The following is a 72,089-nucleotide window of genomic DNA, read 5'->3' on the forward strand; positions in this document are numbered from 1 at the left end:
TATTAAGATTCCATAAAGCCAACACTTTGTAGACCTCATGATTTAGTTAATACCACATTTTTATTGTGTTTTAATTTGACAAGTTATGGTAACTACCATTAATAAGTTAGTATTAAAGATGATGGTTGGATGATAGTTGTTGGAAGATAGAAAACTTAGTTAATGTTTTATTTTGACTTTTTGGTATTTTTAGGATAGAATTTGTATGAAGCTATATAAGGCCTTTATCCTTCCATTTATAGAAAAAGACTTTGGCATATGAATGCAATAAAATCTCATTTTGAGACTTTTCCTTATTTTTTTTTCTTGTAATTGTTGTGATAGAATGCATGCGAACCATTCAATATAACCTTGATTAAGTTTGATTGCGGAGTGACTCAATTTAGAACAAAATCTCCAAATCTTCCTTCTAGATCTTTGATCTAAGAGATAATTTAATCTTAACTTTCTCTTGGTTGATTTAAATTAGTATAAGAAAGTGTTAGTTTTTTATTTCAAAAGTTCTTGTACGTTAATTGCTTGGATCTTTAGATTGAGGGTTAGGATTGTCTTATCAAAGCATCACATCCCATGTTGTTTTTGCCATGAACAAAACATCTTTGAAACTTTCTTCCCCTTTGTTTTTACTTGTTTTTGCTGATCAAAGAAGATGTTTATTTATTGATTAATATTGTGAAATTGATGATTTTTTCTCCAATAATTAGGGTGTTAATGTATAAGACATTTTAAAAAAGAATGTACTTTTAAGACTATTTATTTATGGACTTTAACTAAGAAGGCCTAAAATAGTATACCATTTTACAAGATGGACCTTAATTTCATATATTTTTCACAAAATGGTACATTCTTCATTCCATTTTCTTCACTTTCGATTTCAGTATCAGAACATATGGGGAAATATACGGAGTGAAGAAAGAGGGTTTCGACGGCTGGCTGAAGCAGAGATGTTTGGAAAAATTTTTGGTTAGTACGATTTTAAGAAATATAATAAGGTATATTGAGTATATTAAAGATATTAACACAATCTAAGACCCAAATCAAAAGAAAGAAGTATGTAGATTGTAAATGCGAAAAAAAATTAGGGTTTATTCTATTTAAAAGTACCAAAATTTCGGCTACTGAAGACAATGTCGTCTCAGAATATTTTAAAAAAAATCAAGCACTGTATGTTATTGTATTTTAGTTTAGAACTATGAAATCATGTTATTGTAATTTTTTTCTTACTTTCAAGTATTGCATATTCTTATTATAGTTTCGACTTGATTTGGCTCTGTTTTTTTTCGAACTATCATTATATGTTATATGGCAGTATATATGGTAAAATCATCTTTCTATGCAATTAAAACAATGGTACGTAGAAGTGAAAGAGTTCTTGAATCAAGGATTAGGCCTATGAAATCAAATAAAGATGATCATATTCTGATGATGATACAGAGGTATATGGTATATTTTGTGTTGTAAATTTATGAAATTATATGGTTTATGGTATATAATATAACAGATTCACTAAGATATAATTTGTATATATTTCGTAGGATGAAGAGAGATATGAGGAGGAATTAGAGAACTACGAACCACTACACTCATTTTTTTCAGGAGATGAGAACTATGAATTAACAGGACCAAATGGAACTCAAATTGTGGTACGAGGAAAAAAGATGTCAAACCGAATGTAGTTTTCGAAACACCAGAAACAAAAATGCCTGTACATGAGCAAGAGGTATGTTCATTTGTGAGTATATATTAACTTTAAGGTAGTATATATGTTACTAGATAGGTGATGAAGTATATCTTTCTTATTTTTTAGAGATGAATGAAGGAGATAAAACATTCGAGGTACCTTTTGACGATCTGTCAAACTCTGATGAGGTATATTTCTCTTTACAATAGTTTAAAAATGGTTTAAAATACTGTTTTGTTTTATTAAATTTATTGATATATGTAAAATTGAATTGTATAGTATAACCTACCAATTGCGGAGAGAAGATTGTTCAAAGATATCTCAAAGGGAAAAGGGAAAAGAATTGAATATGAAAATGTATGTGTGTAAAATAATTACGTTGTATTGTACTTTTTTAACAAAGGATACATTAATATAACGTTTAATTGATTATATGAAATGTAGATATCGAAGAAGAGAGAGAGAGTTGTTGACGATAAAAGAAGAGAAGAGAAGAACAAATCTAATAAAAAGGAACAAAAAATTAAAAAGAAAGTAGTTGTGGAAAAAGAAGAATAAAAGTGGGGAAAAAAGGAGGAAAAACATAAACAAAAAAGGACTATATGACATGTTATTATGATTTCAAAAAGCTAAAGTGAAGAAGAAAATGAGGAAAAATAGTGGTGCAATTGAGGATGTTTATGAGGTATTAATGATGTTATTTTATATATACTGTCTATTATATGATATATAGTATATCTACAATAAAATGATATAGCATTAATGATGTACGATACTTTATGTATATTTGCTATATGATATATAATGTACACTATATGATATTTTTCTATTATGTATATTTGCAGGGTGTATCACTGATCCTTAAGGGACTGTTTAATGTACAGGTTCATAATCAAATGCTTGCTGGCTTATCTAATAAGGTCTTAATGCTTGAGAATTAGAAATGCCTGTGTTTGGAGTGCCACATTTGGAAATCTGGGTTTTTTATGCCTGTGTTTGGATGCTAGTTTTACATTCCTAGGTTTAGCTTGTTTAGTTTTTTTTTTTTCTTTTTTTGTGAATTGTACATTCTAAATTTTATCATGTATCAATTACTAAATTGAAATGTTTTTTCAAATTTTGTACCTCTGATTCAATTTCTTTACTCTACTGATTTTTCATGACAATAATATAAAAACGAGAAATTTTAACATTCAATAACAATAATTTTAATATAAGTTGTGTTAACATGAATGGTCTAATTAGGAATATTATAATCTATCCACAAAATATAACAAGTCACTTAATTTGATGGGGTTTACAAAAGTTCTAGTTAATCAATATTTAAATGGGTCTAATTTGTTTCAAAAGTAAGCATAACCAAAAGGGTCAAATAAAAGTGAAAATCAAGTAAAGTTACATTTAGCAATGATTATAGTTGCCTTCCTAAGATACAAATGCATTTTTGTCCTTCCATTCTACTGAGTAGTCAAGGAATATGTGCAACATCGTGGGATCCGACAATAGAGACTCGACTACAATTAAAAAATCGTCCACGTCCATTCTAGAAATAGTCTGTAATTTAGCATATAATCGTTTGTGTAGGGATGATTCTATTTCCATATTTCCTCTCTGCCATGCAGCAATCTTTCCAATTTTCTTGAAAATTTCTTGCATACTTTCACGAAATGTGTCCATGAGGTCCCTTGAATACGACCGTCTTTTCTTACTTGGCCTAGATGATCCTGCATCATGTGTCATACTTGTTGGAGTGGATGGGGCATGTCTTGTCCCGATGGTGTCTTGAGTCCATGTGGATTTGCAATATCAAAGTCTTCGAGATTAATGCCCATGTCATCTTCCTCAATATCTTTTGTAGTTTGTGAGCTCATTTCAACCGGTGACTTACATCTACCACCAGTAGCCCTATTTGTACCAAATGCAATTTCCAAGTTATAGAAATAAGGAAATTGTTAGTTTAGTAGGCCTTGAGCATTGGGGTGTCCCTACATGGAGTTAACATATGTAAGTGTATTTTATATTTTACTTTTATAGAAAGTATGAATTACATTCATCGTCTTACCTTAACTTAGTCATCAAACACGGATTTGTCTACCTCAATGCACTTTCATTTCTTATTCCAGCCAAACCCACTACACGTTGGCCTCATCATCTTTACTATGACAGTGTACTGCTTCAAAATTTTCCCTCTTGACTCTAGATTTGGAGTTACTTGTATATATGTTGCTTCCAAGAATTTTTTCTTTCATTAGTTTTTATACTTGTACCAAATATCCTGGTTTAAATGTCGTATTATTAGCCTTCCAACCACCTTCCTTCACTAGTTGTAGTAAGCACTCAACTAATACCTCATCCTCAATGTGAACGGATGAGAGCCCTTGCACAACGAAATAAATAACAGAGACCATAACTCAAATTAATTTAGGAACCTAAAAGTACCAATTCATTAGAAAAATCTAATTTATTTATGACTAAGCATGCTTTCGAAAAATAAATTACAGAAAATGAAGAATGGTAAACTTACGCACGTTGATGTCTCTAGATCTACAAAACTCCAAATTGGGACACCACCACTTTGAAACCTTCCTATTCTCCGAGTTGAGATTTGGTTTGTGAGAACCAATGGAAGGGAATTTTTAGGGAGAAAATTTGTCAGAGAGAATAACCATAAGCAAAAGTTATAGTACCCTTTGTATCTCATTTGCCTTACGTATAACTCCCTTTTCTTCAAACTAAAGAACAGGGAAGTTGGAGAGAATCAGGGAACGTGAGAAAACCACTCACATTTCCTATTAATTTAATTTTATTAATATTTAAGCTCATTCAAATATTTAAGCTCATTCAAATATTTTATTATCTCATAAATTAATTTTGAATCATATCCAAAATTAAATTTATATAATAAAGTTTAATTAAAATATAAACTTTGTATTATAATATATTAATTCCCAAAGTAAGTTTGAACATTTCAAATTACAACTAATACAAATAAATCTCATTATCCTTTATGAGCTAGAAAGGGGGCTTAATAGACCTACAGATCAGAAGCTACAACGATATGAGATTAATTGACTAAACATATTAACCACATTAATCAATATTCGTTAACTGTGTGTACACTCCACTAAAGATTCACAACTGAACTCTTATCACTGTAGATATATTTCTGTGTCCACGGATATTGACCAATACTAGTAAGTTAGTCCTTTACAAGTGTTCGTAACACCAGTTGGGTCAAATTATCATTTTACCCCTGGGTTACTTCTAGTCCTTAAATATCAGTGTTCCTCTAATGAACAACCTGTTTATGGTCCAACCATTAAACAAAAACTCCTTTCGTGCCATTGGGAGGGTAGGGCCCTTTGTTCAAGTTCTAGAGACACCATTTAAGGGAACACTCATTTACTTACCCTAAAGTTGGGAAAGACTGAATTTCATCTTGTGTGATTATATTCCTAGCTCCCGCTCGATCTTGTCCCCAAAATGATAAGAATATTGAGTTTGCAATCTGGCCACTCTCACCCATACAAATCAAAAGGCAACCCCTCTTAAATATGAGTTCATAATACACTCAAGAATAAAACTAAGTTACTTAAGTCATCTTAATGAAATAGAAACTCAACTAATTAACGGAGTTACATTTAATGGTTACCATTTCGTGGTCCGGTCTTATGCAAACTCATTACATATGATATCTTACACGTCACTTACATAAACACGTTGGATCATTGTGCTTGTATCAAATACAAAGTGAGTTGTATCCATAGTATTACCAGGATAAGGTACCCAACATTATCCCTGTACTATAGACCCTTTGGGTGCGTTTGGGGGAGGGAAAGAGTTTTGAGGGAAAATGATTATAATAATCCTAAGATTATGATAATCTTAGTGTTATGATAATATGTGTTTGGGGGAAAGAATATAAAAGGTAATGTTATGATAGTATGTGTTTGAGAGAAGGATTATGACAATAGTATTATAATAATATGTATTTGGGGGAAAGATTATAATTGTAGTAATTTAAAAAATAATAATAGAATTTAGATTGGGTTATTTGGATAGGGTAATGTAGGGTTGTAAGAAAGTAAAGAGAGGATAAAATAAGGTTATTTAGGGATAGGATTATTTATCATATTCCTTTTGGCCCAATTTCCTAGTCCTTTTTCCCCTAAAATCCCACCCCAGACTCACCCTTTAAGTTGTATCTCGAACATTGATCCCTATATATCTCTACATACTGTTCAAGACTCATAAAGCAGCTTAGAATGATAGTTTATTGAATTTAGGTTATTAAGACAAAACTAATAATAAAATCAATAACATTTATTGAAATCAAACACTTTATTAATAACGGTCAATGAATTATATTTACTATCTACGAGTTTTAGGACATAAAACCAAACACAATAGTTGTCCACCGATGCTTAGTGGCTTTTAAATTTGTCGACACCATATAAATTAACACATGAATTTTAGAAAAATTAATGGATACAAAATCTGTAGATTGACATATAGATAACTTAGTTCTCATAATTTAGAGTGAACCCGCATGTATTTCTAACTCCAATTACACACAAAAAATAGTTTAGGTACAGATCATGTGATAAAACAATAAAATTATATAGAAAACTAAACTACATATATTATCATATATTATTCCAATCCTTAAACATTTAGTTTGCAAGATTATCCCTCCATTCAGTCCAAACATTAGTCATTTCCACAAAGTTTATATTCACAATGTTCATCTCGCTTAAATCGTCTTCATCAAGATGTGGCTCCTCAAATATTGCATCTGAACCCATTTCTTTATCTATCAAGTTATGTAAGAGGCAACATATCGTTATTATTTTACATTGTATGTTCAATGGGGTAATAGGATCTCCCTCGTAGAACGGCCCATCGACCCTTCAATGATCACCTAAGGGATCTATTAATCCTCTATATATTGAACTCGAAGTGTTCAAATAAAAATGTGACACATATGGCTTAATTGACAGATGTTTCATGGTGAAAACAGAACATGCGTGCGCACAAGGTAAGTACACAACATATTGAGATGTGCCATGAATAACCCGGTATTTCATATTGTTAACGAGATTGATCTACATGAGTAAAAAAAAATACATAATTATATAACGTATATAATTAATATGATTATGTATATACAGAACGTGTAAGCAAATAACTTCCTAGCCTTGATCATAGCAGAATTCAAACTCTCAAATATATTAGTGGTCATCACATTATATCTTCTACGTGGTGAGTACGCATGAGACCACCTAGAAAAATCAATTGATTGTAACTCCTTACATATACCAAGGGCAGAAGATTCCAACAAACACATGTCGTGTCCAAATTCTACAATATTATAGGCCTTGCCACATGCATGAAATACGATATCGACTATTCTTTTATACTTCAACTCCAAGTTCCTAAGTAAATGAACCAGACACATGCAATGTAGGATGTTGGGAAATACTACCTCTATGGTTTTGCATATACTTTTATCTCTGTCAAATACTATTACGTCATTCCTCTTACCTATTATTCTCTTCAATTGGTTACAAAACCACTTCCAAGAAGAATCATTCTCAGGATCGACCACACAAAAGGCTAGAGGAAATATCTGATCATTGGCATCAAGTGTTGAAGAAGCAGATAAAAAGAGTAATGCCGTACTTATTCTTGAGACTTGTTCTATCAATAGAAATGACTAGACGATAATGTTGCCAACCGAAAATAGAAGCATATAATGCCATAAAGAAGTATAGAAATCTACCATTGGCATCAACTTTGTATTCATTAACAGATCTTATGAACATGAAAATTTTGTATATTAATGTTACAAAAATTTTAAAAAGAATATTTTTATGTGAGATCTTGTAACGCCCCCAAGTAAGTAATTTTAAGTTTAATTACCTTAAGTTTAAGTTTGACTATGTTGAAATTATTGATTTTTGTAGAATTAGAATTAATTAGATATTTTGGAAAAGTATTTAATTAATTATTTAAAATTTGGAAGTTAATGATTGAAATTATTTGTATTAAGTGAATGTTATTGGTTGTTTTATTTTTAGTGGATTTGGGGGTAATTATATATAGTTATATATAATTGATATTAAGGGAATGATAGAATAATTATATTAAGTATAATATAATTATTAGAGATTGGTTTATTATTTTGAAAAGATAAAGTGATATGACTGGAGAGAGAGAATATTGGAGTTTAAAAAAATGGATTTGATGAGTTTTAAATAAAGAGAGAGAATGTTTGAGATTTAGTTTGTTTTGGTGAATGGAATAAGGGAAAAAGAAAATAATAATAATAATAATAATAATAATAATAATAATAATAATAATAATAATGATATTATTATTATTATTATTATTATTATTTACCTTATTTTAAAGAAGTCCTCGTAAAGCGTGAATATGAAAAAGAAATTTACTCATCTTCCTCCTTGAAACCCTAGTCGCCATGCTCCAACAGATTGCCATCCATCCTCCGCCGCCGTCAGTCTTCTTCGCTCGTCTTTTCGCCATGTAGCAGCTCTGTCAGTCGAGTCGGTTCTTCGTTGCACAACCAAACGTCGCGTTGATCTGTTCATCCATCGCACTAGCCACTATTTGCAAACCACCACAAGCATCACCGATCGTTGCAAGCCTCACGTACGCCGCCAGCTTTTGCAATTCGTTAGTCGTTCATACTAACCGTCAGTCGTCGTCAAACGACAACTGAGCCGCGCACGCAGACTCCAACCTATGTAAGCTGTTGCATTTTCTTTGTCATCAGCCATTTTGTTAGTCGTTAAGCCAATCTGAGTCGCGCCTTAGTTGAGCCAACCCGAGTCGCACCTTAGTCGAGCCAACTCGAGTTGTGTCTAAGCGAGCCATCCCTACCCGAGTGTAACGTCCCAAAATTTTGAGGTAATTTCTTGACACTTTATCCTAAATTGTTTTTTAATATTTATTTTGTTGGGTGTTATATTATTTAGGTTGGTAAGAAAAAGAAAAGAAAAGGGAAAGGAAAATATTTTGGGTGATAATATAAAATAATAATGAAATAAAATAAAATAAAATAATTTTATTATTATTATTATTATTATTATTATTATTATTTATAAAACCTAAAAAAAAAATCTTCTTCTTTCTCACTCCAGCCGCAACACCCTCCCCCCCCCCCTCCCGAGTTTCAGCTTCTTCTTTTTATCCCCATGAACCTCCAAGCTGCCCATCGCCTCCAATCTTTTCTTCTTATTCGTCCAACCATTAGCCACCAGTGTCGCCCATCCCTTCGCTGCGTCCTCGCTTCATCAAGGTGAGCCATTATTCATCCATCATCCGCGAAGGGCCTGCCACCGTCGGTTCTCGCAAAGTCGTCGCTCGCGGTTGCGGTTCCCCTGCTACACCACTGCTCCTTCTCAGTGTGTCGTCAGACGAAGCCCAACCACCGCCATGTTCCCTAGCTGTGCACCAGATCCGAGTTGACTGTCTGCCTTCTTCAGCCGCACACGCGTCAAGCTACCTCCCAAGCCAAGCTGCTCGCAAGCCTCCCTTTCTTGCAGCCACTTGCGCTTGTGTTTGGTAAGGGAGAAAGTGTGAATTTTGTAGTTAATTCTTTGGCCGATTTCAATATTATTGTAGGAATAAATTGTTGGATTGATCGGGTTCATGACCATGGTTTTTCTTGAAGGTATCAAAGTTAAATTCTCAGGTTCACGCCAAGTTTAGTTTTGAGTGAGATTCTCCATTTGCTTGGGTAAGTTGTAGATCTCAAATTGGGAAGTTCGATTGGGCAACTTGCTTGTTTTAGTATTTAAATTTTCTTATGTTATGTTTAGGTTGGTTCGTTAGATCTTAGTTTGGTTAAGGAGCATAGCTAAACCTAAGGTAAGGGTTCCTACTATTGGACTCAAATATGAGATTTAAACTTAGTAAATGAGATGAAAGTATGTTTTAGAGGCTGTATTAGAGTGATGGTTATGTGTTCATATAAAAAGTACTAATGATATACTCTTGACTGGTTTTGGAACGAGTTTAGAAAAAATTGAGGATTTGATGGTTTTAAGTGCTTTGATTGTTTTGGTAGGGTAAAATTAGAAAAGAGCTCAAATAATCGTGATTGGGAGCCTCATTCAATTGTCGGGTATTTTGAGTTTTAGAATAATTGTATTTGAGAGTTTTTTTTACTAGAGAATGGGACATTTAAGATATTTTTGTAATAATCTTTTTTCCATTTATTACAATTTTGCTATATTTACAATTTAAATTAATTTTTACCATTTATCTAGACTAAATCCGTAAATTTGCTATTTTTCTAATAAATCTGTCAATTACACCACAAATATGGGTAAAAAAAAATTAAAATCTGTGAAAATATAAATTCACACTCCTTTAATTGTTGAGTTGTACAATAAACACTGAATTGATAGTTCTATTGATTTAAATTACTTACTCGTGAAACTTATAAGTGTATTGTTAAGTCAAAAATCTTATAAATGAATCAATTAAATTTTTTTCATTGAAGTTTTTATTGAGAATGGTTGATGTGTTAAAAACAACACTGAAAAAGTTACACAAGTTTGGAATTGAATGGATGAAAAAGTTTAATTAACTTAAGAGCGTTTGGAGGAAAGGTTGGATTATGGATAGGTTTAAAATTTTATCAGTTTAATTAACTCAAATTAATTAATCCATTTGTAAAAGTTTAAAATTACCATTTAAAGTTGAAGGTTTAAAGTTGCGCAATTTCAAAGTTTGGTCTAAAAAAGAAAAAAGAAACGTAAAAATTGCAATACTTTTCAGTTTTATGAAACATAGGTTTCATAATTTCAATGAATATCATCAATTTCGCCTCTTTATTTCAGCATAAGAAATAATCACACACACAGCTTTGAAAATGCCCGAAATCCTTACTCCTTCATCTTCCTCTTCCTCTTCCTCTTCCCGGTGCAGTCTCCTCGGCCAACGCGGCTGCCACGACCGAAACTTGCGGATTACTTCTACAGTATCCTCATTATGTCAACCCCATCCTCCTCCGACCCTTCCACTTCCTTCTTCTTTTCTGATTTTTTCATTCATCCTCAATTTCTGAACCATATAAAACCATCTCTAGTATCCAATTTTCTCAATGTTTTTCATCCGTACACTTCCCCTTCCCCCATCGCCCTCCTCCAATCAACTTCGTCGCCTTCTATTCCCCGCTTCTTCATTTCCCGGCGCGCGCGGCTTTAGTTTGCTTCAATTTCAGCGAATGGATTCGTTTTCCAGTTCCGCGAATAGCCATGTGAGTTTTCTCTTAGTAATCGAGGAATACTGAGATTATTATTCACTGTTAATTGCTAATTGCTTTTATACTCAATCTTCCTAGTGTATTTCTATTAAGTTGAGTTTGAATTCAAGTTTATTGCGTTATTCTTCAGGCACCACCTGACTCTTCATGTCGTGGTAATTCTTGTGGTTGTGGAAGAGACAAGGAACATTTGCGTGACAGAGATAATTGTTCAGATGTAATATTTGTGGGAAGCTTTCGTGTGCATCTAAATCCCAAGGAACGTGAACCGAAATCTCTAACTCCGCTTTCTGTTAAGAAATGTGATTATGTTGAGGTGGGAAGTGATAAGTTTGGGATTTCTTCAAATGAACCGAAATCTTATCATTATGATGAGTGTCTACCTGTTTCTAGGCAAAATACTAGGAGAAACCGGATAGATTTAGGGTCCAAAAGAGATTTGAAGAGTAATGCAAGATCATTTCAAGTAGAGAGGCATGAATTTTTGAATGATTATTGTCAGGAGTATGAATCATCTCTTCCTATTCATTTTGGGAAGAAAAATGAAGTTTTTTTCTCAAAGCGCCAGTCCCTTGATATCGGTTCCAAAGAATCTGTAGTTACGGACCATTCGCTTCCCTTTGAACCACCATTTGATATTTGTTTCCCTGGAGGAGGTAATGTGAAACATAGAAATTTTTGGCGAGTTAAAGACAGTGGCACTGTGAAAGATTATAGACTGCTGAGGCCTGGAATGGTTTTACTGAAGCACTATATCACTCCACCTGAACAGGTACTCTCTTGCTTTAATTGTTAACACTTATATGAACTAGAAATGGGAATTGACATTTTTATTACGAACTTCACTTTTGCTAATTATAAAATTTCCAATGTTGTCTATTGTTATGAGGTGCCATGTAGTTTCATCTCTTTGCTGCTATTACTCTTTGTTGCCTTGCATTGCTTAAGTGACAGAATGGTGTTCTTTATATCTTATGTTTTTCCATATAGAAGTTAGGATTTAGTAATTGAGGATTCATTATTCTTGTTGCAGATCAATATAGTGAAAACTTGTCAAAAGCTTGGTCTTGGGCCAGGGGGATTTTACCAGCCTGGTTATAAAGATGGAGCAAAACTTAGGCTTCGTATGATGTGTCTTGGATTGGACTGGGATCCTCAAACAAGAAGATATGAAAACAAACGGGTTGTGGATGGTAATAAACCACCAGATATACCTCCTCCATTTTCATTTCTAGTTAAAAATGCACTTAAAGATGCACATGCCTTCATCAAGAACAAATGCAATATAAGCAATGTAGAAGACATTCTTCCATCAATGTCTCCTGACATATGCATTGCGAACTTTTACACAACGAGTGGAAGATTGGGTCTGCATCAGGTTAGTGCTTGTCCTTTGTATCACAATTATACTTGAACGAATCCGAATGCCGTATGCTGATTTTTTCTTCAAGTGTATTGTTAATTCAAACTCCTCTTGTTCCTTGGCAATTAGCCGTTTTTATTCCCACGATGAATAATTGGTTATATTATAAGTTTAGTTTCTCAACTTTGAAGTTTGTGTTTATTTGATTCGTAAACTTTTGAGTATGTCTCTTAATTTTCAATTATGTGCATCGCAGTTCCCTAAACTTTCAAGTTTGTTTTTCGACAAATTTGTCCTATCAGATGGAAATTTGAACCTTATATCTAACATGGCGTGTCAAGCATCACGGAATATAAAAAAGCTGAAAGTTTATAGACCAAATAGATATACCAAAGCAACATAGCTTATGAATGTGTTGACGTCCAAAAGTTCAGTGGTTGGAATCCATCACCCCATTGTACTCAAAATGGATCAAATAGACCTAAAATTTGAAATTTATGGACTAAATTTGTAATTAGTTCAATTGGTTGTGCAGGACCGGGATGAAAGCAAAGAGAGTCTTTCCAGCGGACTACCAGTCGTTTCCTTTTCTGTAGGCAATACAGCAGAATTCTTGTATGGAGATAAAAGAGATGTGGACAAAGCAGAGAAGGTTGAACTGGAATCGGGTGATGTTCTAATTTTTGGTGGCGAATCTAGACACGTATTTCATGGAGTGTCTTCAATCATCCCAAAATCGACACCTAAGTTTTTGCTTTATCATACTGGTCTGCGTCCTGGTCGTCTAAATCTTACCTTTAGAAAGTATTAAAACACTACCTCCTTGTTTATGCTATACATATGAATGGCTGTTGTTTTTCATTAGATGTTCATTTATGGAGTCGTGTAAATCTATAATTTTTTGCTAGTGCCAAAGAGGTTGGTTTGAATCCTCTAGTACCTATTGTACTTCAAAGAAGAAAAAGAAAGAAAAATGGCATCATCGATTCCTACCAAATAAATAATTGAAGTGATGGGTGAAATCAACTTATATCAATTAACATCATCTTAATTTTTAATACAACAACTATGGAGATGAAATACTAAATGAGAGGATTGCATGTAAATTACTAGGTCGAACTCATTTTTGTTCTTGAAAAACAATTAAATATTAATGGCATCACTCTTTCTTGATTTCTTTTTTAAAAACTTGATTTCTTTTTTAAAAAAGAAAAAAACTAAAGGCAAAATATATTTATGATCTTGTGAGCATCGCAAAACAAGAAAGCCAACTGAAAAAGTTAAAAGTATATATACTTGTGGGATACAAAATTATAGCATGTTTGGCCAAAGAATGAGTCACCTTATATGCTAGCAAGTCACTTCATTTCAAAAAAAAAAAAACAAAAAACCTCGAAAAGAGAAAAAGAGATTGGAGGATTTCAACCTCCTTCAATTGGTTGATCACCATTTGTTTTCTTTTTTATTCCATATCCAAATTGAAAAAAGTAATTTTAGGTTTGGTTTCTTGAAAGATCATTTTGGTTTGGCAGTCTTGACTTAAATTTAAACCATAATACTTTTTGAAATATTAAAAGAAAATTAAACTAAGCATATACCTTTTAAAAGTATACTATTTCCATTTGTGTTTGCCAAGGTAAGGTTTTGTCCAACAAAAAACTGATCCAATCTTCATGGCCTTTACTTCATTCTTTATATCTCATTTTTTATTATTTAAGTATTAAATATCCATAATTGTCACATGATAAAATTGTGTAAATTTGATGGATGAATTAGAAGAAAAAGGATCCAATTACGTGTCAGAACTCAATCACTAACCACTGACTTTTCAAAAGATGAATATTTTTTTTAAAATAAAATTGATTTTTTTTTATAAGAACCAAACTAATCTAGGAGTTTCACTTTATATATTTCATATGTGTATAAAAGATATTATCACCAAGAAAATAATGTGTCTCCATATTGTGCAGATAATATAATATATTTTTTATTCAAAAAGAATTTATTTTTAAATTTAGTTCTTTTCTGCCGGTTTCAATTTTTAAACTCTGACATTTTAATTTTCATTTTTTCATCGTCATGTACAAATGGGTAATAGAGATACATTTTATTAATACAAAAGTGTTCAATTCTCTCAAAAACAAATTAAATGTATATATAGAGCATTACAAAATTGACTATACAACACCTATCATAACGTTAACTCTTTCATAACTCAACTCTTCTCCTAAACGGTCTCTAAAAATGTTGAATAATTTCAATAGGATAATTTGAAATATAAAATATTTTTAAAGATAATAATTAAGTATATAATAACATTTATAAAGATTATACAAATATAATAAGATCTTCAATTTTTTTTAAAATTATGTTGTATATACTAACACTTTAGACATGATTGTTATATTTGTAACCACAACTTGAAACTATAACAAACTTTTTATGTATTTAACATATTAATTATATGTATTTTTCTATGTGTCATCTTAGATATCTAACAAAATGATCCTATCCGGATTAAGTTACAATTTATGGTTGGAAAAGAGAAAGGTTTAGGGTTTAGTCCTATAGTTTTTAAATTTCGTCTCTACTTATGAGATTTTATTAAAGGGGTTTTTTCAAAAATAAAATAAAACGCGAAAATATTTACATCGTATAGAACAATTTTTTAAAATAAAAAAGCCCACAAGTCCACTAAATGAAATAACAAAAATACCTCGTAATTAATCGTCACACATACGTAAAAAAATGATCTCGTATCCAGCCTAAGTGATCTCGTACCCAGTCTAAATGATCTCTTAGCAACGATCCCTTAGCAACGATCTTGTAACAAATCTAAATGATCTTGTACCATTCTACCTAGTCTAAACGATCTCTTAGTAAGTCTAAACGATCTCATAGCAAATTTAAACGATCTTGTACCCTTGTACCAAGTTTAAGTGATCTTGTACCATTCTACCTCGTCTAAATGATCTCGTAGCAAGTCTAAACGATCTTATATCCTTGTACCTAATCTAAAAGATTTGATCTTGTACTAAAAAGAAAAAGAATAGAAGATGAGAAATGAGGAAGAAGAAAGGAATTCTGGAAGAAAAAACGAAGAAATTGGTAAATATTTATATAAATAACCTTAATATTGTAAAATAAAGAAGAAGTAATAGTAAGAGATAAATAAATCGTAAAGAATAAGAAAAATAAGTGAAAAAATGGCAAATCTAGAATTTTTTATTTTGTTACGCGAGATGTAAATACTTTTGATATTTTGCTATACTTATGAAAACGATAAGAACTAAGTTTTACCTATCCCTTTTTCTCGCTATCGGTGGATCCGTTCTTATACGTTCCTATGCGAATAAAAAGGCAAAGGTTTGCACGTGGGCCTGCGGTCCTCAGTCTAGGAGTTCTTGGATCGGCCTCCGCACCATACCTTTGTTTTGGATAGTCTTGATAAATCAAGGGAAACGTCTAACCTTCCACTCTTTTTCGATAGATCATTCTCAAAACCGGAAAGAGATCTATCAATAATTCCGTACCCCTTTCTTTTCTTTTGTCAGTAGTTTTATATGGAAATCTTGATATTTCTTTAGATTATGTTTTTGAGAAGCTTGACCTATCTTGTTTTCATTTAATAAACTCGCATTCAAGAACGTTCTATAACCACTAACCACTGAAAGGTCAGAAGTTGGTCGATATCGGGCTAAGACAACTCGATCTACGGCCGACGGGGCCTAGAGACAAAAATCTACCTTTCTTTCAACAAAAAATTTTCTATCACTAGAAGAAAAGGAAAATTTTAAATTTAATGAAAGTATTAAGTGATTAATGAATATTGTATACGAAAATTAACATTCTAGCACTATTACAAGACAATTCAAACTTGAATAGTAAACAGATTTATTAAGTAATTTCATATTCCCACTTTTATATTTTCTATATTCACTTCTTTTAAGAATTCTTATCTTCTTCCTTTTATTTCCTAAATACAAATTTACTAATTTTAACGTATTTGTATTTATGATTGTTTGAGAAAAGTAGTTGTCTGATGTTCAAAGTTTATTTTAGCCCAACTTAACTTTATACTTTCATCACATACCTATTTTTCTAGTATTGTTATGACTTTGGCCTATTTCTTGAAGTAGAATTTTACCAAAATATAACAATAGTAAACATAAAAATATTGAATAAAAAAGGTGGAAATATAATTTCTCCAACTATTACACCAACCCAAAATATTCTATACTATGGAACAAATATATAGATAACCACATACTTTTAAAAAGTAAACATAAACATTTGTTCTAACCCAAAATACCTTTATTTTTCAAAAATAATAAATTAAAAATATTAACTTATTCTATAAATTATCCATTTAAATCTTGAACCGACAATTATATCAAATTTATTAAAATTTGTATTCTAATAAATATATGGATTAATACTTTCGTTATATTAATTGAAAAAACAATATAATTATTATTTTACTAAAACTTAAACTAATACATTTACTAAATTTTAAATTTATACTAATTAAAAATTTAGAAACGTAAATTGTAATTTTCAAGGCAGTTGATAAAGCTTAATAAATAGTCAAAATATATATTAATTATTAATTTTTTTACTATTGTTTACGTTTTATCCATTAGTTTTGAAAATTACAATTTATCAACTAGTTTTGAAAATTACTATATATATTTATTCTTGAGAAGATAAACATAAGTATTTGTTCCAACTCGAATATTAACCTTGACCAAAAACACAATTATTCTATAAAAAAATAAATAAATAATTCTATTCTTTTTATCTTCTTTTTTAAAACTTTTGTAGCCAAGGTTGTCATGCTAAGAAAATAAAGAAGATTTATATAAACACTTATTTGAAATTTTCACTTATGCTATAAAATAAGCAAAAAGAAAAAAAAAAATCTTTAAGAATTTAGAACTATAATCTAGTGTTACTCCAAAACTTGAAAAGAGTTATCTTTAAGTTTTTAATTTTTATAGAAGAGTTGTATAGATTTTGTTTATTCGTTTTTGAGGTTTTATTTACTATTGTTTTAATTTCTTTGTGAATATTTGTCCATAGACGCAAGTCTTTTGTCAACTACGTTTTGGAATATATGGTTGCAACACACTTGGTGGCACCTACAAAGAAAAATCATTCTTCTTCAAACATTTTTTTTTATCAAAATGTTATTATTTAAACTATGTTCTAAGTATGATTTAATGAAGTTGATAACGTTTTACCTTAATTAATTATTGTAAATTTGAAATTAGTTTCAAATTTAAAACCTAATTCTATGACTTTTCTTAAATTGGTATTCTTTCGTTTTTTTTTTTTTTGGGAGTGACAGACACAAAATAATGAAATTTCTCTTCTCCTTCTCTGACAACTAACATGAGACCATTAATGTCGAAATTACTTTTAAAATAGTGATTATCCTATTATGATTAATTTTGGAACAATAGTTGAACTTAAGATAAGGTAAAACTAGAAGAGTTACCTCATCTTAAATGGATCAGAAATTGGCAAAAAAACAATTCAACCAAGTGAGCTCATTTAAAGTGTGATAAGAGAAATTGTCGGTCGTATGATCAAACTAACCTGCCTCGACCTTGATGTTGAGGTCAAGCCCAACACACATTCATCCATATGGCCCATTTGGCATGTCTATTATCTTATAGTAGGTACTTTATCTTAAACCTCCATTGCGACTCAATCCAACCCTCAAGCATTTTGTAACTTCCAAAAAGATAAAAGAAAATAAAATCCTGATCCTTTAATAATAATATTTGGACATTATATTATATAGTTGTGACATATGGTATGTTGATGACAAAATTAATAAAAGAATACATCAATTTGATAATAGAGGACAGGTGTCATTGTGTGATACTGATAAGCAAGGCAGATTTCCTCGTTGTTTGAGCATAATCCATCAGAGAGTTTCTAAAGTTGATCGGGGTTCTTGATGACTTGCTTCTAGCATGGTACTTTCATCTAACTTGGCTTTCATTGTCATTTTCATTCTTCTCTAACATCCCCCCTCAAACGAAAGGGTAGGTTTGGTACTCCGAGTTTAGACCGTAGAATCTAGAATTATGAATAAGAGGCTTGGTTAGGCAGTCAACTAATGGATTTGAGGAGGGAACATATCGTACATCAAGAGCACCATAGAGCACTTGATCCCGAATGAAATGAGCATTAATCTCAATATGTTTGGTCCGGGTGAGATACGAGATTCGTTGCTAGAGCACCTGCACTGAGATTATCACACCATAGTACCAGTTTCATGGATGAGGGAATATGTAATTCCGACAGAAGTTGTAGTGGCCAATTGATTTCTAAGGCGACAAGAGCAAGCGCATAGTACTTCGACTTTGTGCTAGATCAAGCAATAACCGTTTGTTTCTTGGAAGACCAAGACACAAGATTTAGGTCTATAAATACACAACAAGCAGCAACAGATTTTTGGTCATCAATGTTGGATGCCTAATCAGCATCAGAGTAGGCAGAAATAGAAAGAACAGTGTCGCACTAGAACAATAAGCCAAATGACTATGTCCACTTAAGTAGTGCAACACTTATTTATTACCACTTGCCAATAGACATCAGTAGGGCACTAGAGAAATTAAGATGATTGACAATGTATGCAATATTAGGCAGTTTATGTGTTAGGTATTGCAATATTAGGCAGTTTATGTGTTAGGTATTGCAATATAATGCATCAATTGTGCTTTGGTATATAAATAGATCATCTAGAGGGGTGTCGTCAAGGGCAGAAAGCTGTATACCAACAACACTAGGGGATGGAGCAGGTTTGAAATCATTGAAATTGAGCTTGTGCAGTAGGTCAACAACATATTTTTCCTAATTTAATACAAAGCCAGACTCAAAGTAGTAAACTTGAAAGCCAAGAAAATATCGTAAGGTCCCCCAAATTCTTCAGAGCAAAACATTATTGATACAGAGAAACAATTAATTTAGAGATTAGAGAGGAATCATTGAAGGGATAAAAGTCCTAGGCAGCAGAAGAAATTAATAGAACCTTAACTCAAATTAAATTGCAAACTTAAAAATACCATTACATTGGAAAAGAAATATAGAAACTAATTTACTAGGCTAAGTATGCTTTTACAACAAAAAAAAAAATTACAAAGAAAAGTAACATTTACATAGAAAAGTAACAATTACATAGAAAAGTAGCATTTACGTACATCATTGATGTCTTTGTATCCGCTAAACGTGCCAATTTTGGGCACCATCACTTGGAAACCTCCCTAATCTCTAAGCTTTAGATTTTGGTCTGTGAGAACCAAAATTGAAATGAGAAGTATTTTTCTAGAGAATACTCAGACTGAATTTTTTCCAGAAAATTCCTTTCACTCAGTACCATTACTTACTTCCCCTTTCTCCATCCTTAAGAAGGGGGAAGTTATTAAGAGAAACGGGATACGTGGGAAAGCATCTCACGTTCCCTGAACAACTCCCACGTAAATGAGTTATTTGTTTAATTTAATTTAGTTTAATTTAATTTAAATTAATTAAATCATATTTAATTAATATTTCATTTAAATCATATTTGAATGAATATCTCTCACATAACTTACGGTTTTAATTTAATTAATTTAATCAAATCAAATTTAATTAAATAAAATTAAAGTAAATTATTAATTAGTTCTCCAATTAGTTAATTGCTAAATTAAATATCTTATATTTAATTTAATCCAAATTTGAATCATATTCAAATATAAATTTCTCTCATAACCAATAGTTTTAATATAAATCTAATTCATATTAAATTAATATTTGAACCCAATCAAACATTTTATTCTCTCTTAAATTAATTTTGAATCATATCAAAAATTAAATTTATATAATAAAGTTTCATTAACATATAAACTTTATATTATAATGTGTCACTATACAATATATTAATTTCAAAGTAAATTTGAACAATTCAAATTACAACCAATATATATTAACCTCATTACCCTTTACGAGCTAGGAAGTGGACCTAATGAACCTACAGATCAGAAGATACAATGATATGAGATTAATTGGCTAAACTCATTAACCACATTAATCAATATCCGTTAACTATGTGTACACTTCACTAAAGACTCACAGCTGTATTCTTCTCACTATAGATATATTTCTATGTCCACAAATGTAGACCAATAACAATTAGTTAGTCATTCACAAGTGTTCGTAACACCAGCTAGATCAAATTATCGTTTTAGCCTTGTGTTACTTCTAGTCCTTAAATACATCAGTGTTCTTCTAATGAACAACTTGTTTACGGTCCGTCCAACCAATAAACAGAAATCCTCACATGCCATAGAGAGGGTAGGGCCCTTTGTTCAAGTTTCGAAGACACCATTTAAGGGAATATGATCTACTTACCGTAAAGTTAGGAATGAGTGAATTCCATCTTGTGTGATTATGTTTCCAGTTTTCCACTCGGTCTTGTCCCCAAAATGATAAGTATATTAAGTCAGAAATCTAGCTACTCTCACTCGTACAAATCAAAGAACAATCTCTCGCAAATAGGAGTTCATAATACACTTAGGATTAAGACTAAGTTTCCTAGATCATCATAAAGAAATAGAAACCTAACTAGTTAATAGAGTTACATCTAATGGTTATTATTTCGTGGTCCGGTCTTATGCAAACTCATTGTATAGGATACCCTCACCGCATATCACCTATACAAATGTGTTGAATCCTCTACAAGAAATAGCGGGTCTCCTGATGCATAAAGGTGTCGACATATATACCCAAAAGCGTTGGAAAAGGATCTTTCAATGCATATAGGACCATCGTGAGACGAGTCAGAAGAAATGCGTCGGAAGACAAATTCCTGACGTGTACACGAAGTGGCATCGAGAATTCCTTACTCTTAATGCGTATGAAGCACGTCAGAAAAAGGTAACTTCTGACATGCTTCATTCTGGCGTTAGGAGTAAGGAATTCCCGACATCGCATCAGGAACTCCTCTCTTGAACAAAGCATAAAACATCAAGACATGTGAGAAACTCCCAACACCTATGTGCATCGGGAGATTACGTTTTTTTACTTTTTTTTTTCAATTATTATGTTCAATTTTTTTTTTTAACCTGTGGTACTATTTTAAGTTCCAATTCGATTTAAATTCAATGAAGTTTCAAACAAAACGAACAAAAAATTAATAAATACATTGAAATACTAAATTGTCATTTATAAAATTAGAACATAATACATAGAAAAAAAGTGTCTTACAATAATATTATTTGTTTGAAACAAATACATAAAAAAGCCAAAAAAAAAGCATCATCTCTCATCGCCCCGGACGCCATCTTCAAACAGGTCCACACCTACAATGACATGAAAAAAAGTACATTATTCAAACTTCAAAGAAACCAAAATGCATCAATGCTAAAAACCAAAACTTAGAAACAAACAATAATCAAAGTACAACCCCTAAGTACCCAATCTCTCAACTTCCACCTTTTCTACAAATGTAATCAACAATAGAGACTCAACTTACACATAAACTCCCGAATGTAACAAATACACTTAACCCTCCCCCCTCCCAAACTCACTCCATGATCAAACTACCTAAGTATCCAACCTCTCGTAAACTCACTTTGGTGTGTTACCCAACGTACTAATTACATTGAAACCTTTAAAGTGACGGTTAAGACCTCCCCTCCCCTCAAACTCACTCCATGATCAAAAAGTACAATGCCTAAGTACCTAATCTCTCAACTTTCATTCTTTCTACAAATGTAACTAACAATAAAGACTCAAATTACACATAAACTCACTTACCGAACGTAACAATAACATTTAACCCTTCAAGGTGTCGTTTAAGTCCCCCCTCCAAACTGGCTCTATGATCAAACTACAGTCCCTAGGTACCCAACCTCTCATAAACTCACTTCGGCTTGTCACCCAACGTAACAACTGCATTGAAACTTTCAAAGTAACGTTTAATCCCCCTCCCCCTCATAATCTCTCCATGATCTAACTACCTAAAACAATCCAACCTCCCAACTTTGACTCTTTCTACGTAGAAATGTAACAATAGAATAGTTAAACCTTGACTCCTTACATGTAAACTCACTCTGGCGTGCCACTCAACGTAACAACTACATTGAACATAAACATTTAACACCACCCCCCCCCCCCCCCACCCCACCCCTCCAAACTCACTCAACGATTAAACTGCAACTCATAACTACCCAATCACACAACTTTCACTAAAGTTCAATTTAACCTTTAGGTTCAAATTTTGCAACCATACCCCTCCCCCCACTTCCCCCCCATAGGGCATACATAGTTCAATCTTTAATTACAATCTAGCTAACATTTCCAACAAAAAAACTACTAATAAATTAAAAACTACTTCAAACATGCCAAAATTTGAAATAGTTTCCAAGTGTAGTTGCCAAATTCATTTCCAAGCTCACAATAAGCTCAACAACATTCCACAACAACAACATTTCACAAAACCACAACAACAACACAACATAATTTTAGGGTTCCTCTCTTTAACAATTCATCAATTCATTATTAAGAAGTTCATCAAACAAAATCTCATCAAATATATATATCATCGACCCTAAATCTTACAATAAGCAAATATAATATTATTTCATCAATTCATCAATTAATTCTCCTAACCTAAATATGTCGATATTTTAGTGCAAAATCATTCAAGGGAAAAATAAAAAACCTAACCTAAATATAAGATCAACCCAAACCTAAATAAAGAGAGAGAAAAAAATAATTTTGCCTAAATCAAACAAAATCAAGCATACCCTAAATAAAAAATACATAAAAAAAATCTACAATTATTTCTTAACATAAACCAAAATAAAAAAGAAAAAAAACCCATATTCTTACCGAAATAAAGTGGTGGTGGTAGGGAAAAATGAGCAACGGAGGTGATTGGAAATGACTTATTGGGCTTGGCCCAAATAACAAAGCAACAAATCTTTGTTCCACATTGATAAATATTGAAGTGGGAAAAGGACATATAAACTTAAGTCCTGAAAGGGGACTACCGCCATCCGTCCGAACTCAGGCAACCGTGCTTGCGCGAAAAATAGGAATATAATTTTATTTCTATTTTTCTTTTATTTTTTGCGTTGGCAGCTAGGACACGTGTAATTTATTTACACAGTCAAGGCATCCGATGGACGTGGCGCACGTTCGCGTAATTCAACGTTTGTCGTGAAACGTGTTCGTCTGACGTTCACTCTCTACCAGATTTTTACAATCTTCGCTCGCTTCCTCTCCTTGTCGATAATCGTTCTCCTCCACACATTGTCTTCTTGGCCCCTCTATAAATTGGAGAGAACTCATTACATCATTAACACAATAAAAACATATTCACTTCAACCTCCTCCTCTCTTCCTCTCGTTTTCATACCCTGCGTTCTGAGCATTTACATAAGCCCTTTGTTTCTATTCCCTGTGCTTACGAGTGCATGTTAGTACTGGGAAGCTGTGTTAACCTTGGGGAGCAACCGACATAACAATTAGCACCACGGTCAGCCGAACTTGCTTTCAGGGCAGTGATTCATCACGGCACAACAATTAATCTGATCGACCTTATTTTTCTAACAATCTGAAAGCAATTATGTCAATCAAGACCTCCGAAAAAATTCTACCTGACCTGTCTAAACTTGAGTCACTTGATGGAACGAACTACCACCGTTGGTCCCAAAAATTGTTGATCTTCTTTGAGCAACTAGAAGTTAATTATGTCCTCACTACATATCTGCATCCTCTGATCCCCTAGCTACCATTTCAACATCTTCTGATCCAGAATCATCTACGGGGCCTCCTGCTACTGTCGCTATCGCTGATCAAGTAAAGAAGGAACAAGTGATCGATCTTGCAAAATATGCAAAGAATAACAGACCGTTCGTGGACATCTGTTAAACCATATGTCAGACCTGATGTTCGATCTGTTCGTAGCCCAAAAATCTACCAAGGACATCTGGAGTACCCTAGAATCACAGTATGGAGGAGATGATGCTGGATGAAAGAAATATGTTGTTGGAAAATGGCTGCAATTCCAGATGACTGACGACAAGCCAGTCGTGGAACAAATACATGAGTACGAGAACCTGGTGGCGAACGTCCTATCTGAAGGCATAAAGATGTGCGAAATACTTCAAGCAAATGTCCTGCTGGAAAAGTTTCCTCCATCATGGAATGACTATCGTAATCACCTCAAGCACAAGAAAAAGGATCTGAAGCTTCAGGAACTCATCAGTCACATGCGCACGAAAGAAGCCAACGGATTGAATGATAAGTTATCCTCCAAAAATGTAAATTCAGTTAATGCTAACCTAATCGAATCGTCTATTGTAAACAGAGACAGAACCAAGCAGGAAAAAAGGCATAAGGGGAAAAACTCATAGAAAAGACAATTCAAGGCTCCTAGGGGACAAATTAAGAAGAAAAAGCTGGTTTGTTACGTGTGCGGAAAGGAAAGACACAAATCATACCAATGTAACCAAAGGAAAGAGAGACCAAGTCAGAAACCAACACCTCAAGCCAATCTAGCAGAACAAGACAGTGAGATCATAGCAGCCATAGTAGAAGCCAATCTGATAGAAAATAAGACGAACTGGATTCTCGATACTGGAGCATCGAGACACTTCTGCACCAATCGAGAACTTCTCCATGACTATGAAGACACTGCCGATGGAGAATGCGTGTTCATGGGAAACTTAGCCATTGTTGGAGTAATCAGGAAAGGGAAGGTTATTTTAAAGTTAACTTCTGGCAAAACTTTATCTCTAAGTAATGTTCTATATGTCCCTTCCCTACGTAAGAACCTTGTGTTTGAGAGTCTGTTGAATCGGGTCGGACTTAAAATTGTACTGGAAGGTGACACAAAAACGAAGATTTTGTCGGTAAGGGGTATCTGTCTAATGGTCTATTTGTGCTAAACACAATTTCCATGAATGCAAATGCTTCTAGTTCTGCCTACGTGATTGAATCTGTTAACTTATGGCATGGTAGACTAGGACATGTGAACTTTGCATCAATTAGAAAACTTAAAGGCTTGAGACTTATTAATACTTCTGAGTCGCATGAAACTAGTAAATACCCCATTTGTGTAGAAAGTAAATTTCATAAGAAACCTTTCAAACCAATTGAATCTAGAACTATTGATCTGTTAGAATTTCACCTGGATCTAGCCGATTTTAGAACCACTACTAGTAGAGGTGGTAAAAACTACTATGTATCTTTTGTTGATGATTACTCTAGATTTACTAAGATATACTTGATAAAAACAAAAGATGAAGCCGGTAGTATGTTTTTAAAATTTAAGGTAGAATCTAAAAATCAATTAGGAAAAAAGATTAAGATCAGATAGAGGTGGTGAGTATTCTGATAAAACTCTTAAAGACTTTTGTGAGTCAAATGGTATTATCCATGAATTTACTGTTCCTTACTCACCACAACAAAATGGCATAGCAGAACGAAAAAATAGAACTCTTAAAGAAATGATGAATGCCATGTTATTAAGCTCCGGTCTATCTAATAATATGTGGGGAGAAGCCGTGTTGTCTGCGTATTTTGTTCTTAACAGGATTCCCCACAAAAGGCTAGACAAAACTCCTTACGAACTCTGGAAAGGACATGCACCAAAACTTTCATACTTGAAGGTCTGGGGATGCTTGGCTAAGGTACCATTTCCTGCATTGAAGAAATCTACGGTAGGGTCTAAAACCTTTGACTGTATATTTATCGAGTATGCTCAAAATAGTGTTGCATATAGGTTTATGTGTTTTAATGATAAAACTATAAACGAATCTAGAGATGCAGAATTCTTTGAGCATGTATTTCCGTTAAAGCAATCATTGTCTGCTCCTAGCCTATCTAAAAGAATGCATGATCCTGAAAACCCCTCAATCGTTAGTGAAACACCTGTTTCTGAAACTGTTAATACTTCAAACCTAAGATGTGAATTAGAACTTATGAGAAGTAAAAGACAGAGAACTGAGAAAAGTTTTGGTCCAGATTTCTTAAGCACTTTCATAGTGGAAAGGCGTGATGAAATTGATTGTAACTTCACAAACTTGTACTTAATAGATGAGGATCCTAAAACTTACCAAGAAGCGCTGAACTCTGTAGAGTCAAGTATGTGGAAAGAGGCCATTAAAAGTGAACTGGATTCACTGGTCATGAATCATACATGGGACCTAGTAGACCTTCCTATGGGAAATAAGCCAATTAGATGTAAGTGGATCTTCAAAAGAAAAACAAAACCAAATGGATCAATAGAAAGATACAAGACTAGATTAGTGGTAGTAGGGTATACCTAGAAACAAGGCATTGATTATTTTGACACATATTCCCCTGTAACTAAGATAACCATAATTAGGGCCTTGATTGCATTAGCCGCAATACATAGCCTTCTTATTCACCAAATGGACGTAAAAACTGCTTTTTTAAATGGTGACTTAAAAGAAGAAATTTATATGACACAATCAGAAGGCTTTAAAATTTCTGGACAAGAAAACAAAGTGTGTAAACTGAGAAAATACCTATACGGTCTCAAGCAAGCTCCCAAGCAGTGGTATGAAAAGTTTAATAATACGTTGATAACCAATGGATTTAAAATAAATTCCTCAGACACGTGTGTTTATTCAAAGGTGTTTGGAGCTGATTGCATATTAATATGTCTATATGTTGATGACATGTTAATCTTTGGAACAAACATGAAGTTAATAATTGATACTAAGTTATTTCTCTCATCACACTTTGAAATGAAAGACCTAGGAGAAGCAGACGTAATCCTAGGTGTTAAAATCAGGAAAAACAAAACTAGTATGTCTCTATGTCAATCTCACTACGTGGAGAAAATACTAAAGAAGTTTGATTCCTTTGATATTTCTCCAGTGAGAACTCCCTTTGATGCTAGTAAACATCTTAAGAAGAATAAATGAGATAATGTGTCTCAACCTGAATATGCAAAGATCATAGGTAGTATGATGTATTTAATGAATTACACTAGACCTGATATTGCATATGTTATCAGTAGATTGAGTAGATATATACATAATCCTGATAGATACCACTATGATGCTTTACGCCATCTATTGAGATATCTTAAAAGGACGATAGATTACTGTTTACACTTCAACAAATTTTCTGCCGTATTAGAAGGATATTGTGATGCAAACTGGGTCATAGATAATGATGAGGTTAACTCCACTAGTGGGTATGTATTTTTTGCTCGAAGGTCAAGCAATATCTTGGAAGTCTGCAAAACAGACTTATATAGTTAGATCCACGATGCAATCCAAATTTATAGCATTAGAGTTGGCAGGACAGGAGGCTGGGTGGATCAAAAATCTACTAGAAGATGTACCATTGTAGGGGACATCTGTACCTGTGTCCATACAGTGTGATTCGCAAGCTGCGATATGTACTGCCAAGAACAGTGTTTATAATGGTAAAAGTAGACACATACGTCTTAGGCATGCAGTAGTAAAACAACTGCTAAAGGAAGGAACCATTTCCTTGGAATTTATTCGATCTAAGAAGAACTTGGCTGATCCTTTAACCAAAGGACTAACAAGGAAAGTGGTCCTAGATTCCTCTGTGAACATGGGCCTAAAGCCCTTCGGAGATCCATAGCACTTGATAATTTAGTGGTCTATTGCGATAGACTTGATGGTCCATAGCCTCTTATTGGGTGATCTGTTGCGATAGACTTGATGGTCCATAGCCCATTGTGTGGACAGTCCTTAAATGGACTAGATGGATGATCCAAAACTTTTTTGAGTCCATAGTCGGTATGGATAATATTAAAGTCTCCATAGCTCTTTTTGAGTGGTTTGACTTGGCAAACTTGATGGAGCATATAACGTGACAGTGAAGGTGGCACCGCCTTCTATGAAAGAGTTTAAGAGTCTCTTTTTAGAGCTCTCACGATGACCCGAGGTTCGGTCTATGTGCATGGCCAGAAAGGCACAAGTTTACATTGCAGAAACAAAGGCTTTTTCTAAAGATAGAGCATGTCGTAAGGGTCTCAACCAAGTGTTACAAGGAGTTCAAGATATAATTCACTCCCTCTAAACAAGGTTGTTGGCTTACTTCACTACGCATCAATTCAAATCTTCGGATATTGGTGCCTAAGCTTAATATCTCTTCTATGCTCAGAACAAATCTCATTCTTTTTCGCCTACCCAGAAACTTTGCTACTACAGTCATTTGTGGGAGATTATTGGAAATGACTTATTGGGCTTGGCTCAAATAGTAAAGCAACAAATCTTTGTCCCACATTGATAAATCTTGAAGTGGGAAGAGGACATATAAACTCAAGTCTTGAAAGGGGACTACAAACTGAGTAAGTGGTGATAGTATAACCATGTCCCACACGCGCGCTGCCATCGCCGTTCGCGCTTGCGCAAAAAATAGGAATATAATTTTATTTCTATTTTTCTTTTATTTTTTGTGTTGGCAGCTAGGACACGCGTAATTCAACATTCGTCGTGAAATGTGTTTGTCTGACGTTCACTCTCTGTCAGATTTTTACAATCTTCGCTCGCGTCCTCTCCTTGCCGATAATCGTTCTCCTCCACGCACTGTCTTCTTCGCCCCTCTATAAATTGGAGAGAACTCATTCCATCATTCACATAACAAAAACATATTCACTTCAACCTCCTCCTCTCTTCCTCTCGTTTTCATATCCTGCGTTCTGAGTATTTACATAAGCCCTTTGTTTCTATTCCCTGTACTTACGAGTGCATGTTAGTATTGGGAAGCTGTGTTAACCTTGGGGAGCAACCGGCATAATGATTAGCACCACGGTCAGCCGAACTTGCTTTCAAGGCAGTGGTTTGTAATGGCACAACAATTAATCTGATCGACCTTATTTTTCTAACAGGCGACAACGAGGAGAAAGAAAAGGGCAAGGATGAATGGCGGCGGCGAGCAGCATAAAATTTCATCTCTCGACTCTTCCTCTCCTAGATATGTAAATGAAAAATATAGAAGGGAGTTTTTTTTATAGGAGAATTCCCAACGCAGCCCAATACATGTCGAGAGTTTCCACCCATTCCCGACGCCATTAGTAACACGTCAAGAATAGCTACACAACTCTCGACTTGTACATGCATGGTGTCAGACAAAACACAATAATTATTTAATTGTTTTCTTTTCTCTGACTCCTTGCATGTGCACGTTGGGAGTTGTATGGCTATTCCTGACGTGTTACTAATGGCATTGGGAATGCCCTTACAACTCATGACGTTTTACACACGGTGTTGGCAAAGAGTGAGGCGATCAACGCTCAGTTACAGCATCGCGGGAGACCCTATCTCTAGACGCCTCATATCCCGATGCTCTAAATAAGTGTCGGGATATCCCCATTTTCTTATAGTGATCATTGTGTTTCTATCAAATACAAAGTGAGATGTATTCATATTGTTACTAGGATAAGGTTAACCTTATCCTTATACTATAGACTCTTTAAGCTGTATTTCAAATATTGATCTACGTATGTCTCTACAAACTTTTCAAGACTTATCAAACAACTTAACTTAGGATATTAAATTTAAGTTATTAAGATAATATTGAATTTAGGTTATTAAGATAAAACTAATAATATAGCCATGACACTTTATTGAAATTCAATTTAAACAATCCACCAACATCTATAAAACCTATTTCATCCAAGAAGTTGCATTTCCACATGTCAGAATATTTCAATTATAATTAAATAAATGATGAGTGAGAATTTATAACTTTAACTAATTGGTATAGATATAACGAAACCAAGGTGTTTTTCCAAAATTTATTTTACATGAGTTTTTCTTATAACAACTATTTAAAATAAATTTTGTAATTGTGTCAAAAAGTTCTTATTGATCACTTGTGGTTAAATATTTTTTTATTTTTTTAAACGACTTGTTACGAAATTAAATATTTTAAAAAATTAAACTAAATAAGTTTTTGTTCCAGAACATCTTCATTTTTATGTAAAGTGTAAAGAAAATCTAGTTTTGAAACTGTTGTAAAAGTTGATGATCATTGATTTATAATAATGGTTAATTATTTTCTAAAATGAAGACTATAAAAAAGTTATGAGTGTGTATGTTATAAAAGAATACAATTAATAATAAAAATTAGTTTACATAATGAAGATAATATTTAAGATGGTTCATGTTAAGTATCGATCAGACGTGTCAAAAGGATAGCATGATTTAAGTGGCATATTTTATATATGATATCCCAACAACTCTTTGACATCATCTCAAAGCTGTCGATTCCATCAAGGGCTTGATGTGGCCATTTTTTCTTAATCCCATTTCTTAATTCCACAAGGGTGAGTGAGTGATGGCGATAGGTTTGATTGTGACCATCCAATCAAATTAACTATTGTAGAAAACATATTTAAATGTTGGTTGTGATGCTCCACTTATCTTTCTTTAATTAATTTGCCGATTAAAATTTGTTGGTGGTAAATAATGGAAAAAATTAACAAAGTAATTGGTCTATTTTATAAAAAAGGTAAATTCTCTTTTATCTTTCGACACGAGTTTTTTTACATGGTCTTATGTCGTCAAACTATTCTAAAATCTCCGATAAGTGAATGAGATGTAAAATAAAGGAAATTTCTTTTTATAAAAGAACTTTGTATTTCTCAATAAGTAAAGAAACTAATAACAACTTCTCAAATTCTAACCTAATTTATCAAATACACAAACAATTAGATAGAGACGATTAATATTCGACAAAAGCAAATTAAATTCAACAAGTTAAGAAGTATTATAAACCAACAATTATGGTGTTGTTAAAAAGAAGAGAGAATAATAATAACTCCTTATATTCTAAGATAACTTACCAAACACACAAACCATTAATACTAAATAAATAATTTATCAAGCACGAACAAATTATACACAAGTTTATGTTTCCAACAAATAATAAATGTCATAAACAACAACTTATCAACTCAAAACAATTAAAGTTAACTATCATCGAATAGGAGACAATAACCAATAACAACTCCTTACATTCCAACACAATTTTATCAAACACATATGCTAGATAAACTCGATCAATACTCAACAAAAAAAAAAAAAAAAACAAATTCAATAAGTTAATTTATTATATCTGTTTTGTTTGCACAAGGTTTGAAGATAAACATGTTCGTGGGATTGAACTTATATTTATGTTGATTTTGATGTGATGTGTTTCGATTTCTAATATTTTATGTCTTTTTTTTTTTTTTTTTTTGTTGAAAGTGTATGTTTGATTTAAAGAAACAGAACACATGATATTTTTGAAATTGAAGTCAAGAAAACGATGTTTGAACTTAAGCTTTAAGGAGTGGCTCAATCTTTAAAAATAAGGAAAATTTTCTAAATGACTAAGAAAATTCTCTCTAGAGAAAAATTTCTCAAGGAGATTATTTATTTATTTATAAAATTATGTAGTGAGCAGTATTGATGAAATTAGAGATCAAATGAAGTATTTAACTTTACCCGAAATGATAGTATGGAATTTGACCAAAATTGAATAATTTGTAATTAGTGAATTGATTACCCATTCATTGCAACATTATATATATATATATATATATATATGTATATATATGTATATAGTTGTTGGAAGTACATCATTTTCTCATGCTGACGCACGTGGTCAGTACAAGTTTGGTGTTACACCGTGCAAAATGACCAAACATCGGTATCAATTTTATTATTACCACATTTTAAAATATTGCAAATTTCTCTTCCCATTTAAAATTATGAAATTTGTCAAATGTTTTGCCCTTCACCAAGCTGCTCCCTTATCTTTTCTTTAGATAACAAAAATAATTAAATGGTTGAATTTTACATTTTTTTTGAATTAAATCTTATACTTAATATTTTCTTGAAATTAGTTAAATCATAATAATATTATTTTATACACAAAAATACATTTATAAATATGTTTCTAAAAGACTAAGAGTCAAAGATAATAAGAAAAAGGTTTTACAAAATTATAGTAACATAGACTAGCTTTAAAATTTATCAAAAATACATATGTCAATGAACTAAAATTAGTTATGAGTTGAATTTGTATTTTAATTAAAATTTATAATATGGAGGTCTACAAATTTTTTAAAATAAATTATCTAAAAAAGAATCAATAAATTAAAATGTTGATTTCTATAGCTATATGTAAAAGTTACGAAAATAAACAAATTTAAATAATACATTGTTTATATCTTTAAAATTATGGGGTTGTTGTTTTATGTTTTATAGATTTGTTTTATTATATAATGGAAAAACAGATTTTTTATATAAATAATTCATATGAATTTAAATGTAAAAAAAAAAAAAAGAAGAAGAAGAAGTAGTACCATCATTTGAAGTGGGGCAAAATATACTCAAAATATTTCAAGAGATGAGGGATAGGAGTAGGACAACATAGGCTCTAATTCTCCAGAACTTTCTTGCTTGCTTTTAACTTTCTTTGTTTTTTTTTTTTTTTATTTGGGTGATTTCTAATTCTTTTCTTTTTTTCTTTTTTAATTTAGTTAAAGTAAAATAGGTTATATTTTCTCTTTTGATTTTTTATTTTTATTTTTTCCCGTGATTGAGACTTTGATGATAATGATTTTGTTTTCCTTAACAGATTGCAAGGAGGCATCAATGCAAAATAAAAGTATCTATTCTTCTATTTATTGGTTTTTTCTTATAAAAAAATTGTAGTTAAAGGCCAAACAGTTTTTTTTTTTCTAAAATAATTTGGAAAATATTGCAATCAATATTTGAAATAATTGATCATAATGAGTTTTTTTTTAAAAAGTAGTAATTGACACAATCTTTCAATTTTAAGTAGAATTTGATCTTTGTCTATAATTATTGAATTGAAAAATATATTAAAAATATGGATGTGCATGAAGAAATAAATTTTAATATTAGTTTAGAACATGCAATCGTATGTAAAAATAAAATAATTAAGAAATAAAATTTTAGTTATAATTTTAAAATGAGAAGGGAAATAGTGAGATTTAAATAATTATAGTTTTTTAATTATTTTAATTGATTAACATACATTAACGATCAACATTAAAGTTATAAGTAAACGAGAGTTTAGTGAAAAAATCGAGGTTAAATTGTTTAAGTCATGAAGGTTGGAACATACAAAACTAAGTTAAAACAAAATTCAAATGTCATGGATAAAATTGATGCAATTCTGGAATCTAGGAACTAAATTCAAACTTAGTACTTAAATTGATTTAAGTATAACATTTTAAAACCTATAAACTAAATAAAAACTTACATCAAATTGATTTAAATACTAAATATATAACATTTTAAAATCTAATGAATTGAATATAAACTATACTAAAACCCAAGAGTATAAAAATATTGACTCTTATCTATGCTCTAAGTGCAAATTGTGATTTTCACATTTCAATGAGTCTAAGCAAGAGTACTTTCTCGCAATACATCGCGTGCATAGCATAGACCAACAAAGCAATGATATTAAAAAAATTTATTACTCAAAACATAGATTTACTCATAAAAAATTTAAGATTTCTATGGGATGAATTAAACATAGATGTTGAATTTGTTTTATTAGAATAACAATTAGAAATCAAGAGATTCGAATCTTCTCACTCCCTATAATGGAAGATCATCTATTGATCTAAACTAGTTTTAATATATAAAATTATTATGATATGAATAAATTGTATTTTAAATTATAGAAAGAAAAAAAAAAGATGATTATCTATATTCTTTAATAAATATAATAATTTGAAAGTAGACAAGCTCGATAAAAAATATTTATATCCTTTCTTTCATATATATAGTCTAATTTTTTTACTCAGGTTTGTTTTCAAGAAAATCATCTGGTAAGGCGTTTCTACCTTTCAAAAACTAAACAATTCCTATAATAAATACTATTAATTATATTTATGGTTTTTTCTAAAAATATTTTTTTCTTAAAAGAAACACATAAAAATTGTAAACTGGTTTTACTTCTTTTTTGCTTTTTTATTTATTATTTTGAAACCTAGTGTGATTCTGAAAAGGATTTTTAACGTATAATAGGAAACTAATGAATATTTTAACAAAGAAACGTAACTTACAGAAAACCAATAACTATATCAAATCGATATTTGTATCTTACAACTTTTTTTTATTTTATTTTCCACTAATAAATATCCGCAAAACGATTGCATATATCATTATAGGCATAAATGAAAATTAGTTCCCCCATCCTTCTTTTGGAGTAAATACCAATCATAATGGAGTTATTTATGATGGTTTATGAAATTTCTTTTCTTAGAAATATATCTTCAATACAATTAATTAGTTATCTTTAATTCTTAAAAAAAAATATATCATTAAAAAAGGTGTTTAACCAATAAGCAAAGAAAAATAAATTTTCTAAATAAACAAAGTTTATAGATTTATTTGGAGTTGAGTTTAAATTTTCCTTTTAAGATTGTTAGGTACTTAACATATTTTTAATCTATAATTTTTAAATTTTACCTTTTTAATATCTAACTTCAAACTTTAATCTTCCTCTGGGAAGTTTAAAATTCTACCTTATATGACATACTCAAAAAGAAAAATGTGGAAAAAAATCAACCTCATATGCGATATTCAAAAAGAAAAAACGTCAAATAAAAAAAAAAGAAGAAGAAGAAGAACTGTTATCAAATAGGTTATCGATAAAAATAATCAAACTAATATTCTCTAGTCAAAATAAAGTTTTTTTGTTCTCAGCATTTGAAAAAAGAAGAAACGATTCCAAGATTTTAAAATTGTGACTTTGTAGTACATTAAAATTTAGTTAAATCTCTATTTTTCGATGGATGACATATTTAGAACATTTTAAAGTTTGAAAAATTACATCTGATAACAAAAAAATTTAGAAAGAAGTAATCCATACACCTATTTTTTTTTATTTTTTTGCATATTACAAATATAACAAATATGACGATTAATTAAATATATCAAAGAGCTATCAAAAAGTTATCCGTTTTTAAATTTATTATTTTTATAATATTAAAAAATGTATCGACATAAAGTCTATTATCATAATTTTTTTATTGCTGTTTTTGCAAACTCTCCCTATTGATTTAGGTATGAAATTTTTTTAATATGAACAATTATTTGATGTTGTTTGGGGGTTGGGTGGATATATCAAAATAGATATTTAATTGTTACTTTGGTGGTTCTTAAAAAGTTCAAAATTGTTTGGATAAACATTGAACTAATAGAATTAAAGACATGCATCTTACTGTTTCCATATTAGGTCGACTAAAAAAGTATGTTTTCTTTTTCTGAATATTTTTATTTAAACATTTTATATTGTTAATTTTTAATTTAAAAATTAAATCATTTTTTAAAAGAAATTAAAGTATCTGGTAATAACTCAAAAATAGTTTTTCATGTATATTTTTAGTCAATTTTTATACAAAACGTTTAAATAAAATTGAGTCTTTTGAAAAACAAAAATGAATTCAAATGGACTAATTTAAGATTGCGATAATTTTTTCAATTATTGTTGTAACGGTATTTTTCTTCTAGTTGTATTATGAAATAAATTAGTGTTTAATAGAATTTTGAACATTGATTAGGTAGTCATAATGATTAATAAAATTATTGTATTTTAGATTTAATTTTTAAAAATAGATTGATTAAATTCTCATTTTCTTTATAATTTATGGTTTCTAAGATGATGCTTAAAATATTTTATGTTATTTATTGTAGATTAATTGTCGAATTTTAAGTGAATAACTTCTTCTTTTTTTTTTTTTCCTAAAATAATGCTTTAAATATCATGCAATAAAGCTTAATTTTGAAGAATAAAATTTACAACTGAAAATTGAAAAATTAATCAAAATGGATCACTGAATTTATGAGAATCTAAAACTAAGAAAAACATATTTCAAACCTGCTAAAAGAAAGTGATAGTTATCCCAACAATTTTAAAATCCTTCTTATGTAGTTTTACCATCGTCAATCTAAATGAGAGTTGTATTCCTAAATGAACAACAAAATTATATAGTTTAATTAATTAATAAATCATTATTATTAATATTAGTTAATTATAAAATATAAAAATATTATGTAGAAGGCTTTAGAAATTTTAAACAATGCATTTACTATTAATATTTTGTATTGTTTTAACTAATTAATATAAAACTTTATTATTAATTATTAATATTTTAATTATTTTCAGTAACAAATTCTTCTATCAAATGTAAATATTATTTTTCATTTTTCACGATTATCCTAATTATAATAAACACTCAACTGCTGAATTATGTTTAACTTTTGTTTAATATAAAAATACTAATGTATTTGAATTTTAGCTAATTAATATAATTATAAAATATCCCATTATTCAATGGTATCAAATTATCACGACTACATTAACTACTCCTATTCCCTTGCATTTAAGTAAGTAATTATTTCATTTCAATTTTTATATACAAAATTACCCATAATATTTAGGAAAAAATATTTTTTTTATATAAATTCTGAGTCTAGTTACACATGTAGTACTTAAATTTTTATTTTTGTTTCAATTAATTAGTCTCTAAGTATCAAAATATTATAATTTTATCCTTAAATTTTGAATTTTGTTTCAATTTCCTTTCTAAAATTCAATATTTTACATTTTGATCTTAATTTTTCAATCAAAATACTCGCTTACAAACATTATTGTTAATGTTTATTAATAATCTATAGTTATTATGATATAAGATAATCTAATTTAAAAAATATGAAAAGGAGTAAAATGTAATTAATTATAATTCGTTTAATTATTTTAAAACATACACTAACATTAAAGACGAAAAAGTAAGTATACAATAAAAAAATTAAGGTCCAAAATAAAAATATTGAAATTCATAAACCAAATTATAACAAAATTTAAATATCAATTATAAAATTGTAATATTTTAAAAATTCAAAACTTGAAGAATAAATATATATAACTAAATGGAAATTAGACCTAAAATTTACAAAACGAAACATATTTTTTTTTTCATTCACATACAAACGCATACATAAAATAATTTAAAATTGACATAAAAGATGAAAGAGAGCATTAGCAAAAATTGAATGATAAAATTGTGAAAGACACGAACTGATAGACTAAAGTGATAAAATTATAATATCTTGAAATTCAGTTTTTTTGATGTGGAGCAAAATAATATATTAATAAGTAATATATATGTGTGTATATATATATATATATATATATATATATAAATGGTAGTTGTTTTCCTACTCCTCCAAAGTTCCGATCCAATAAAACACGTCACGACGTTACTGCCTTCTTGCTCTCGTTCTTGGCCTATATAAACGTTCCGTGGTTTTGTTCATCTTTCACACTTCACTTCCTCTTTTTTCTCTCTGCCTTCAAATTCAGCCACATTCCTTGTCAATTTCTTGAAGGCAGAAGAACGAAGAACGATCAAATATTCCTTTCAATGCAGAGCTTTATTCGCCGGAGGTTGTTTTCGCCGTCCAGCACCTCCCTGTCCCGCCTCCGTTACTTCTCTCAGCCCGCTCATAACCACCCTTCTCTTCACAATGACGTCCCTCTTCCTTCTATTCCCCCCTTCGATTACTCCCCTCCCCCTTACAATGGCCCTTCCGCTGATCAGATCCTCTCCAAGCGCAAGGAGTTTCTCAACCCTGCAATATGTCACTACTACCGGAATCCGGTCAGATTTCCTCCCTTTTCTATATATTTATCTCTCTCTCTCTCTCTCTCTCTCTCTCTCTCTCTCTCTCTCTCTCTCTCTCTCTCTCTCTCTCTTTTGGTGATAGGAATTCAGGAATTTAGGAATTTAGGAATTTAGGAATTAGGATCGTTCATTTTATTTTTTTAGGCTTTCGAATTCTTGATTATCTGCTACTGATCTAATTTAATTATTGCTTGCGTTTTGCCTTCATTTAGGTATTGTAATTGTGTAAGTATTGTGTGAACTTGTATTTGTTTTGACTCCAGATGCTGTTTTTGCTTGTTATTTCCGTAATTGTTTTTATTTGATTTTGGTTTCTGACACGTTTGTTCATGTATTTGAGCGTTTAATCGGGAAGTCTGATTGTTTTTTGATTGTTTGTTTCTGATAGTTGCTTGTGGTAGATGGAAAGATGCAATACTTGTTCGATGACAAAGGCCGTAGATATCTGGACGCTTTTGGCGGGATTGCGACGGTTTGCTGTGGACACTGTCATCCGGATGTGGTGGAGGCCATTATCAACCAAACCAAGCGTCTCCAACATTCCACTGTTCTCTATCTAAATCAGTCCATCTCTGATTTTGCCGAAGCTCTGGCTTCGAAGTTACCGGGAGATCTTAAGGTTCGCTATTGCTTTTCTTTCTCAACCGGAAGAAAGTAGTAATTAATAGAAAAGAGAATAATATTAGCGCCGTCACTGTTTTTCTTTGTTCTTGCAAGTAGTGTATCATAATTGAGTTGTACTCGTTCCAATCACGTTTCACCGTAAATCACATATGGTGGAACCCATCTACCAAAATTAATTTTGGGTTGTTTAAGATACAAACAAGCTTTTGGGTTGTCCTGTTTACAGTTTGTAGTTCAATGAACGTTACTGCTAAAACAAGAGCCGTATGATACATATACACGTATTATAAATTAAGCAATAAGATATAACATGGTGTATGGAATCTTGATATGTACAGGCTTTTTGTATGACCAGCAATATTAGAGAACATTATTTAAAAGAAAGATAAACATGTTGCTTATCTTTTACTTAGTTAGCTTGTCTTTGTCTTTTTTTTTTTCTTTTTTGCTTTTTTTTTTCATTCTGTTTTTAATGTTACAATTATTGGGTAGATAAGACAAGAAACATGTGGTTTGAGTCTGTGAATTATTGTGCATTTAGGTAAGGGGGAAAAGGAAAAATGATCACTTGGATATTAGGTAGAAGAATGAGATGAGCATCAGTAGGATTGCACTTATTGGGTAAATCCGGGATATATATTACTCCTTTTGTAATTATGATAATCCACTAGTTAAAAAAGTTGAATATTTAATTAACTTCTGGAGCTTATAATTTGATTGTACTACTTAGGTGGTCTTCTTCACTAATTCTGGGACGGAAGCCAACGAGCTTGCAATAATGATGGCTAGACTTTACACTGGATGCCACGACATAATATCACTAAGGAATGCTTATCATGGAAATGCAGCAGGGACCATGGGGGCCACTGCACAGAGTATCTGGAAATTCAATGTCATACAGGTATAAGTTTGTTCTTTGTCTTTTCTTATGTCATTTTTTTATGAATACAAATTCTTTTGGGACACTTGGGAGGGTTTGATTGTTGACTAGGCAAATTGATCAATGGTCTTCACGCCAAAGTGCTTCTGATTGTGCTTTACTGCTTTTCCCCCGCTAGTTTTTAAGCTCTTAGTTTTTCTTTTTTACGTTTCCCCTTTTAGGAAAGTAATTGATATTCCACTTCTATATAAATTTAATCAAACGTCGAGTTCTACTTCTATATATTAATATGATGTGGCGATGATTACGATCCCATTTTATACCCCATTAAGCTACGAATGTGTGGTTCTCTTCCCTACAAAAAGTAGGAAAAAAAAATTTCCTCTTTGTTCTATATGAATTTCGTTGTTATCATCGTGTACTCAAAAATTGAGAAATACGTTCCATTTCGTCTGTGCCCACCTTATCTGTATGTAAGATGAAGATAACTAGATAAGGCATGGGTCACTCTTCAGCATACTTGTTCTTTTAACGTCAGGGGATGAACTTCGCTAAACTTACTTAAGCTGTAAAAACACATTATATACCAATTATCATAAGCATAATAGTTTGACAACCATTACTAATTATGGAAGCAGAGTGGAGTTCATCATGCTTTGAACCCAGATCCATACAGAGGTGTCTTTGGTGCAGACGGCGAGATGTATGCAAAAGATGTTCAAAACTTGATTGAATTTGGAACTTCCGGTCAAGTTGGTGCTTTTATATCTGAAGCAATACAGGTCACATTTCTTCCTTTATCAAGTACTTTCCATTGATTTGTTTGATGATAAAATTAATATTAAATTTACCTTCGCTTTTCTACTTAAGTTTTTAGGCTATTCAGTGATTGAAGAGGGTAACAGTAGAGAGTAACAGAGTAAGAGGTTTAGGATATCTTATTCAAACCTCTGCAATGTTATGTTCTTTCTATTAAATTTACCTTCATCAATAAGCTTAAGATTGTGACAATCAGGATGGTTTCTGGTTCTTCATTTAAAATTTACTATGTCTACGGCACAGGGAGTTGGGGGTATCGTTGAATTAGCCTCTGGTTACTTGCCTGCGGTGTATAAGTCCATAAAGAAAGCAGGAGGCCTCTGTATTGCCGATGAAGTTCAGGCAGGATTCGCTCGCACTGGGAGCTCCTTCTGGGGATTTGAGTCCCAAGGTGTTGTTCCTGACATAGTGACTGTGGCAAAGGTTAACTTTCCCTTCCCTCTGAGTTAGAATTTAGCGACATGATTCTTGGGGGGTGCGTTAATTATTTCCTTTGTGTTCTACACAGGGCATTGGCAATGGAACTCCTCTTGGTGCTGTAGTGACCACTCCGGAGATAGCAAAGGTTTTGACTCGTAGCAGTTACTTCAATACGTTTGGTGGAAACCCTGTTTGTACTGCTGCTGGACTAGCTGTTTTGAAAGTGATTGAGAAGGAAAAGCTTCAGGAGAACGCCCACGTCGTTGGCACCTACCTGAAAGATAGGCTCACTGCTTTGAAGGACAAACATGATAGTGAGATATCTCCAAACTAATGATCTCAATGTAGAAGAAAATGGTTTTCCATAACATAAAATTGCTTCTTAGTTGGTTGTTTGTTGAAGCTTACATTACCTATTTTGCATCCCTGCAGTTATTGGAGATGTGAGGGGAAGAGGACTGATGCTAGGTGTTGAACTAGTTACCGATCGTGAGCTTAAAACGCCTGCAAAAGCTGAAACATTGCATGTAATGGACCAGATGAAAGGTTAGCTGTACTAAATAAAATAGACTACAAAATAATAACAAGATGATACACTTAAACCTTCTTTGGAAACTATTTGGTTTTAAATTTTTAATCTTCAAAAATTGCAAAATAGGAAAACTAAACAAAAATAGTTTTTAAAAAGTTGTTTTTATTATTTGAATTTGACTAAGAATTCAACTCTTGTACTAATGAAAGAAAATATGCTTAATTTCGAAAACCACCAAAACAAAAAAACTAAATGGTTACCAAATGGAGCCTAAACATTTCTTCCTCCTTTATTCAAAAACGTTATTTGTATATTTTCCTTGAGTCCTTTCTTATTGATCAAGTTTTTTTTTTTTTTTACTCTGGAATGTAGAATTAGGAGTGTTGATTGGGAAAGGTGGATACTATGGAAATGTGTTTAGAATAACTCCTCCCCTCTGCTTTACCAAGGAAGATGCAGGTATTTTGTTTTCTCGACCTTCTAAAAGCCTATTTCATTGACTTTCAAAGTATTTTTAACCGCAATTATTAAAAAGTCGTTCCAAAGCGAGAACCCTAGTTATATATGAAGAGAGTGATCTGATTTGTGAACTTTTTGTTTACAGATTTCCTCGTGGATGCAATGGATTACACAATGTCTAAGATGTAAAATTGGGGAAGAAGGAGGCATGATGGAAAAATAATTAAGGAGGCATATCATCATAAAACACAGAGCAGCTAAATTGGTATAGAATCTCTCGTTGTTTATATCAAGGTTGTGTTATAAGAAAGTATTAATATATAATAACTCTGTGTAGATTTTGTCTCGATTATCTTGGCATATATGATGAGTCAACACCTTGTTGTCTCTCTTTTTCGTGATTTTTCAATGTGCAATGTTATCGTTACGATATCAAGTTTTAATATAATGAATGAGTGATACTGCATCGTCGTAATTGGTTTCTATACTGACACCTAACTTTTTTATTTAGAAACAAAGTAAACTATTGAAACCGTATAGAAGAGGAGATCTCTAGAGAATTTACTTCACTCGAAAATATAATGTCACATTCAAGATGGATTGAACTACAAAACTATAAGTTAATATGGCAATAATTATTTTAAACAATAATCAATCAAGCATTAAATTAATTATTAATTAAAACTTTGGTAAATTGTATACATCAATTCATCAGGGAAAATGAAAAAACTAATCTCTTTCTGTTGTGATATCCACATTCATCGACCTTGGATCTGTTCCTTCTTTTAAAGTCTAAAAACTCTTGAAAATTTATAGAAATCGGCCTATGATTTGTTTTTGAAAGTTTATGACATATGAAGAAAAAAAAAACCTTAAGACGTAAATAGGGTCTTCGATTTGACATGCTTTAACTTTAATAAAGGGCTTACAACATTACTTTTCGTAGTGCAACACACTCTTTTTAGTAAATAAATTTTCTCAACACTATTTAACGATATTAAGATATTTGATCATTGTCTTAGCTTCATTTGTTTTTTCCCAATTAAACTCAATTTTCGCCTTCCATATGCTCCATACGCTTGAAATCAAGCCATAATAAATATAAATGTGAAATTTGTTGTTTGAACTCTAGAGCGAGCCATAGACTATATCTTAAAATAGCCCACTAGTGCATTATCACTCTTTCATTTCACCTCTCCTTCCTCTCCTGAAAGTTGTTACTTTAATGTTCTCATTTAAATATTTGTTATGATTACCATCAACGTGTACTATTGACTTCTCGTAGTTTTGCAACGACTATCACAACTTCCTTACTCATCGAGGCCTGACATTGACTTATTGGTAAGGCTATAGGTCACATGTTTCAATGTCATCCATTTTTTAAGCTAGTGAAGTCGATAAGTGAGTTTCTACTTCATCTTCAATGATCATTGTCTTAATCAACAAGTCTTTGTGATATTCAAATTAGCGCACAATGATCAATGAAGTACCCCAAGTCTAAGACAAATGATTTGCAATGGAATGTAGTGAGTGGGTCCTAGACCTTGGATCATAGTGTTACTGCTCTATTCTATTTGATATACTATTTAGTTTTAAGTAAGCTTTATGAACACAATTTTCATTTATGAGTTTATATACTTTATTAAAAAAAAAATTCTAAATTCAAGCCAAGTTTTATAAAACTTATAGCCTATTTGATAATGATTTCCTTCTTAATTTAATTTTTGTTTATTTAAAATTTATGTTCTTCTCCCTATATCTTTATCATAGTTTTCGCATATCTTAAAAATATGATTGTATGTCTTCTCAGTTAAATTTATAAAAAGATAATAATAACAAAAAACAAAATAAAAGGCAAGTTTTAAAAAGTTACTTTTCAATTTTTTTAAAACTTAGGCTTAGTTTCTAAAAACATTGGAAGAAAGTGAACAACGAAATAATAAACTTATAATTGTGACGGTGTTTAATCATAAACTAAAATTTCAAATATCAAATGATTAGCAAATGTATTCTAGAAAAGTAAATTTTGGTTTTTAACTTTGTCTACAAATTTAACCATTGTTTTAAAAGATATGAAAATCATCATTTATGATGGTAAGCCGAATTAACAGAAGCTTTTAAAACTAAAAAAAAATCAAAAACGAAATTGTGTCAAATAAGGATTTGAATATTTCGACCATGTTTATTAATCTTTGGCTTTGGATTTTTAGTTTTAAAAAACTTAATCCCACAAATCTTACTTTCATTTTTCAAGTTTTGTTTCCTACATGTTAGGAGTGTTTTTTAAACTAAACCAAATTTTAAAAACCGAAAAAAATTGTTTTGAAAACTTTTTTTTCTTTTTTAATTTGGCTAAGTTGAATTGTCTAATACCTTAACAATCATGCATGCCTTTGAAAGAATATGGAAGAAATATGCTTAACTAATTTTCAAAAGAGAGAAAAAAAAAAAAGATCAGAGTAGTTAGAGAACATAGCCTTTATTTTTCATTTACCAATTGCATGTAACTTGTGTGTTTCTTCATATGTTTAGTATATTTACTGTGATTTAGTATCGAAGTTACTACTCAATTTCAATGAATCCAAGGACAACCTAGTAACAACTTGTAAGTGATCATTGAGTCTATGACATGAAACAGTGCACTGGTCTTTAGGTTGCTAATTATGAGTTCTAAGCATATCATGCCTATTGCTCTTTGGCTTCCCTAGTTAAAACCTTGGATTATCAGCTTGCTATTTGAGAGTTCATCAATCGAGATGCCTAATTGCCTCATAGTCGACTTTGACGTTATGTTGACAGTTGATCCATTATCGATGAGAATCTGGTTGACTCTTTATTTTCAAATGTATCCAGAAGCATACATAGGTATTATGAAGTTTGGACCCCAATAGTAATCCTTATCTGAGAAGTTTATAGATATACAATAAGGAGCACTCTCGTATATCGCAGTTGGAGCACTCGAACTTGATGCTCCTGAATTTAACAATGTGTCAATAATGATGGTTTTGATTTCTTGAGGAAGTGATAATAGATCATCCACGTTGAACCTCGATAGGTCTTTTGACATTTTAGTGATCTTTAAGGGGTGCTTCCTTCCTCCATCGAGTTGATAGCATGACATGTAACGACTTCTAGGACTTCATCCTGATCATCACAAAGGAAGTTTGTTAAAAGAAAGTTTGTCAAGGTTACTAAACACTAAGGTCGGGGGAAATATTTGTCTTCCTCCAGCACGAGCTTAGGCTTCTAAGTCTTTTTCTTCTTATTCTTTTAGACCTTATTCCCTCTTCTATAATTTTGGTAGGAACTAGACTCTTTTTAGGTCGGAGTTAACTGTCTTTCTTTCAGCGGGGAACAACTATCCACCCTTCATCGTCTTCTTCGACCGATCTTTGTTTTTCTTGAGGATCTTTTGGTGCAATTGCCACACCCTGTTCTAGGTTTTCACCTCCAACCTAGATCGTGGGGTGAATATACTCTTAGTACATTCCTTTTCAAATGTAAGATCTATAAAACAATTATCAAAAAATTCTTTAAAAATTTTGGCACCATCTCCCCTTCAATATAGGTTAGCGAAACCTATAAAGAGGAAAAATTCTCACTTCTATATAGGTAAGAGATAAAGACACAAAAAAAACATCAGCTCGAGTGTGTCTCACCACACACTTATCCAGACTAGTCCAGAGTCTCAATCACAGTTTATATCTAACTAAGAAATTAGTTACAAAGGATTACAGTCCATTAATAAAACTCTCAAACACATATCTATAACATGACCCTCGCTACTTCTAGCTACCACATGAAGTAATACAAAACTTAGGTATAACATACAAAATGTAAATTCTACAAAGGGGATGGAGAGCTCAACCAAAGCTTAGTGAGTGGTAAGTTTTCAGAAGTAAAAAGCTCATAAAATATGCTAAAAAAGAAAACTGTAAGTATGCATGAATAATGAAATAATAGTTAAAATGTCATTATCTCACAGCCACTAACCAAACCAACAAACCTGTCCTCAATCCAACCATGGTAAGACGTCTAAATATACGACCAAAAATAGCTCGCACATGACCAAAGAAATCGTGCGGCCAAAACTAGCTCACACATATTTAGTACCTACCACGATAGCAACCTCCGTCCAATCCAGCCATGATAGCATACTAAATACACGACTTGAAATAGCTCACACGTGATCCATATTCATAAGAAAATACACGGTCAAACAGAGCTCACGCATACTTAGCACCTACCACAGTAACAACCTCCATCTAATCCAACCATGATAACATACTAAATACACCACCCGGAATAGCTCACACGTGATCCATATCCACAAGGAAACACGTGGCCAAATGGAGCCCAAGCACACTTAGCACCTACCACAGTAACAACCTCTATATCCGCTCCTATGTGCACACATAAAGCCACCCATCATGGGTTAAACTAGGCCCGAAGCCAAATCACAATCCTCCATCCATGTCTTCACTTAGGTTCAGGTTTTCGGATCTCCGATCACAACCTCTTTCAGCCCTAGAATCCTCTGACAACCATAAATAGCACTACGGAAACATATTCATGTAGCCTTTAGGGTAATCACCAAAATTCATAAAAATCACATATTTCAAGTTTAAAAACCAAACATGGTTAGAAACACATTTTCAAATCATTTTCGATCCTTAGCCATCAATGCATACTTTTAGAACTTCTTCAAGTCTAGTTATAAATCAATGAATGTTTAGAAACCAGTTGTCATCTAAAACTTGCTTAGTAAGTTGAGGTTCAACCACAGTTTCAAAATACAAGAGTTAATGGAAAACTGAAAATCATATTTGAAAACCAAACACATAATTCATAAAGCAATCATATTCTAAATTTTCATATTAAAAACAATCATACTAGATTTATAATGAAAATACTTGAAAATAAGCCACTCACAATCATGACTCCATCCCCCCGGGATTATACGCTTTCCCCACTTCAATTTGGCCTAAAGCAAAGATTAAGGTCTATTAATTATCTTCACAAAGCAAGACGACACAACAATCTTTAACATACTTCATAAGGCCAACTCAAACTTATTTTAGTTTCTAAAGTCCTTGAATTCTCAATTCACCTTAGATTAGACTAGAACTTTTACCTAACTCCATGAGCATCCAACTTAGTTCAAACTCAACGCGTCTTTTATGTAGATACACTTTTATCTCCATTATCGACTATATTTTGGGATTTATATCCATTATATCAACAAGGGACCTACAACCTTAAGCACTTCCTAAGATTTAGATTGAACTATCCCCCAAATGCTTTAACTTAGGCTAAAAATCCACTTTTTCACCTTAAACTTCAAACCTTAACTCTTAGTACCTTAAGCATCTAACTTAAGTCCATCTTAATGGGTCTTTTAATCCTTTACACTTTTATTTCAACTATCGATGATTTTTAGATTTAGATCCATTATATCAACATGGGTCAATTAACCTTAAATACTTCATAAGATCCTTTAAACCATTTATGTTTCGAGCATGCAAAAATAACACCCAATGACCTCCAAAGCTAGAAGAAAGTCCCTTTTTGACCTCTAACATTCAACTTAGAACCCGAGTAATATGAGTAATTTAATCTTTAACGGTTAGACTCAATGGGCATTTAAGAACTCGAAGAAAACTCGCTTAAATTACTCTAAAAGTTGTCAAGAACTTGTCAAAGTACTCTTAACTTCAATGGGCAACAACTTAACCACCTTCTAAGTTCAAAATCCAGCTTTCAACATCATGGGCTGTTCAATATTAGCACTAGAATTAAATGTGTATTCAAGAACTAAGCCATAAACCTTGAAATCTTACCCAAATTTTGTCGAACACCCAAAAAAATTCACTCTTCTCGGTAAAATTTCATCGATAGTTGGTTTTCCATGGAATTATTAAACATACGTTGATTTTTTTGGCTTTAAATGGTAATATTATCAAGTGTTTGGAGCAAAGCCAACTTACCCATAATTTTGGATGCTAAATTCGAGTTTAGAAAGATATTAGAGTGTTGTCCATTGAAGTTGAGGTTAATTGTACGCCTTTGGAAAGATTTTGGAAAATTCTAGTAAGTTTTCTTGAAATTTTGTGAATACTCATTTAGTTTTAGCATGAACTTGATATTAGTCATATTGTTATGTATGAGAGATTGAAGATTTGGAGGACTTAGAAACATTGATCAACACGTTTAAGGTCGCGTTAGATAAGTTTGGTTAAGTTCCTAAGGTTTGACTCGTTAGATTGATATTGAGTTGTTAATGGATCTAAACCTCTTAGGTATGGATATGGGCTATAAGAACATATAGTTTTAAAATATGACTTAAGTTTGGGTACTTGTGGCGTTAGGAGTTTAAGTTGAGGTTTAAGGGTCCAAAAGTGAAATTTTTAGCTTAAATTAAAGCATGTGCTGAATGATACAAAGTTAATAAGAAAAGTAGAATTCGATCCATTGAACCATAAATAGTTGAGTGGTCAAGATGAAGTATTTTAGAGATCATTGTGATATCTTGATATGTGAAGATAACTGAGGAACATTAATCATTGTTTCAGGCCAAATTGAAGTGGAAAAACGGTATAACCCTGGGGGATCGAGTTATTAATTGTGGGTGGCTTATTTTCAACCATTCTTTATATTTATACATGTTATCTCATGATATGGCTTAGGAACTACTACGACTTAAGCTTTTTATAACATGTTTTCATTTATGTTTAAACAATGTGTATACACATCGCATATTTAAGAATGTTTATGACTTGAATTTTATAAAAATGGGTTTCAAATTCTTGTTTCCATTTATACTTAAATGCTATGTTATTCATCACGATTTTAAGAATGCGTATGGCTTGAACTCTATAAAATCGCGTTTCAAGTTTTTGTGTTATACTTGGTTTTGAAATATGTTTAAACGATGTTTATGGTAATTGTCACATCCCGTTCTAAGTTTTTCTCTCTAACCTAGATCATGGTATGAATCTACTCCTTAAAACAATCCTTCTCAAACATAAGATTGATAAAATGCTTTTAAAAAATTCTATGAAAATTTCGGCAGCACCTCCATCTTGTTTTTCACCATTTAGGAGATATTAAATAAATCAATAAAATAAAGGAGAGTGGAATGAGGGCTTACAAGTTACTACCTTCTTTTTAAAAATTTCGTCCTTGAAATTCGATCAAGGTGATGATGTGAAAAATTATGGGTATCGAGCACTCATTGCCTGTTCTGTCTCCCACGTTGCTTCCTTAGTAGTATGGTTCCTCCAAAGAACTTTGACTAACGGTATGACCTTGTTCCTTAGCACCTACTCTTTCTCTTGTCAAGAATTTGTATTGGTTCCTCTTCGTAGGACAAGTTCTCATTCAAATGAACCGGTTGTGCTTCCAGAATATGAGATGGATCGGGAACGTACTTACGCAACATTGACACATGAAACACATCATGAATTCTAGAAAGTCCCATAGGCAACGCCAAACGATACGTTGCAGGTCCAATATATTCTAGTATCTCATGAGGTCCAATAAATCTTGGACTCAACTTCCCTTTTCTGCCAAATCAAAGCACACCTTTCCACAAAGATAACTTTAGAAAGACCTTGTCACCAACCTCAAATTCTAAGTCTCTTCGGTGCTTATCTGCATAACTCTTTTGACGATCCTGGGCTGTTTTAAACTTTTCTCTAATAATTTTCACATTATCGAAAGTGGTTTATACTGATTCTGGCCCCACTAACTTCCTTTCTCCAACTTCATCCCAGCACATAGGAGTTCTACAGCGTTTACCATATAAAGCCTCATAAGGTGTCATTCTAATACTTGAATGGAAACTATTATTATAAGCAAATTCCATTAATGGCAAGTGAGCACCCAATTACCCTTAAACTGCAAAACACAAGCTCTAAGCATATCTTCCAAGGTTTGAATGGTTCGTTCTGATTGACCATCCGTCTAAGGATAAAATGTGGTACTGAAATGTAACTTGATACCCAAGGCTTGTTGTAAACTTAGCCAAAACTTGGATGTAGACTTGGAGTTTCAATCAGACACAATAGATATCGAGGCTCCATACGCACTCACAATCTTATCAACGTACAATTTGGCCAGCTTATCCAAGGTGAAAGTGACCTTGACTTGTAGAAATCTAGTTGTCTTCGTAAGTCTATCAATTATCACCCAAATGCCACCATACCCACTCGATGTACAGGGAAGCCCAAATAAAAAGTTCATGGTAACATGCTCCCATTTCCATTTCGACACTGGAAGAGGGTTTAGGAGTCTAGTTCGTCTTTGTCGTTTAGGTTTAACTTGTTGGCAGATTAAACACTTAGCCATGTATTCTGCAATTTCAGGCTTCATATCTGGCCACCAACAGTGCTTCTTCAAAGTTCAATACAATTTCATATTGCCAAGATGCATTGCATATGCAGAACTATGTGCTTCCTCTAAAATTTGATCTTTTATCACTTGGTCTCTAGGAACACACAACCTATCATATTTCATTAAGGCACCATCACCCCTTAACCTATAATTCGATTTTTGGTTCAATCTTACCTCTTCTGCTAACTTCCTTAGCATTGCATCATCTAACTGAGCTTGAATAATACAGTCTATCAAAATAGGTCACACTTGGAAGTGTGCAATCAAACTTCTTAGCTTGCCTACTAACAGTAGCTTCTCCTATTTTCAATTCTTTCAATAGCGAAGAACCAACATAATTTATAGTGATGTTAGAATGATTAGACTTCCTGCTTAAAGAATCTACCACCATATTAGCCTTACCGAAATGGTAATCAATGGTGCAGTCATAATCCTTGATTAATTCTAACCATCTCCTTTGTCTTAGATTTAGTTTCTTATGATGAAATATATACTTCAAACTTTTATGATCAGTGAATATATGACATTTCTCACCATAAAGGTAATGCCGCTAAATCTTTAATGCGAGGACCACTGCTGCTAATTCTAAGTCATGGGCAGGGTAATTGTATTCATGCTTTTTTAACTGCCTAGAAGCATAAGCCACTACTTTTCCTTTTTGCATCAAGACACAACCCAAACCTTGATGAGAAGCATCGCAATAGATCTCAAATTCTACACCAGGAGTCGGAAGTGTTAAAATTGGAGCTATTACAAGCCTTTTCCTCAACTCTTGAAAACTCCATTCACAAGCATCTGTCCATTTAAACTTCACATTCTTCTTGGTTAGGTTGGTTAAGGGAAGTGCCAATTTCGAAAACCCTTCTACAAATCGGTGATAATACCCCGCTAAACCAAGAAAACTTCAAATCTCAATGACGGAGGTGGGTCTTTCCCACATATCTATTGCTTCAATTTTCTAAGGATCGACACAAATGCCTTCTGCTGAAACCACATGCCCCAAAAATACTACCTGATCTAGCCAGAACTTGCACTTACTGAATTTAGCATACAACTCTCGGTCCCGCAGTGTCTGCAACACTATTATGAGGTGTTCAACATGCTTTTCTTTACTCTGTGAATAAACTAATATATCGTCTATGAACATAATAACAAACTGGTCTAAGTATGGATGAAACACCCGATTCATCGAGTCCATGAAGGCTACGGGGGCATTAGTCAATCCAAAGGGCATCACTAAAAATTCGTAATGCCCATATCTTGTTCAAAAAGCTGTTTTTAGGATATATGACTATTTAATTTTCAACTAGTGATAACCTGATCTCAAGTCAATCTTAGAGAATACAGAGGCACCACGAAGCTAATCAATCAAATCATCTATTTGGGGCAAATGATATTTATTACATATTGTTACCTTATTTAATTATCAGTAGTCAATACATAACCTCAAAGTACCATCCTTCTTTTTAACAAATAACACTGGTGCACCCCACGGAGATGCACTAGGTCGGATAAAACCCTTATCCACCAATTCCTACAACTGTGACTTTAATTCTCTTAGTTCCATCGGTGCCATTCTATAGAGAGCTTGTGAAATGGATGCCGTTCTAGGCACTAAATCAATCGAGAATTCAATCTTTCTATCGGATGGTAGTCCCGATAATTCTTCAGAAAAAACATCTGGGAGTTCTCTTACCACTGGTATATCTTCAAGCTTCAACTTACTAACCTATGTATCCATCACATGTGTTAGGTAGGCCGTACAACCCTTCCTCAACAATTTACTAGGTTTTAAGGCAGAGATCACATAGGTGAGAAGTATTTTTCTATCACTACATAAAGTGATCTCATACTTCCCTGGACGTTTAAAAACGATCTCTTTCTGATTACAATTTAGGGAGGCATAGTGATTAGACAGAAAATCCATTCCCAAGATAATATCAAACTTCTGAATGTTTAACAGAATCAAATCCACTTCTAAAGTTTTACCATCAATATGAAATTCAATTTCGGTACACATTATTGACTATGAAACCATCGCCTATAGGTGTACTTATCAACAATTCCTCAATCAGACTTTCTAACTCTTTATCAACCCCAACAGTAAACATAACAGAGACAAAAGAATGTGTTGCATCGGATCCATTAAGACATATACAAATTTATCAAATATAGATAATGTACCAGTCACAACTTTTGATTCCTCCTATTGTGTCATTACAAAAACCTTTCCTTCCTGATGAGAACGACCTACTGGTCCTTTCTGTTTTCCCTCACTAGAGCCTTCGCCACTTGTTCTTGTGGTTCTTGGTTACTGGCTTACTGTCTGAGAAGTGGTTTTCATAATGGTATTACCCTCTGGTATCAAATGTGGACATTCTTTACGATAATGTCTTGGCTGATCACAGTTATAACATACACTACTCTTGTCAGACTCTAATACAACCCTATCAGATCGAGCAACATGAGAACCTCCTATGAAAGATATAGGATGACTAGAACCGCTCGATCTTTGAACTCCTCCACTTGATCCCTATTCAGAAAAAGAAGAACCATTGTACTGAGACTTAAAATTTCCTCTACTAGATACCCCTGGCACAAATCTTCCACTTTTTCCTTTACCTGGTCGATTTCAATGCATCGACGAGCTGAACGTATGTACATTCTTGGAAGCTTCTCTCTCACGCTTCCTTTCATTTAAACTTTTCTCTACTTTTAGTGCCGCCTACACTAATTTAGAGAAATCAATCCAGTCTGCACAAGTTGTCACAAAAGTACGAATTATCCCTCTTCACATCTCTTACATCTTTCCGCCTCGTCCTCAATCACACTAGTGGCATACTTAGATAATTCTGTATATTTCTTCTCATATTCTGCCACGGTCATCGAACCCTAAGTAAGCCTTAAGAACTCACTTTGTTTTGCATCACGGAAGGAGCGCTTAAAACTTATCAAAGAATGCCTTTTTAAACTTATCCCAACTCATATAACCTGTAGCTCCTTGTCTACTTTCTGTCATGCACCACCAATCTTCTGCGCCATTTTGGAGTAAAAAGACAGCAAGTTCCACCTTCCTATCCTCCGGACATCTCATTACTCTAACGCACTTTTCAATCAAAGTAAGTCATGCTTCAACATTGATGGGATTTGTTGTCCTTGCAAAGTGGTAGCACCCAAGGCTTTCAATCGCTCAATCCCAAACTTCTTTTCTGGGTCTGATTGTGCTGATTTAATCCCCGAAACCAATCTTTGAGCCAGTCTATTAATTAGCAATTTCTCTTCTACGTTTCCTTCAATATGGGGATGACTAGATTCGACATCAGACTCCTTAGTTCCCATAGTTGCTCCTCTAGCAGCATTACTAACTTCTGCAACAGGGCGCTTTCGAGTTCTACCTCGAGGCATGGTTCCTATAACACAATGATAAAATACACTTATTTAGTAAACATAACCAATGCAACTTACTGTAGCATTACAAAACATGTGATTTCTTAAATGAATAATCCTTAGCATCCTCAAAACTCTCGCTTACAACCCCTAGGTTTCCCAAAATCATGCTCTGATACCAAATTGTCACACCTCGTTCTATGTTTTCCTCTCTAACCTAGATCGTGGTATGAATGTACTCCTTAAAACAATCATTCTCAAATGTAAGATTGATCAAATTCTTTTCAAAAATTCTATAAAAAATTTGGCAGCAGCTTCCTTAAAATATGGGTTAGCCAAACCTGTAAAGGGGAGAAATTTTGCACTTCTATATATGTATATGCAACTTCAAAAATCCACAACACATCAAGTGTGTCTCACCACACATTTACCCAGACAATTTCAGAGTTTCAGGCAGAAAATCATATTCAAACTAGATATTACATACAAAATAGTTTCAATCTAATGAGGGATCTCCCCAAACACAACTCCTTAGCCTCACTCTCGCTACATCTAACTACTCCATGATGCATTATAAAAGATAACTATATACATACAAAAAGAATAATGGAGATCTACAATCGATGACAAGAGTTCAGCCAATGCTTGGCCCTTGATCGCTACCTAAGGGGGGAGAAAACATTGAAAACGTAAATAAAAAACTCAATGAGTGGCAAGCTTCTTAGAAGTAAAGCTCGTAAAACATGCTTAAATAGAAAAACTGTAAATATACATTAGTAATGAAATATTAGTTGAAACGTAATTATCACATAGCCACCAATCAAACCAACAAGCATGTAGTCAATCCAACCATGGCAATGTGTCTAAATATACAGCCAAAGATAGCTCGCACATGACTAAAAATCATGCGGCCAAGACTAGCTCGCGCATATTTAGTACTCACCACTATAGCAACCTCCAACCAATCCAATCCAACCATGATAACATACTAAGTATATGGCCGAGAATAACTTATACATGATCCACATCCACAAGGAACACGTGGCCAAATGGAGCTCACGCAAACTTAGCACCTACCATGGTAACAACATCCATCCAATCTAATCCAACTATGATAGCATACTGAATACACAACCCGAAATAGCTCACACGTGAGCCACATCCATAAGGAAACATGCGGCCAAAAGGAACTCACGCATATTTAGCACCTACCACAGGAACAACATACCGCTCCTATGTATATATAGAGCCACCCACCGTGGGTTAAGCTAGGCCCTTAGTCATATCACAATCTTCTATTCACATCCTCACCTAGGCTCAGATTCTCAGATTTTCGGTCACAACATCTTTCAGCCCGAGAACCCCCTGACAACTATAAGTGGCGCTATGGAAACACATTCATGTAGCCTTAGGAAAATTTTATGGTTCAATGGGTTGACTTCCACTTTTCTTTTTAACTTGTATCATTCACCACATGCTTTAATTTAGGTTATAAAATTTTATTTTTGGACCCTTAAACCTCAACTTAAACTCCTAACGCCACAAGCACCCAAACTTAAGTCGTATTTTAAAACTATATGCTCTTATATCTCATATCCATACCTAAGAGGTTTAGATCCATTAACAACTTAATATCAATCTAACTAGTCAAAACTTAAGAACTTACCCAAACTTGTTTAAAACAACCTTAAACTTGTTGATCAATGTTTCTAAGTCCTTCAAATCTTCAATCCCTCATACATAACACTATGGGTAATATCAAGTTCATGTTAAAACCAAATGGGTATTCATGAAATTTACCAAAATTACCCAAAATCTTACCAAATACTTAGCAAAGTAGCCTTAATCCTAATGGACAATACCCTAGCGACTTTCTACTTCGAAAACAAGCATCCACCATCATGGGTTATTCAATTTTAACACTTAAACTTAATGGGCATTCAAGAACTCTAGAAAACTCAACAAAATTTCTCCAAAACTTATCAAGAAGTTAACCAAGTAACCTAAAGTTCAATGGATAGCATCAATACTACCTTCTAACGTCGAAATCTAGCTTTTAGCATCACATGGGCTATTCAATTTTAACACTAGAAACAAATGGGTATTCAACAACCGCTCCAAAAAGCTTAGAAACTTACCAAAATTATGTCAAAACGCCTAATTCTGAGCTTTCGAATAGCTGAACAGCAGCTCAAACTCTTTTAAACTCAAATTAAAGCTTATTGGGTTAAAATCACCTAAAAAGACAACCTCAAACCACAAGAATCTTACTCTAAAAGGTGAATCTAAAAGAAGAATGGACAGCGGCTAAATTGGTCTCCAATGGGTTACCGCGCACAGCGGCTGAAGGAGAGGCATCGGAGAAGCATGACTGGTGTGAAAAATGCCAGCATAGGCTGGATTACATAGACTGGTGAGTCAAATGCCGCAAGGGATAGCTGATGTGGCATCAGCCAGAGGAGAGGAACAGAGGTGATGAGCGCGCGAAGAATGGTGAGTGGAAGAGAGATTTCTAGAGAGGGGATGGGGGGTTTCACCATTTTTTGGAGTTTTTTTAACCTTAATAATAATAGTAGAATGACCAAAATGCCCCTCACTTCAATTTAAACATTCTTTTTGCCCTTCTTCATTCTTTTCAGCATCTAGAAAAAACAATTTAAGTTTTAAACCCAACTAAAGATAGTTCTAAATTTTCTTTTCTTTAAAAGAGTATAAGAAAATACATTATCTTGTTTTTTACCTTTTAGGAGATGTTAAATAAATCAATAAAATAAAGGAGAGTGGAACGAGGGCTTACAGTAACGAGAAGGTGATTTTAAGGCTACGTGAATGTGTTTCACTAGCACCACCTATGATTGTCAAGGGGTTTCGGGGCTGAAAGAGGTTATGACTTAAGATTCGAGAACCTGAGACTAGGTGCGGATGTGGATGGAGGATTGTGATATGGCTTCGAGCCTAGCTTAACCCATGGTGGGTGGATCTATGTGCACATAGGAGCGGTATGGATGTTATTACTGTGGTAGTTGCTAAGTATGCATGAGTTCCATTTGACCGCGTGTTTTCTTGTGGATATGGATCACATTTGAGCTATTTTGAGTCGTATATTTAGTATGCTATCATGATTGGATTATACTGGATGAAGGTTGCTATTGTGGCAGGTACTAAATATGCGTGAGCTAGTTTTGGTCGTGATTATTTATCATTTGAGAGCTATCTTTGGTTGTATATTTAAACATCTTACCATGGTTAGATTGGCTACAGGTTTGTTGGTTGATTAGTGGCTATGAGATGATGATGTTTTAACTAATATTTCATTATTAATGCATATTTACAAATTTTCTATTTAAGCATGATTTGTGAGTTTTACTTCTAAGAAACTTGACACTCACTGAATTTTCGACTTACGTTTTCAATGTTTTCTCCCCCCCCCCCCCCTCAGGTAGCGATCAAAGGGTAAGGATTGATTGAATCCTCGTCATCGATTGTAGATCTCTATTATTTTTTTGTATGTATATAATTATCTTTTGTATTGCATCTTGGGGAGGTTTAATTTAGAAAAAGAGTGCTAAGGACTTGTGTTTTGAGAAATCCTTCATTGTGTTGTAACCTTTTGTATGAGATATCTAGTTGAATCTTAACCCTGCCTGAAACTCTGAAATTGTTTGGATAAATATGTGGTGAGACACACTTGATGTGTTATGGATTCTGGAGTTACATATACGTATATAAAAGTGTAGAATTTCTCCCATTTACAGATTTGGCTAACCCATATTTTAGGGGAGGTGCTGTCGAAATTTTTATAGAATTTTTGAAAAGTATTTTATTAATCATACGTTCGAAAATGATTGTTTTAAGGAGTAGATTCACTCCACGATATAGGTTAGAGGGAAAAACTTAGAACGGGGTGTGACAAGTTTTATTTCGTTCTTTTTTTTATTATTTAATTATTTTTTTAAATGACCAATGAATGCATGCAAATTGACATTAATACAAGCGTAATTTTATAAATTTAAAATTTGTTGAGAGGTAACGAAGTCCAAAAATGATTTTTCTTCTTAGACCCTTTTTAAGGTAGTATATATATATATATGCACACATAAATATATACATACACACACACATACATACATACATACTAGTACTTAACATGTACGATGCCCGTGATATTTTAAACTTTATGTTAATATTTTAATAAAAGATACATTATTACTGTTATCATTAAAATTATTTGATAATGAGTTTAATGAAGAAAAAGTGTTTGTATAAAAAGATATTCAAAAATGGAAGTGGAAAAATGAAGAGGATTAAGAGTCATTTTATGTTAATGTTTTAATGTTTGATGTATTCTATAAGATATAATGTATTAAAGAAAATTTTGCAATCAAGGATAAATTCTTTATACAAAACTTCATTTTTTAACAAAACATGCTATTTTCATTTTAAAAAATATTCCTTTTTTTTTAAAGTTTATATAATTTCTTATTACAAAAAAAATCCATTAAAGAAAACGTTAAAACGTCTATTGGAGGGAAGAGATTAGTATATGCGCTTGAGATAATTAAATGAAAAAAAAACACGAGCAAATAATGTATCATTTTACAATGTTCAAGATCCCTATGGTTACATTCTAAAAAAAATCTTAGTTACATGATTCAAATATCTCATAAAGAAATTCACACAAACGTACACTACAAGAAATCAGAATTTTCCCGACGCCGAAAAACATTGGGAGAAGTGAAAAATATGTCGGGAAAGGATCTCCCAACACAGTCCTCAGCGTCGGGAAAAACGTCGGGGGAAGTGAGTCGGGATAGACTTTCTCGATGCTGTGTTGGTCACGCGTCGGGAAAGCCTCTCCCGACGCCATCTTTCCCTCGACAGGCTTTACCGTGCAACTTTGTTAAGGAACCGTTTTGCCGACACTATACTGAAAGCTCGAGAAAAGCACTTGAAAAGGTTCGTTAAACTTGAGATTTTTCTTGTTTGTCCAATGTTAGGTCAACCCTATGATGCACAGACGCACACATATTCATTCAATGAAAGTTGTTTCGATAAAAAAAATATTCATTTAAGATATATTTGTTTTGAAAGTCATTGACTGACTTAGCTACAGGGTGACAAAGGGGATCCTGAAAAAGTGAGAATGGAGAGAGAAGAACTTGAAAGATAGCAAAGAGAAGGTTGGCGGCGAGCTACAGACGGAGGAAGGCTGAAGCTGAAGTTGCAATCGCGACGACGAACGGCGACGAAGATGGAAGGGACGGCGGTGAGCTACGGGAAAACCCAGGCCTTTCCCGACGCACTACTTGCCTTTCCCGACGCACACTTACAGCGTCGGGAAAACCTAGGCCTTCGGAATACCCCTTATTTCCCACGTGAGGCTTGTCCCGACGCATTACTTATGGCGTCGGGAATACCCCTTATTTCTCGACGTCTTGTGCCTGATGTATGAATTGTTCGTCGAGAAAACTTCTTATTCTCGATGTCTTACTCTATGCGTAGAGAATAGCTTTTTTTCCCGATATCTTATTTGATGCGTCGGGAGAACCTCTTATTCCCGACGTCTTTTATGCAGACATCTTTTCTGACGTCGGAAAAAGTTCGATTTCTTGTAGTGGTATTTAGATCTCAGTTTTACATTCTAACAAATAAAAAATCTAAGATTACATGACTTAAATCTAAGATCTCATATTATTTGAACATATATAATTTTCATATAAATTTGTATTCAAATATAGTAGAATCTCATATTATTAAACATATACAATATAATATTTGACATTAAACTTTCTCCATATATATTCTATAACTAACTATTAGATGACTTTATTTTTTAAATAATTCAAAAAACATATATAAAAACTAAACTAATCTAATGTGGTTAATTTAGAAAGGTGTAAATTAAAATCATGCACTATATTTCACATCTCAAGGAGAAATAATTTCATCATAACAAACTTTCAACAACAAACAAATTGAAATTTTGATGTGAAAATCAAAGCTCATTTCAAAGCTTTATTAACGTTAGAATTTCATTTTCAATATCTTCATAACTCTTCCAGGCTTATTATTTTTTACAATCTCATAAGACAACTTTCTTCAAATTTGGCACTACTGAACTGTTCGTAATTTGTCACAATCGATACTCTTTGATCCTAAACCCTTCTTGACTACTCTACATACAAAAAAAGAAATTAAAGGGTGAGTTGAGAAAGAAAAAGAAATAAATTACGAAAAAGAAATGTTGACTTTACATAGTGAGAGACTTAAAAGATTACAGAACATTCTTATATAAAAAGAAATTAAAGCCAAAAGGATTGATTCCTTATGTTAAGAAAGTGGAGAAAGTTGTTTATGCCCCACTTTCTTTAGTTTCTTACCATATTGTTAACATTTGATAGTTAGTTAGAATCTCCTTAATTTGAGGATAGTTTGGATACGACTAATTATGTAGTATTTAAGAAAATGATGTGTATGGAAAAAGTGGCCCTTACCATGAAAAAGAAATCAACCAAATTAAAAGAGAGGTAAGGAAAAGTTTAATGGTGTTCTATAACTTTTCATTCTCAGTTGGAAATTAGATGAAGATTTCACGGACTTGAAGAATATTGAAGAAATCTGAAACCAGTAATTCAGGGGAAGTACTTCCTCTCATGTTATACTACATCATTATCTGATTTATTATATAAGTTCAAGTTAGACACAGGACAATATGTAGAGTGTCATAACTTAAGTCCAAACATTGTAATCATTATGTTTTACTAAAGTAATAGAAACTTTTCTCATGGGTTTAATACCCCCTAGATGTAGATGGTACTTCATCGAACTGGGTTACCAAAGCTGATTGTGTTGTTTCTTTATACATACTAAGTCCTCGTGGTTAAATCATCTATTTTAACTCATGGTTCAAAAAATTATAACTCAAAACTGAACATTCATTTTCTAAATTGGTGTAGAGCGGGTTCAAGATTCGCTGTAGCAAGTAATGGAATGTCAACATGAAGGATGTGCAACTAACAGGCCACCTCTCCTTGATGGAACCAACTACGGATATTGGAAAGCTCGAATGATGGCCTTCTTGAAATCACTGGATCTAAATTGCTGGAGGGTTGTGACGCCAGATGGAAACAACCTACGGAGACCAGTGAAGATGGAGGGGTTACCCTAAAAAATGAGCTAAAATGGTCAAAAGCTAAGGATGAGGATGCTGTAGGAAATTGTCAAGCCCTTAATGCACTATTCAATGCAGTAGACCCACAGTGTTTAAGTTAATCAACACGCGTACTTCAGCCAAGGAAGCATGGGACATATTAGAGGTTACGTATGAAGGAACTTCCAAAGTCAAAACTTCTCGATTACAGATTCTACATCTCAAATTGATCAAGGAATGAAGATGGGGGAAGATTAAACAATCTTAGAATATAATATCAAAATTCGAGACATTGCAAATGAATCATTTCTATTAGGAGAAAGAATACTCAAATCAAAGCTTGTAAGAAAGATCTTGCGTTACTTACCACAAAGTTTCAACATAAAAGTGACAACCATAGAGAAGGCCAATGACATTACCAAGATGAAACTAGATGAATTTATTGGATCACTGAAAATGTTCGAACTAACATTGAGTGATAGAGAATCCAGGTGAAAAAATGGAATTGCTCTGTCAACAGTCAGCGAAGATAATATACCATTCCAGAGAGAAACTGTGAATGAAGAATCACTTGCTGTGTCAATTGCTCTCTTGACTAAGCAGGTGTCGAAACTCAAAAATTAGTTCTACAAGCATGTTGGAACGAATAAGAGTAAGAACTTCCATGACAATCAGTCCTCAGCAAATTCGTTAGGTTACAATAGCCCAATCTGAACAGACGCAAGAATTATGACAAAGAAATGTCATCTTCAAGATCAAACGGAAGTAACCGAAGCATATGATGTCATGAGTATGATGGGCATGGACATTTCCAAGCAGAATGCCCAATATATCTAAAAAGGTAAAAGAAGAGTTTGAAGGTTACTTATTCGGATGATGACTCATCTTCTGAAAGTGACGCAGAGGAATGTGGAAGAGCACTCATTAGTATAACAGTAGCACCGATGAGACAATAAGAAAATAGGAAGAGGATAAGCTGGATCTCAAAAAATTAAATGAGATACAAGTGCTAGTTGAAGAGAATCACAGATATCTACTGTCCATAGATACCCTACAAATCAGATTTGAAAACTTGTCAAAGAATGTCAAAATGTTGAAATCAGGATCACAACTTGAAGATATTCTCAAGGAAGGATGATCACCAACAAATCGGATTAGGTTGGGATTCTCAAAGACTCATCAAGCCAGCACGTCCAACACAGTATTTGTGAAAGCATCAGGCAACTCGGATACTGATACTGAAAGTAAGATAAGTCTCATCAACCACCAAAACAAAAGAAAGTGCTGGGTATGTCATTTTTGTGGAAGACTCGGTCACATTCGTCCATTCTGTTTCCAACTATACGGGTTCCCTACTCGGTTTAGAACTGATTCCAGAACCAAAAACAAGGCAGTATGGAAGAAAAACCAAACAAATATATTAAACTTTTATGTTTAGTTTGTATTTAATTAAAGTGTATAAACAAATAAAAATCACCCGAAAAGTAAGCACGTAGCCTTTGATGTTGTAGTATGCCACTGCTTTGGAACTTTTTATCTTCTTTAACTCGTATGCTTCTTTTTTCCCTTGTAGACTTGTCTTTAAACTGTTGAGCAGATGAGTGTAGAAGAAAGAGTGTTATTACGTCTAGGTACCTCAAAAACAAATTATAAAATTTGAAAGAAGCATTAACTGATGAGAAGTGGATCCTAGCTATGCAAGAGGAATTGTTACAGTTTGAAAGAAATGTTGTCTGGAAACTGGTTCCTAGACCTACAAATGCTAATGTTATTGAGACAAAGTGGATTTTTAAGAATAAGACCGATGAACACGGAGTCATAACTCGAAATAAGGCTCGTTTAGTGGCACAATGGTACATACAAGGGATTGACTTTGGTGAGACTTTTGCTCCCGTAGCTAGACTGCAAGTCATTCGTCTTCTTCTTAAATTTTATTGTCTTTGTCACATCAAGCTGTTCCAATTGGACGTCAAAAGTGCATTCTTAAGAGGTTATCTCTCTGAAGAAGTCTATGTGGCCCAACCCAAGGGGTTCGTTGATCCTACACACCCTGATCATGTCTTCAAACTTCAAAAAGCGTTCTATGGCCTCAAGCAGGTACCTTGAGCTTGGTATGAACGACTCACAGTATTCCTAGTTCAACAAGGATACAACCGAGAAGAAGCTGACAATAAAATGTTCATAAAAAATCAGGTTCTGACTTTTTAATTGCTCAAATTTATGTGGATGATATTATCTTTGGAGGATCTTCTACTACTTCGATCTCTATGTTTGTGGAATAGATAAAGTCAAAATTCGAAATGAGCATGGTAGGTGAGCTCACTTTCTTCCTGGGCTTTTAAATCCAACAATGTGCGTCTGGGATCTTCTTATTCCAAGGTAAGTACACTCATGCTCTTATTACCAAATTTGGACTCGATAAAGCAAAAGAAGTGTATTCCAGCTATACTTCGCCTTAAACTTGTGAAAGATGATTCTGGAGAAAAGGTTGATGAAAGTTTATACAAAAGCATCATTGGGAGCCTGCTTTACCTCACTGTTAGTCGTCTTGACATAGCTTTTGCAGTAGGCATTTATGCACGTTATCAGGCATCCCTTCGTGTTTCTTACCTTCATTCTGCAAAACATATACTGAAATATGTGCTAGGCACTATGGGTTGTGGTATTCGTATGATACTTCATAAATACTTATGGGTTATTGTGATGCTGACCGTGCAGGATGCTCTGATGATAGGAAGAGTACCTTAGGCGGCTGATATAGTTGGTTGGTTTTATGTTTTGAATAACGGTGCATATGGTATAGTTTTATGTGTTTTTGTGCTTCTGTTATGCTTATAATTTTAATGAAGCTTGTTTTGTGATCAACGGTGTTTGGGGTATAATGGATATTTCTCACTAGCAGTGTGTTTCAATTTCAGTATGTTTATATATCAGGAATAAACCATGTCTGCAACAAATCTAAAGTTGGAATGTTGAAAATGCTGGTCTGCACATATAAATAAAGATGGTTACAAGGGGGAGTTTGTTAAGAATTATGGCCCAACTTTCTTTAGTTTGTTAGCGTCTGATAGCTGGTTAGAATTTTCTTAATTTGAGGATAGTTTGGATACAACTAATTATATAGTATTTAAGGAAATGATGTGTATGGCAAAAGTGACGTTTACCGTGAAAAAGAAATCAACCTAATTCAAAGAGAGGTAAGGAAAAGTTTAATGGTGTTCTGTAATTTGTCATCCTCAATTGGAAATCAAATGAAGATTTCACAGACCTGAAGAATATCGAAGAAGTTTGAAACCAATGATTCAGGGAGAGTACTTCCTCTCATGTTATACTACATCATTAACTGGTTTATTATATTAGTTCAAGTTAGACACAAGACAATTTGTAGAGTGTCATAACTTAAGTCATAACATTGTAATCATTATGTTTTACTAAAGTAATAGAAACTCTTCTCATGGGTTTAATGCACCCTAGATGTAAATGTTGCTTTATCGAACTGGGTTACCAAAGCTGATTGTGTTGTTTCTTTATACATACTAAATCCCTGTAGTTAAATTGTTTGTTTTAACTCGTGGTTCAACAAATTATATACTCAAAACTGAACATTCGTTTTCTCACCTTATTTTGACAACAAAGTATATACACATCTTTTATTAATGCAAAAATATTGCTCTGCATTCTTGAAAAAAATTTAAGAGAATAAATTGAGCAATAAAAACACAACAAACAATTTAACATAAACAATAAACAAATTAAGAAAAATGAATTAAGATTTTGGAAAATAATAGTAGAGGATAGTCTTTTATATAGTTAAAAGTTGGAGAGATTGCATAACTCTTGAAATTTCGTTATTAAATATAATTAAATGTAAATTCATTAATTATTTAATTAATTACAATCAAAAAGTTTTTTGCTTTTTAATATTTGATCTTCTAACCTTTCTAGGTCTTTTTTTTTACTAACCTTATACCACTTATTTAAAATATTACTTTTATTAATTTAAATGTACATAACTCTTGAAATTCCGTTATTACATATAATTAAATGTAAAATTATTAATTATTTAATTAATATTTAGAAATTCAAATAGAAAAACTTTATGCATTTTAGTATTTCATCTTCTAACCTTTCTACTTCTTTTTTTTATTATTAAGTAATTAATAGTTAGTTTTCTTAAATAATGAAAGAGAAATTGTACTAATTATTTATAAATACAAGTAAATGAAATGAAATGAAAATGTCAATTACAGTAACACGAAAGTTGTAAGTAAGCAAATCAACTTTCTCAAACTGAAAAATTGAGAGAAAAACTTTTCTCCTTATAGCCACTTTTATATATAGCATAGATTATTGAGAAAAAAAATATATATTCATAAAACTTTTGAACTTTCATCTTTTCATAATTTGCATGCTTTAACATGCTTTACCATCTTTTAATCAATTTCTAAAATATAAATGAAAAACTATCTATCTTCCATCTTTTCATAATTTGCATGCTTTAACATCTTTTCTTTAATTTATATATTTCCAACATTAAATTTCAAAAAGTAGTGGGAGAGAGTCAGTTTTCTATAATTAATTAAAAACGACTTTACCATAAAACAAAAATATGAATTGGAGCACAAAACTAAACTTAAAAGGTATAATAAAGAGAAAAGAGTTCTCTGCATTGCGACTTGTATATATATTATATACAGTATATATAATATATGTACTATTATAATCTAAATTATATTATTTTCTAAACTTTGGTTGATAATTTAAATTATATTATTTTCTTTTATTTAGTTCTTACATAATATAAAATAAGAAAACCAAAACATAAAGAAAAAATATCTTTTTATTAATTATTAGAATAAAAAAAAGGTAACAAATAAAATTTTAAAAAGTATCATACATTAAACAAAAAAAAATTATGAAAATAGAATTTACATAAAATATCTTAGATATATGATAATATGAAATCATATTTTTTTCCTTTGATTGATGGTTGAGAGCAAATGCCTTTTTCAAGGCATAAACACATTGAGTTACAAATATTACAACTCAACATTTGCTATAACTTAGAGGGTGTTTGGGGTTAGGGTTTGGGCTGTGGGGTTAGGTTAGCCCAATCCTAACCCCCGTTTGGGCCCAATGTTAAGGAAACCCTAACACGATTTCCTCTTCCCCTTTGAACGGCGATACGCGTGTTCCCGTTTTCGTGAATCCGGTTTCGTCCTTCAGCGCAATCCGTCTTCGATTTTTCCTTCAAACCGATTTCAATCTTCTCCTCAACCCTTCTTCCTCGATATTTTTTCCTTTTTCTCTTCTTTCTGTCATCTCCCTCATCGAAACCATGTTTCGTTTCGTCTTCTCCCTCAAGTTTTCTAGGGTTTGTGTTCGTTCTCTTTTGTCCGGTCGATTTTGGTTTTTTTTGTTTCATCCTTTAATCCATTCGTTCGTTTCGTCTTCTCCCTCAAGTTTTCTAGGGTTTGTGTTCGTTCTCTTTTGTCCGGTCGATTTTGGTTTTTTCCGTTTCATCCTTTAATCCATTCGTTCGTTTCGTCTTCTCCCTCAACTTTTCTAGGGTTTGTGTTCGTTCTCTTTTGTCCGGTCGATTTTGGTTTTTTCCGTTTCATCCTTTAATCCATCGTTCCTTTCGTCTTCTCCCTCAACGAATGTTCACAATTTCGTCTTCATCCTTTAATCCATTCTGCCCTTGCGTTTTCGCGATGAAACCAGATTTCGTTACGCCGAATCTCTCTCTAAATCTCTCTCATCCGTCTCTCTCACTCCGAAAGGGCTTCTGTGTTCGTTGAAGCCGACGAATTCGTTGGCTCCGAACACGATTTCCTTTTTGGAATCGTGGGTTTTGGCTCCTTCAAACCTCCTTGCCGCCGTGGTTCGTTTATGCTCTCGGGTCCTTCGATTGGCAATAGGACAAATTCTTCACTCTGCCATTGGAGCTTGGTAGGGAGGTTTGGAGTTCTCAATCCACTTTTTTTTTTAAAGCCGATGATGAGTTCGAATTTGTGCTGAATTGTTCTGTATTCTTTACCAATGTGTTATGTGTTCTGTATTCTTTACCTATGTCTTGTGTGTTCTGTATTGTTTACCTATGTGTTGTGTGTTCTGTATTGTTTACCTTTGTGTTATCTGTTCTCTATTGTTTACCTATGTATTCTGTGTTCTGAATTCTTTACCTATGTGTTATTTTTTAATGAATGTATGTAGTTCCGGCCATGATGAGTTCGAATTTGTGTAATACTGAATTTGTGTAACATGTCTTCTCTGTATTCTTACCAATTTTCTTACAATTGTTGTATTTTTTTACAATTGTTTTATTCTTACCTCTCTCTGTACAATTGTTTCATTTTAAAATTTGTTACATTCTTTTTCAATTCTTGTATTGTTCTCTATATGTATTCTCTGTATTCTTTTGCCATGTCTTATTGCTTTACTGTTGTCTCTTCCATGTCTTTTTAGTGTATGGATTTGACTTCACATTTGCTTACAAAATTTATTACAATCCTTCTATTCTGTTTTATTGTTCTGTTCATTTACTTCCATTTACTTTAATTTACAAAATTTGTTTGTCTGTATTGTTACATTGTTAATTTATTTGTTTGTATTGTTTCTGTCCAGTGTTGTCTCTTCTTCCTTTCTGTCCAGTGTTGTCTCTTCTTCCTTTCTGTCCAGTGTTGTCTCTTCTTCCTTTCTGTCCAGTGTTGTCTCTTCTTCCTTTCTGTCCAGTGTTGTCTCTTCCATGTTTTTGTAGGGTATGGTTTTGGTATAGGTTTCAGTATATAGCCTTTGACTATGCTATGCTTTATGTCAGTTGTAGCAGAGAGATAGGGCCTGTATTTTATTGATAGTTGGCTGTACTTTGCTATTTTGGTCTTTATATTTTTGTTTACCTCCCTCCAAGTCCTCTCAACTTGCCCCATCTTTCCCCTATATGTTGCCACCTTTCCTCTTTTGATTCACTGCATTCTTCTCCCTCTTTGTATCATCTCTGTGGTTCTAAGTTATATTTTGTAAGTCCTCTTCTTCTTTACTGTTACCATGTATCTTTTGTACCCTCTATGTGCTTGTAACTTATCTTTTGTATTCATTACCGTTACCATGTAGGTTGTCTCTTCCATGTCTTTTTAGTGTATGGTTTTTGCGATATGTTTTCTATACATTTCTGTCCTTTATTTTTTTTTTTTCTATAAGTATGATGGAATTCCATTCATTATTTTGAATGGAATCAAAACTCTGAGGCTACTAAATTAAAATCAATCTTATTCTTACGGTTTCCCGATTCAATCTTCATTTGGAGTTTAATTTTTCGTCATAAAAAGGTATGTATATTTAATTTTTTTCATACGTTTTTTATTGTGTTTTAATTACAAATAATAATCATATTCTTCTCTTATGTAGGACGTTGCGACGAAGGAGTTCGAAATTATTTGAAGAGGTACTCTTGTAATAGCCGTTTGTAGGCTTTCGATAATGTATTTTATTTTTGTTCATTTTTTCCGGTTTTGTATAATTTTATAATTAACATTTTGTATATATAACATTCGGTTTAATTTTGTTACATAATGTATCCTTTTAATTTTCTGTTTTTTAACAATTTTTTTTCTATATAGTAATAAAGTTTGTACAAATGTGTTTGAAGCTTTGAAAATTTAGTACACACGTTCCAAAGTTTAATCACATTTTTGTTTTAATAATTTAGTCCAAAGCGTTTTAAACATAAATTCTAACTTTTATTTTTCTACCAACAAATAATTAAAAAGTCTAATAAAAACTATTGTATATACAATTGAGAGTTCGTGGCCTTATAAAAAGTTTTGCAAGTTGTAAGACCTAATAAAATGGACATAGGTTGAGAAAATAGAGATACAAAAACTCTCCAAGGAAAATGTATTTATTTGTTTCATAAAAAAAGAGAAATGATATATTATTTATTTCACTTGAAATATTTGGTATTTTGTTAATTTATATTTAAAGATCAAATATTGAGATTAGTAATTATGAGCAATATAGAAGTCATAAAAAAATTCATATAGATTCTAAATAATTTAAAATTAGTTCAAAATATTCTCTTCATCTAAAAATTTAAAATTTAGTTCAAAAATATATATACATTGAAAATAGGTTTTTTCCTAAAAAGAAAAAAAAAATAGGTTATGTAGCATATTGTGACGTTAAAGACAGAAAATAAATGTTGGTGATTTTCAAACATTTTTCCTATTCTCCATTCTAATGTTCTTAAGCCTCATTTAATACCAATTTTTATATTTAATTTAAAACTAATGAAACTTCAACTATTTCTAAAGTTATTTTATTCTCACACATTTGTATGAAATTGTATTTTAACCACAAACTTATTAATATGTTTTCACCACATACTTTTTTCTTTTATTTTAACCTTCTTTATGTTTTGTTGAATTTTTTTTTCCAACCAATTTTATTTCTATTTTTAAAATACTTATTTTAGAACTAAAATAGATTGTAAAAATTGTTGAAAATAAAATAAAATTATAAGTCATAATTTTAAATTACACATTCCAAACTATTGTTCGGTTTTCAATGTTCTCGTCAGTCATAATCTAATTTTTTTGTTCTATGTTTATAGTTTTACTAAATATGGATATTACTAAGTTTACATATCTTTTCACAATATATCGATATTGTACTAATTTAAATAGTACATGTTTTTAGGGAACTTTACATACATTGTAATGGATGAACAAACACTTATTGGAGTTCTAACTGCATTCACGTTGGCCCAACGTCAGATTTTACTAACGTTGGAGCTATTAATGAACAACAATAAGCGTCTCCCACATACACCGCCCGATACACGCCATAGAATTAGGGAGCTTGCTTACTTTCGCATGATACACGAGTCAGATCTTGTGTGTCGGCAAAGCACGCGGATGGATAGAACATTCGCAATTCTATGCCATTTACTTAGAAATGTCGCTGGTCTTTCTTCAACTGAAATTGTCGATGTTGAGGAAATGGTAGCAATGTTCTTGCACGTCCTCGCTCATGGCGTGAAGAACCGTGTCATACAACGAGAATTTGTACGCTCCGGTGAGACAGTATCTCGACATTTCAACATCGTATTGTTGGCTGTTCTTCGACTGTACGAGGAGTTGATTAAGAGACCTGTTCCGGTAACAAGTAACTGCAATGATCAACGTTGGAAGTGTTTCGAGGTGGGCATCGTAGAAGTTCACTATAATTGACCTTTAGGTACATCGCAGTTAATTCATCGTGTTTCTTTCAACCTGCAGAACTGCCTTGGCGCGTTAGACGAGACGTACATAAAGGTCAACGTCCTCGCAGGAGATCGGCCTACTTTCAGAACGCGTAAGGGGGAAATTGCCACAAACGTTCTTGGGGTCTGTGACACGAAAGGGGATTTCGTTTATGTCCTCGCCGGTTGGGAAGGATCTGCAGCAGACTCGAGGATCCTACGTGATGCGATTTCACGAGAAAATGGACTACAAGTGCCAAAGGGTATATCTTGTTTATAATAAAACACCGTCGCTTCCTACTTACCTATTTAAAGTTCATAAATAAACCATTTAATAACAGGATATTATTATCTGTGCGATGCTAGATATCCAAACACGGAGGGGTTTCTCGCCCCGTACAGAGGCCAGCGGTACCATTTGCAAGAGTGGCGTGGTGCTGCAAATGCGCCAACAAATGCAAAGGAGTACTTCAACATGAAGCACTCCGCAAGGAATGTTATTGAGCGTGCGTTCGGTGTTCTAAAGGGTCGTTGGGCCATTCTTCGTGGAAAGTCGTACTATCCCCTGCAAGTCCAGTGTCGCACTATTCTAGCATGTGCCTTGCTTCACAATTTGATCAACAGGGAAATGACATATTGCGAGGACGTTGAGGACGAGGACGAGGGGGACTCCACGTACGCAACGACCACCGCTTCAGAAGACATTCAGTACATTGAGACAACAAACGAGTGGTCTTAGTGGCGCGACGACCTAGCTGCATCGATGTTCACCGATTGACAGTTCCGTAACGCTTAGCTAAGACAAATTTAGATAACAAGTTTTTTATGACTTCGTCGCAATTCTATCGTGTCTAACATGTACTGTAAAAACTAATATGGGCTGTTGCATATGAATTGTACGCGTGCCATAATTTGTATCATGCCTATTTTATTTTGGAGTTTAATGGTGAAATTACTTACGTACTGCATGTATTTTTTCTAATTTCTCATTCTCAGTATGTCAACCTCAAATCGTGCCCCGAGACATGTTTGGACGAGAGAGGAGGAGGGGACTCTTGTGGAATGTTTAATGGAGCTAGTGTCAATGGGGGGATGGAAATCAGATAATGGTACATTCCGGCCAGGATACCTTGCGCAGTTGGTACGCATGATGGCGGAGAAACTACCTGGATGTCAGGTACGAGCAACAACTGTAATTGATTGTAGGATCAAGACACTGAAGCGAACGTTCCAGACCATTGCCGAAATGCGGGGCCCAGCGTGCAGTGGCTTTGGGTGGAACGATGAAGAGAAATGTATCGTTGCGGAGAAGGAATTATTTGATAATTGGGTTAGGGTATGGAATATAATTTAAACGTGACACAACGTTCACAATGTACATTTAGTAAACAATTTTTCAATTAGTACTCATACGTCATATTTTTTTTGTGCCCACAGTCGCATCCTGCAGCGAAAGGACTCCTAAACAAACCATTCTCGTATTACGACGAGCTTACATATGTATTTGGTCGCGATAGGGCGACCAGTCGGTTCGCTGAGACATTCGCGGACGTGGGGTCTAACGAGCCTGGTGGCGGATATGACAGATTTGATATGGGGGATGGAAACGAGGACTTCCCGCCCGTGTTGACATCTCGCAGGACGATGTACGTGCATCTCGACCTTCTCGCGTTTCAGAGGGTAGGACCGGATCAAGTGGATCGAAGAGGAAGAGGGAAAGTCAGCGAGACTTCGATGTAGAAGCTATACATCTGGCGCTCGACCAAACAAACGAGCAACTCAGGCAGATTGCGGAGTGGCCAGCACGCAACCTTGCAAATGACAACCACGTGCGCACCGAATTTTTCTGCATATTGCGTGAGATGCCAGAACTTACGAGTTTGGATAGGGCGTTATTGCAAAGGCATCTTTTGTCTCGTATGAACGACCTTCGGGGTTTCGTACTCATGCCTGAGGATGAAAGGGAGGGATTCTGTAGAGTCCTCCTACGAGACATAGAGAGATAGTTTCTGTTTGTACTAACCTGTGTTGCTTATTATTTACTTACGTTTTTATCTGTATGATGTTGACTATTTATGCATTTTCTATTGTCAAGAACTTCTTTTCCTCATTG

The 72,089-nt window shown here is 33.0% G+C and overlaps 2 protein-coding genes across 2 annotated transcripts; both read left to right on the top strand.

The window, feature by feature from the left end:
• The first annotated feature begins 10,497 nt into the window (after positions 1–10,497).
• On the top strand, positions 10,498–13,268 carry LOC103502183 (uncharacterized). Its single transcript, XM_017047677.2, has 4 exons — positions 10,498–10,970; positions 11,107–11,748; positions 12,010–12,354; positions 12,875–13,268. The coding sequence occupies exons 1-4, from the start codon at positions 10,815–10,817 to the stop codon at positions 13,148–13,150; spliced, it is 1,419 nt and encodes a 472-aa protein (XP_016903166.2). The 5' UTR covers positions 10,498–10,814; the 3' UTR covers positions 13,151–13,268.
• Positions 13,269–37,519: 24,251 nt separating this feature from the next.
• On the top strand, positions 37,520–42,279 carry LOC103502182 (alanine--glyoxylate aminotransferase 2 homolog 2, mitochondrial-like). The gene is made up of 9 exons (XM_008466031.2): positions 37,520–38,046; positions 38,459–38,689; positions 39,425–39,595; positions 40,213–40,356; positions 40,637–40,816; positions 40,902–41,127; positions 41,246–41,359; positions 41,718–41,804; positions 41,950–42,279. The coding sequence occupies exons 1-9, from the start codon at positions 37,810–37,812 to the stop codon at positions 41,991–41,993; spliced, it is 1,434 nt and encodes a 477-aa protein (XP_008464253.1). The 5' UTR covers positions 37,520–37,809; the 3' UTR covers positions 41,994–42,279.
• Positions 42,280–72,089: the final 29,810 nt, after the last annotated feature.

The sequence above is a fragment of the Cucumis melo genome, chromosome 8 (assembly GCF_025177605.1).
Source record: "Cucumis melo cultivar AY chromosome 8, USDA_Cmelo_AY_1.0, whole genome shotgun sequence".
NCBI lineage: Eukaryota > Viridiplantae > Streptophyta > Magnoliopsida > Cucurbitales > Cucurbitaceae > Cucumis > Cucumis melo.

What these genes read in the sequence shown, in the direction of transcription:
- LOC103502183 (XM_017047677.2), top strand. Translation starts at nt 10,815, where the DNA reads ATGTTTTTCATCCGTACACTTCCCCTTCCCCCATCGCCCTCCTCCAAT. An exon ending in ATATCACTCCACCTGAACAG is followed by an intron (nt 11,749 to 12,009) that starts GTACTCTCTTGC and finishes TTCTTGTTGCAG; the next exon opens with ATCAATATAGTGAAAACTTG. An exon ending in GAAGATTGGGTCTGCATCAG is followed by an intron (nt 12,355 to 12,874) that starts GTTAGTGCTTGT and finishes TTGGTTGTGCAG; the next exon opens with GACCGGGATGAAAGCAAAGA.
- LOC103502182 (XM_008466031.2), top strand. Translation starts at nt 37,810, where the DNA reads ATGCAGAGCTTTATTCGCCGGAGGTTGTTTTCGCCGTCCAGCACCTCC. An exon ending in GGAAATTCAATGTCATACAG is followed by an intron (nt 39,596 to 40,212) that starts GTATAAGTTTGT and finishes TTATGGAAGCAG; the next exon opens with AGTGGAGTTCATCATGCTTT. An exon ending in TTATATCTGAAGCAATACAG is followed by an intron (nt 40,357 to 40,636) that starts GTCACATTTCTT and finishes TCTACGGCACAG; the next exon opens with GGAGTTGGGGGTATCGTTGA.